At 40.5% G+C, this 58,811-nt stretch overlaps 1 protein-coding gene across 1 annotated transcript; it reads right to left on the reverse strand.

The window, feature by feature from the left end:
• Positions 1 to 25,010: 25,010 nt before the first annotated feature.
• slc27a6 (solute carrier family 27 member 6) lies at positions 25,011 to 55,227 on the reverse strand. Its single transcript, XM_071466565.1, has 10 exons — positions 54,620 to 55,227; positions 49,420 to 49,629; positions 45,989 to 46,147; positions 42,081 to 42,205; positions 39,813 to 40,007; positions 32,302 to 32,392; positions 32,028 to 32,226; positions 31,506 to 31,603; positions 30,733 to 30,863; positions 25,011 to 29,935 (listed from the first exon to the last, which is right to left on the reverse strand). Exons 1-10 carry the CDS (start codon positions 55,104 to 55,106, stop codon positions 29,759 to 29,761), a joined length of 1,872 nt encoding a protein of 623 aa, XP_071322666.1. The 5' UTR covers positions 55,107 to 55,227; the 3' UTR covers positions 25,011 to 29,758.
• Between the last annotated feature and the right edge of the window lie 3,584 nt (positions 55,228 to 58,811).

The raw sequence follows: 58,811 nt of genomic DNA on the forward strand, positions 1-58,811 counted from the left end.
ACCTAACAGAGAAGCCTTGAACACGTTAATGTAAAAAAACGTGACTTGTTTATCTTCACTTTTCTTTGACCAAATTGATAAATGGGCAGACGAATTTGTCAGGATCACCCAAAGGATTAAAAAAAGAAAGGCTACAGCTACTGGATTAAAGTCTGAATCCATTATGTTGAAGGTAAGATACTGGAAACACTGTGAGTTAATGTTAGGCTGACAAACATGAAGTTTTTAATTAACATAAATGTCAATGTTAGCACTCATAAAGTTGTCAGATGACAAATCAATCTACCTGCTTGGGCAAACATTACACATTGACAAACATTAAATTGTGTAATGATCAACCTGCATCAATGACACAGTTATATGACAGAGGAGCAAGTGCATCACTGCTGACTTAACCTTTTATTGTTTTATTTGTTGTGAAATAAATAAGCATTATTCTGTTTCTGATTTTGGTTTCAGATTGAAAGGTAAGTTTAAATGACTGTGTGGGGAAGCAAGTGACGTACTACAAACAGTTTTGGTTTGATTTCAGTCAAAGTTGAGGACAACAGCACCACCACTGCCAGAGCAAAGACATACTGTTTTACACATACAAGGGTATGTGTAAAAATGAGCCTCCCTTCAGGGTCCAGGTAATGAGTTAACTTAGCAATAAGAAGAGGCTCTTGTTTTGTTCAGAGCATTTGTTAGATTGCCTACATTTATATGAATTACTACCTGGAATGCAACAGTGACAGAATCTGAGCTTCCCACCCTGAGCGTGATGTCAGAGGAATATGGAATATGTGTGAATATGGTCTATAGCAGAGCATTTAGCAATTAAAGGGTCAGATAAGCAACTGTTTGATAACAAGTTTGCTATATTAATAGGTGATGATATGTCATTTTTGCTGCACCTAGGTGGCCAAAAGAAATGAGTTATTGCAGGTTTTAGAGAGGTAACCACTTTAAAGGTCCCATATTTTACACTTTGTGTTTTATTGAAAGTGTTGATATCCAAAGGAAGATATATTATATATGAGATAGAGAAGCATTGTCTTAAAGTTCCCATATTTTACTCTTCTCCTGTGTTAATATACATAAGAAGATATATGTGTGGTTTTAAGAACCAAAAACCATCTCTATGTAGTTTTACATCTCCTCTCTCAGGCTTCTCTCTGGAGCTCTAGTAACAACAGGTCAATCAGCCAATCAGAAGAGAGGATCTGAGCCTGTTTGCTGACTGTTTTCTGAATGATCAAATAAAAATTTAGCAGATTTCAAGTAAAGACCCTTTTGATGTTTTCCCCCAGTGGTGGAGGAACATTGTCAGAATACAGCATTACAAGTAACAGTTCTGCATTCAAACATTTACTGTTTTTTTACAGAAGAATCATCAGTAAAATAGAAATGAAAACCTTTGATACAGTTTAGCAGACTTCATGTGGGAGTCACATCAGGTTTTTTTTTCCTGCAGTGGTACTCCCCAGCACCTGGATACACATTCTGATGAGTGAAATCAGAGGAGTTAACCTTAAATTCAAATTTCAAAGCTCACACCAACATTTCAACTTTATGTCAACAGTTTGTTTGTCCCTCTCTTGTTTCAACATGACAACCCCACCCCCCACCCCACAAGCTCCACAATAAACTGGTTTTCCCGGTTAGCTGTGAGACAACTTAACCGAACCTCATCCAACTGCTTTGGGATAAACTGGAAAACCAACTGTGAGCCAGGCCTTATCACCCAACACCAGGGTTGGACCTCCTGAAGCTCTTGTGGCTGAATAGGAGCAAATCCCTGCAGTCAGGTTTCCAGCATATGGAGGAAACCAGAACAATGGAGGCTGTTACCTGTGCTACCACATAAGTACATCTTGACCTTCAAATACTGTAGTTATGGCCATTTACAGTCATGTAGTTTGATCAAGCTTCAGGGCTTATGGCCTTTAAAATATAATGAAATCCTCTATCATCGGCTTAGTTTTGCAAGATGTGTCACTCTTCAAATCTGAGTCTAAATTACTTTTTTTTATCACAATACCTAAAAGCAGAAACAACTCAAAGCCAAATGAAAGCAGGTCAAAGGTTAAAGTAGCCATCAAGACCAGTGTTCCCCTGAGCTGACCTACTGATTACCCTGACCTTATAATAATACCTTGTGAGGCATCATTGCTCCACTTTGTCCCCTCAAATTGAATCACCATAATCAGATTTAGGCTGTTTTAGTGGTAAATTGAATTAGACTTACTGACTTCATACTCATGGAACGGCTTGATACTATTACAAAGGCCATTAATACAAAACACCATGATTTTGCAGCCAGTAGCTGGGTACACCCCTATCATTACGTCATAGCACACTTCAGTTAGTGAGGGTGGAGGATGAAAGCTGATCAACCAAAGGCCCATTAAGGCTGAAACCCACAAAGTTTATAAAAGGAGGAGTTTTTGCTTTTGTCATAATAAAGCATGTTATCAACAGAACTAACTGTTAAAGACGTATTCTGTCACCTGTAATCTTTACATGCAAAACAACGCTTGTTGCTCTTCAAACAATGTGGACCACAGAGTTTACGCAGCTGGTCACGCTCAGTGAACATTTGTGGCTCACAACTGTTGGCTCAACATATGAGTTATGATGTCATATACGTTCACTATTCTCATCACTGACCCAGTACAGAAGGAGTGTGTCAAATCAAGTATTTCCAAATCATAATAAAAAACGCTGACAGCATCAAAACATCTGACAGTATAATTATTTGCCACTAACAGCTGATGAAATGTAGAATAAACCACTGCCTTTTTCTGAGGTAGGAGACTGTATTGATCGTTGAAAAGCTAACAAGATGGGAATGTCACAATCTTGTCTCATTTCCAGGCTGTCAGCATCAAATCAATGAACACTGAATTAAATGAATTGTCATGACAACGCACCCCATCCACAGAGCAGGAGGGCTCACTGATGGTTTGATGAGTATGAAAATGATCTACTGAAAATCATATACTGTGGCCTTCACAGTCAGCAGATCTCAACCCAGTTGAACATCTAGGGGAGATTTTGTAAACAATAATTAGTAATCAGTGCCTGCAGGTAAAGACCCAGCCTCTTCACTCTTTGCGACATTGTTCTATTGACCACTGTGGTAACAGTGCTATGACCAAGATTTCCTGGTCTTGTAACTTTAGTTTCCTCATATTTCCCTGAGCCTGAACTCTGCCTCAGCCGTAGAGCCCCTGCATCCAGCCCTCCCTGCATGTCCTCCTCACCCAGCTCCTTCACTAATCATGACACAATTTAACAAAAAATTAAATGACTAAAACTAATACATATTCATCAAGAGACTAAAACTAAACAAAAACCAGTTGCTAAATTAACACTGCTTCACTGTGCTGATAAAAAAAATTTTAAAAATTAAATAAATTCACTTTTCAAAATACCAAAATAGGAAAACTACAGGAAAATAATATAAAATCTAGGGCCCTTCAACTTAAACTGAGTTCAACCAAGCATACAGAAAACTATATTGAACTCAACATAACTGACTGAACAAAAGGGGGGTTTATACAGTGTAGACAAAGGCTCGCCTACACAGACACAAATGGGGACAGGAATCAAAGTCAAAGTACCTTCATTGTCCCTTACAGGGAAACTGATTTGCAGCCAGGCTATACAATAAACACATATACAAAGACCCACATAGCAACAAACACTTATGGACATCAACAAACAGAATGTCATGACGGCCAGAGTAAGAGTTCATTCATCAAGGTCAAAGTGCAAAAGTCAACTAAACACTTTGTGCAAAATGTGAGCAACAGACAACAATACAATACCATCTGCCATTTAAAAAGTGAATAGCAGCAAGAACAAAGGAAAACGTGTATCTCTTGGTCCTCATAACAGGCACCCTAAACCGACAAACTCTGTTCAAACAGGGTGGTCTTGACACTCCAAAAGGGAAGTAGCCTTTGGGACCACCTGCCTGTTATAAAGGTCTGTAAGCTTGGCTTGACTCCTCCCTGAAATCTTAATAGCTGCTTTGATGAGGGTACTGAGACAGTTTCTGTTGGCCATAGTAAAATTCCCATACCAAGCAACAATGCAGAACACTAAAACTGATCAATAAAACGTCTATAAAAGAGAGTCATCATCTCAGAGGACACATTAAAGGAGCAAATCTTCCTCAAGAAAAAATGTCCCTGTTGGACTTATTTTGTTATGGAAGCAACATGAGTTTCAAATCACAATTTGTTGTCAAGTACAGTACACAAGTATTTCCACCTGTCCACCAGCTCAGTGTCAGCTCCTTTGACTCTACAGGACTAGGTGGAGCCTTTCTAAAGCTGATTATCATGTCTTTAGTTTTAGACACATTTACTTGGAGAAAAGAGTCATCACACCAAGATACAAAATCATCAACCACAGGACCATGATGTTGCCCCCCCGAAGATTGAAGCCCCTTTTCCACTGGTCAAAAAACCTGCTAAGACCTGCCAACATCGGGCTTTTGTCAGCAATGGAAAAGGGTACAATCAGCATTCACACCCACATCAAATGACTTTGCTGTAGCCGCTGGTATTTACCAGCTCCAGCTCTGATCGGCATTGATTGGTAAACACAACAACCCAGTGAACATGATAATTTTTGCCCCTTGTCCTGCTGTAACGTCTTTCAGAGCACAGACACTGTAAATAGATCTGTCATGGATAATGTTAAAGCTGAGGAGAAATCGATAAACAACAGCCTGGTGTGAGATTTTGTCCCCTCTTGGTGTCACTACTAAAGGTTTAGTAGTGTGGTGATAGTAGCATCCACCACACCTCTGCCAGACCAGAACAGAAGATAAAACATAATTAAAGCAAGATAAAACAATTAATGACAGATTGTTAACCAAAATGCTTGCACACAATTTAGCAAACAAACTGTCAAACCAATAAAGTGTGTGCTGTCAATACTTGAAATTTTTGTATGTTAACAATGTTGAAAGGAAAGTACTAACGCTTGATGTTGACATGCGGTGCAGCCACCCCAATGATCATGATGTCATCTGACAAAATCAACGAGAGGCGACATCAGCGTGTCATCTTAACTTTACTGGCACACAGCCCCGGACCCTCGTGAAGCTTAGGTCATCTTTTTGTAAAAGCTGTTTTGGTGGGAGAAAAATGCTGTTTTTGAGTGGATGAAGGGTGTGTTCGGAAGTTTAAGGAAAAGACAGACAACCAGACTTCACAACCTCTTCAAAGGTAGGGAGTCGCTCCAACAGTTACTGTGGTCAAAATACACCAGACTGTCCTCCTTTTTATTTCATATTGTATATTTTAATGTTATATTGACCGACGAACTGGAAATGTCCCTGGTTTTCATTTCAGAAATCTGGTCACCTTAATTTAAAATCAATGTGGACGTACTCTGACAGAGAAATTGTATCTGTGTAGGGGGTATAATATAGAGTGAGCATATACTGTGTATATGCAAAAGGAGAATTAATGTATGTGAGAGGCCCAGAAGGTGTTAAGGCTTGCAGGGCCTCTCATAGAGCCAAATGTTGAACAGATAGACAGACAGACTGACCAAGGAACATCCTGATCCATTTCTTTCATCCACATTTGTTAATGCTCAAAGAGCACACAAGTAGGACACAGGGACACAGAAATAGAGCTCCTGCTGCTGCATGGGCCCTCCATCAGGTCTACAGTTTCCTGGCCTGGTCTGACTGGCTGCTTGTACTGCAGCAGGGTGTCATGCTGACAATCACGCTGTGACAGGCTCTGCTATATCTTCTCACAGCAGCGTGGAAGGTCAGACCCCCCAGATAGTTTTTCCTACTCATTAGCCAGGAGGACCTCTAATCCACTTAACGCTGCTCTCTTCAGCAGGAGATCATTACTAACAACATAACACTGCCTCCGCACTGTAACAGTGCATGTGTGCCTCAAGTAATTACTTGCTAAATTTTGACTCAGACTTTACTCTCACCAAAATCTTATTTAAAAACTTTTATAATATATTTTATTTGGATAGCACAGGGTTTCCAATACTCAGCATCACAGACTCAGAATCAGAAACTTGTTTTCCTCACAAATGATTTACTAAGTGACTATATCATCCCTCTGCCTTCCATTTAAAACACAACAGAGGTTTATTTCACATTGAGCTGGCTGCTCTTGAAAGATACAGCTTGTCTCAGAATCAGAATCAGAACCGGGTTTATTGAGGTTTTCAACATATGAGGAATTTGTTTTGCCAAAACAATAAACATAGTAAGAGGAAAACTACAATTACCGCCTTGCAGTTGAATCCCTCCTCCACTCAGACTAGTTTCAGATTACATCCCTGTTTGTCCAGGGTCATATAAAATATTAAGCATTTGTGTGAAATTTTGTCACAATTGCTGTGTGAAGTCTTGAGTAATCGGTTACAGTAACCCTTGACCTTTTACCACCAAAATGTAATCAATCTTGTGTCCCAGTGAACATTTGTGCCAAATGTGACGGGATTCCCTGATGAGTTCCATATGTATTGTGTTCACAAGGCCAAAATCATATTTTGCGTGGTCACCACGACCTTGACCTTTGGCCTTTGACCACCAAATTCTAACCAGTTCTTATTTGAGTCCAAATGAACATTGCTGCCAAATTTAAAGAAGTTCCCTCAAAGCCTTACTGAGATATCACATTCATAAGAATGGGATGGACAGATGTACAGATGGACAGACAACCTGAAAACATAAAGCCACCAGCTTGGGCTGTCGCTGGCACAGAGGCATAAAAACACATCAGCCTTTAATGACACCTGGAACACATTCTTAACTTCACCCAAAAACTGAAACCAATGTATAAACGCAGTGCACTACAGCTTTACAATTGATATTAGAGAAGAAAGCAGACGGGAGTGGGCCTCAGGTTGGACTCAAACCCGGACCACTGCAGTTGAATATAAGCCTTTAAGAGCTGCACTCTACCAGATGGGCCACTGGTGAACTACACTGTGTGGTTATATTCGTGTATAAAAGGGAACCATAGATGTATTTTCTCACAGCACACAGAGCTTGTCAGTCTGCTGTTCATTGTTACACTTCTCTAATCCACTTTAGGCTCTAACCAGTTTGGTTTGTGTTGACATTACATTATCCACAGCACGGGATACTGGACAAATTGCGTCCCGTACTGATTCAATACAGGACACAGCATTTTATCTTTAAATGCAGGACGATCCCATATTATATGGGACGAGTGGAAACCCTAGTGGGAAACCTGAAGGTAGCCTACAAGTGGACGGGTGGTTCTTGTGTGTACTATGAAATATAATCCTGCCAGTGCCACTGAGGGGAGTAATGGAACTAAGCTATCGGAGCCCAACATGGAAAAGGCCCTCACTTACTTACCTGTAATAATTAGCATTATAATTAACTGATTAATTAATAATTAATTAACTGTTACTGTTATCTGAATAAATAGTTTAACTAACATCAAGTAGTCTGTGTAATAATACATTATATGTAAGTATTATATAATGTTAGATACTGTACATGTTGAGAAAAGAAGCTGAAATATGCTCAGACCTCATACTGTGTTGATGTTCTTAAATGCATATTATATACCAGCATGACCATAGATGTTTTTAAAGGAAAAAGGGGCAAATTAAGTTTCTATACAACTAAACTGCAACACCAAACATGTTTTGTATAGAAAACGTGATCTCTGGCTGGATGAGGTTCAGAGTCGACGTTTTTTTGAATGAATGAGATGTTTATACAATAGCAGACTCAGGAGGAGGTGGTTGACGACACCTGTGTCACACCACAGACCAGGTTCACATCCACAGTCCCATCTGTGGTTTAAGCAGCAAAAGCTACAGTGAGAGAAAGATGGTGGTTTTGGTTCAATGCAAATAAAAAGGTTGTGTCTGAAATCACTGTGAACTTAAACCACACCAGGACTTTTCCCTAACTTTAACCAGGTGCTGTGAGAGCCTGAACAGAACCATAAAACTCTTTACGTTAACAGTAAATGTCATCTATCGTAGTGCCATACCACTGGGGCGCCCTCTTGAAATTTACTCTTTCTGCTCTGTAAATATGGAGAAGTTGAAAGACAGAGAGATTGTTGAGCTTGATAAACACACACACATCTGTTTATGTAAATCCTCTTTATAAGGTCAGTCTCATGAAACAGCACTGCTGAGTCAGCTGTTTAACACTGCTGAGTGAAACCCAGAACAGCTAGTTTGACATTAGGCCATGTTTCAGAGACAAGGAGCTTCTGGGATTTTTCTCAGCACCAGATCCAGATCACTCACTAATCCTGAATGATAAGACGTCCCAGGCTGTCCCAGGAGTGTGATGTGTGATTTCAAATTATTTTTGGCATTAACAGAAATTCAGAATAAGCCTTCTTTCCTTTGTGGAAGCATAGGTGTAAATATTAATTTGAATTCTCTTATTATGTTTATTGAGATCTCATTCAAAAGGCATTTTATATGCATTTTGTTATAATATGCTAATATGGTTTCTTGTCACCTCATTAAATTTCGCCATCCATTCATTTGTGACCTTGCAAAAATGCAACACCTCCACCTGACCAACTGACTTATTTAGGGTATAACGTTAGACCTGTGCAACCTGTGGACTATACTGAGAGCGGTGTACCTACCTCCATCACCATGGTTACTGTAATAATGGTCATGGCTTGTTAGGTTCAGACACTTAAACTACTTGGTTAGGTTAAGGAACATCATGATTTGGGTTCAAATGAGTACATTCTCAACATAAGATGATTTTGTCGTGGTTACAATAATAACAACCTGGTTAACTCGGTCACGGATAATAGAATCAACCTAAACTGATACTTTCACATGGGAATCGGACACCGCTCTCCTGTTTCATACTCCTGTCACACCCCAACCTGCTCCTGATGTGGACTTTGTCGCTCTATCTTTCCTTTGCTCCTGTCATAATTACTATGACCACTAGATATCACCTAGCAACAAAACCTAACTATGGGTCATAATAACTGGCTGCACAGACCACCTATGGTCTCGGCATTAAATATATGTCAAAGATATTCTCCTGACTGCCAGCCTTCCAGCAACCAGTCTGTTCCAGTGTCTGCTAATATGCTGCCTGCTCCTGTCTGATCCTGCCCCTGAAGACCCTGAGCAGTCTCCTTTCCTGGGGACTTGCCCAGCTTTTCCTAGGAGATATCTTGGGGTCAGGGCACCTAGAAGGTGTGTGAGTCCTGTGACATTGATCCTGAACTTGCCCACCTCCTCAGAGACTAAGCTGCCCAGCCCTGGACCACGATCAACACCCACACAGACTGTGAGGCAGCCGTCCCCACTAATATTCTGTCTGTTCCTGCATCAGATTGTTTCTGCATCAGGAGGCCTAGCAAACGTCAAGACTGTTCTTGTTGGCTGTCCAGGCCGTCCTCCTGATTTCAGGTCAGTCCCTGCTACACACTGCCAGACTTCCCAGATCATCAGTTGGCCACCTTTGCCAATGTCCCGCCAGATCTCCAGGTCACCTTCCAGAGTTCCTCTGCCCGTCTGGTAATCTTCTTTTCCATCCTCCGATCTTCGTCGCTGCTGGCCTCCTCAGGCTCCAGAGGAACCCTGCCTCTGCACCTGCCTACTGTATACATTACATTAAAAACTCTGTAGCTGTTTATGGTTCAGGTGGAAATCAATAATGAAAATAGGGGATAAAACAGGAGGTAAAATTACCAGGAACGTATTGGGCCATAATGCAAAACTGTAGGTCGTGTTTATAATGGGATGAGGCTCTGATGAAGTTAAAGTAATTATGATAAAGCATGAGAAACCTGTTGACAAAGAGTAGGTCATAATTTCTAAATGGGTTACACTGCATAACCATGCAGTATATAATAAAATTCTGTATATAACAGGAGGATGTCAGGATGAAAATAAAGATTGATTGAAATGTATATCTTTTTAAAAATGATGAGATGAGAAAGTTATTGACAAAACTGCAAACTCTTCCTCCTCCTTCACTTGGTTACATTGCATTTCCGGTTTAATATTTGTTCCATTTCCTATTTGTTATGGAGCCTGATCAACGGACAAATTCTAATGTGTATCTCCATTTGACTCTGGTAGAGTCTAAGGTCAGAGTTAGACACAGGTAGACAAAGGAGTAACCAGGGAAAAACACTGAAGAAGCTGGTGGTAGCATTAAAACGTACAGACACTGAACGATCACATGAGGACTGGAGTGAAGAGCCGGGGCTGATATACTGCTGCTTCAGGTGTAGTTGATGCCCTGGTAAACAGAGAGACAAGTGATCATGTGAATGAGAGTGCAGGGTACTGGTGTAACAAATTACAAACTGTACAGAAAAATGTATCTTTGTTACTATGTTAGAAAATGTGCATAAAAATATTCAGTGTGAAAGGAAACATACAGCAATGAATCAGCTGTATGAACTACAACATGAGAAACAGCAGTTTGGTCTCTCAGTATGACTCACCTGTGTAACTGCCTGTGTGATTTAGATACAACAGGTGGGCAAAGTGACAGAAACCAATCCTGGGCCAGAACAGAAAAACTGTATCAGTGGGGTTCACTTGCAGATCCCCAGTTTCTCTGACCCAAACATGGCACCACACAATCTCATCAAACCCACTGACTGTACAGCAACTTACCTTTCCAGTGTGTGAACATAATTGCACACATGGTGGGAGGGGTTTTTCACAGAGAGAGAGTTTTGCAGGCCTCAGTGGAACAGGGAACTAGGTGTTCCTCTGGGGCCCAGGTAAGTGGCAGCATTTAGAAAGAGCTGTTACTGGGACTTTTCAGTAACAGCTTGTCTCCTGTTTCTTGTAATCTCATAATTACCACACTTATTCTGGAGCCACATACAATCAGCAAGATGATCATTCTTGTGCTTGGAATTGGGAAAAATTGCCACATGGACTGAAGCCTTCAAATATCTAACAGAAAGCTGTCTGAATCTGTTTTTATGGGACTGTCACTGGTCCCCTGCAGTTCCAGGGTGGAGACGAGCAGTCATGGTGTTGACTGTTTACTTCATTCATGATATGTCTCATATCCATAACCTCATATGGATGTTAACAAGGTTAAAAACTTGATTTTCATCGGAGAGGGTCTTTAAATACATAAGCTTGCCACCAATCAGCATGCACTGAAGTCTTGGCTCCCCTGTGCCCCACCTCTTTTTGGATTAGCCAGGAGTTGAGCAGCCGCTGCCCAGATGGTTACAGCCTACACCAGTCTGTGAGCCGCTGCACCTACTCTCTGTAAACTGACTCCATCGTTACCACTGATGACACCCACCATGACTGTGTCATCAGTGTACTTGGGTTGGGTTGATGCTGCGTAGGATTTTCCTCACATCAGATGAGGTTAGACGCAGCTACATCATTCTGTGCTTCAATTGATGTGTAGAAGTTATTCAGCACATCTGGAAGGGAAACATCAGTGTCACACCTTCACCTGGTGTCTTAGTCTGAATAAATGAGTGGCTCCTGAACACCTCTCACAGTATTAGGCTGGTGTGACTCTATAGTGTTTCAGTGCTGGCTGCTGATGTCCTGTGGGTGGTGTTAGTACATTCCAGTTTTTCATTTCTTCTTCTGCCAAAAGTTTACAGAGTAACTCATGTGGTTTTTCTTAGCAATCTGTGGTGTGGTTTTTGGTTCTGGAAACAATGGAGATGGGTGTGACTGAGCAGGTTTTTACAAAAATCTCAAAAACTAAAAATGCTCATGACATCAAACTGGGTACAGTTGTTCCCTGTGGGATAACCATCAGGAACCAAAAGCCCCATCATATCATTATTGTTTTTAAACTTTTGTCTCATGAACAGTAAGATGTAAAAGAAAATTTATTTTCTTCACAGAGTACTTGGACCATTATGAAAATTTCATATGTGGATCCACCCAAATGTGCCTAATATTTTGAATTCTTTGTAAAACACAATTTTTAAAACCCCAAAATTTGTAGTTTCACCAGCAAACCTCACTCAAACAGGAGAAAATAATGTATTTCTTAGGGACTATTGCTGGTGGTGTATTATCCAACTGATTCAGACGAAACCCCCATCTGATAAGATTTTTACTTTTAGATGTTTTATCACAGAAAGTGTTTGAAACCCATGACACATGATACATTCTGTCATTGTGTTATTTACAGATGGAAATATAGCAAAAATAAATTATTTGGTGCTTGAGACCACCAGGAACTTCCTGAAGGACCCCTTTGAGAATCGCTGTATTAATCCACACATGAAGTTCTGTGAGGAATAAGACAGATCAGGCTTTGGAAACACACAATACTTTCATTATAGGATATAATAATTGTTGTTTTCAGTCTTCTTGGGATTTGCTGACAAACAGAGAAATACAGAATATCACCCTTTGTACATTCCTTTATGTAATGTTACTGTATGTGGATGTACTAGTTCAATTAATCTCTCAAACAGGTATCAGTCTAAGTGTCAAGGATTTCAAATAAAGAAATGTTCAGTATTTTGTCAAGCTGCAGAAAGTGTCTCTCTCTCATCAGAAACCTGTGGGCGATAAAACAAACTCGTCATCTGCATTCGACCTGTACGAGCTTAGAGTCCTTCAAAGGTTCCTTGTGAAGTTTTCACTGTAAACAAATATTCACCAAAACACCTTGGAGCTGGTGTCATTTACACAACAGTAACACCTAACTCCTCACCCGCACTGAGGCCACACCCCCACAACCATTTCTATAAACTGACCTGAGAGGGGAGGAAAATCACAGCACAGTCAACAGTCACACCTGACGTCCCCGGTCTCCTCCCCTTACACACAGGTCCACTGCACTTTACTACGACGGCTGAGATCTCAATACAAATAGGCGAGCAAAGGAAGAAAAGATCTCCACCACTGTGACAACGTGGCTGCATCAACTGCAAATAAATATCACACAAGCAAACACATTCACCGGGTTGACAACACACAATGCAACGCAAGTTCCTGGATGACACTAAAAACTGATGAACAGGCCCAGACTACCCACTGCAGCTGAGGAGCTAAATTTAGATCATGTTACAGAGTCCTGCACTTATATGGTTTTACAAACATGTGCCACACCCACAGAGCTCAGTGCTGGATTTGTCCTCCTGCACGCAATTATCTCCAACCCAAGTCCCGACCCGTCAGGACCCGTTAATGTAGCACCCATGATCAGACCTACCTGTCAGGAAACATGGTCAGGGCACCAGGGTTGTCGTGCCCTCCACGTTACCGCTGGTTTACATTCATTGTGTTGCATTTTCACTAAGTAAGACCACCTTTTATTACAGATGTGCAGTTTCTGGTGCTCCTGGTCAAAACAGAGACAAATCGCAGGTTCCCAAAAAGGTTTCAGGGATCCTGCAAAGGTGGATGTGGTGGAAAAGGATAATTAATGGACAGAAGAAATAATAAGGACAGCAGGACAGCACCTTAGTGTCAAGGTGGTGTAACAGTGCAGTTATTTACATACCATATTTTCAGCTTTGGGTCCCAGCCATAGACTGTTTATAAAGATGGACGTAGCCTCGGTGACACCACCCATAGGTTTCTGAAGAGGAGTTTTGAAGCTCAGAGTGGCCATCTTGAAATCTTGGTAGTGTCTGACTCCGCCCAACTCCTGGCTAATCCAAAAAATGGGCAAAGAGGTGGGGCATGTATGGAGCCGAGACTCTGGTTAAGATTGTTGGCACAGCTGGGCATCTTGCTCAAAGGCTAACCCATGGATAATTCATTTTCTGGCTAATTAGCTAGTTAACAGGCTAAGCTAACAAGCCAGGTAGTGCAGACACTGATATTTGCTAACTAGTGCTAACATCTGAATAAAACAAGCACAGACTTCCTCACGCTCTGTTCGTCAATTAACTGCGTAGGACATTTTACCTGTTTGATATTTGCATGAAAAATCCTCTTAAAGGCTGAGTGTGCCATCAGTCTTTCTGTGCAGGGTCTGTCTATAATCAGTTCATCCTGTGCACCATAGAAGGTTTCTCAGTGTTTACAGGGATTTTAGTGTCTGGTGTTGTGTTTTAGTTGTGCCTCTTCATTAATGTTTGTTATTGATTGATTGATTGATTTTATTGTGGAAATTTGTGTCTCTCAAAGTACAGTAGAAATGTTCACAGTTTGCATGACACAACACACCATTAAAAACACACAACATGCACAACACAGTAGTGCAAATGAGCAGGCAGCAGCTGATCAGTTAAATAAATACCAGAGAGCAAATCTTATAAAATAACAAGACAAGTATCGAGTGTTCCCAGATGCAGCCAGTTTGTGTTCAATGCCTGTGTGGCAGAGGCAATAAAAGACTTCTTGTGTATGCTCCAGCTGGCCCCCGGGGGCCTGCGCACAGCAGTGTCAAGTATATTGCAGAGTTGTTTTTTGTGACTTGCCAATCACCTTCCCTGCAATGTAAACAATGTTATTGCATACCTCTGCATGTTCTTTTCAAGCGCTGGGGGTCTTGACTCCACTGCTGTGATGATGTCTCCGTCAACATGGCTCTAAAGCCTCGGGTCCCATAAGAGTGTATGGTTTACTGGGTTTATTGATACGTGCTGCAGCAGTGAATATTTCACATTCACTATCAAACTTGTGCCAGTTCTCTGCCGCACTCTCATCACAGAGGAGAGGGTCTGGATGTTTGAGGCCATCTGTCATTTCTGTGTGTATGTTTTGGAAGTTGGAACTGCTCCTACCAGCTCTGAGAGACTGTGTGGGAAGTATATTCATGCAGAGATCCCACGTCTGCCTCTGTTAACACACTGAGTGGAGATCAGGAAGACTTCACGCTACTGACATGAACAGCCAGGGGCACACTGTTGGCATCATGGCAACAACTGCACAGAGACAGACTCTCCAAAAAGTGTCAAAATGGTTTAACAGTGTGATTATCTACAACGGTCGACTGTGTTAATGGTTCTGCTGCATGGTTCTCATGTCCACACCCACCTACCTCCACACCAACCTGCCTGTGGTTGCTGCACAGACAGTTTTGTGCAACATATAAATGATGTTTTTTTTTTTTAAGGAAGTTGACAAAACACAACTGCGAATGGTCTGTGTGTCCATTGATTGATGTTATGAGAATAAAGGTGAGTTTTCTCCTCTCACGATATCCTTCAAATTAAACATGGCAACAGATTTCCAGCATCCTCTGATTGTTGGGACCATGGCCTCCACCGCACCAGCTGTTAGTATTTAATCGAAGGCGATGAGGGAATCTGATGCACGTAATGATGTGAAGGCAAACATCTTATATCTGGCAGCAGGGTTTTTTGGGAGATAATAGTCTACAATGTTTTTAGATGTCATGTCACTTAAATGCGAGAAAAATGTTTCCATTTCACGAATGCAAATATTGCTTTGTCTGAAAAACCACGTCATGAGAGCATTTACATTTTTTGCATCTTTTTCTTAAATTCACGTTTCCATCAGTCGCTTTTTAGTTCATTAAGCAGGTTAATGGAAACGCGGCTGCTGCCTGCAGCTGAAAACTGGTTCACTGGTTGGTCTCAACCACTTTCTCTTTAGCTTCCAGAAACACACTGGCAGTTAGATAACCAACATCCAGTACATTAACCCTCTGAAGCTACACTCCCAAATGTCACATTGTTTTTAGAGCATCATTATTCTGCAGTGCTTTGAGCTGGAGACATGTTTTTTTCACTTTAAACTAGAGAATTAGTGCTTTCCAACAAGCTCCTGTCAACTTGTGTTGTCAGCCCCTTTCCAACATCTCAAGTTTTTAGTAATAATTATATATTATATTATAAAAAATTATGATTAGTGTTATGATAAAGAATCCTAGCCTCTGTCTCATCCTGCTCTCTAACAGCTCCGTCCTCTCTCAGTTCACTGTAAGATGAGAAGTGTGCCTCTGGTTTTGACCCCCTGGGTTATTTCTGTTGTGTTCACGTCTAAATCAACAGGTCGACAGATGGACTCCTGCCGAGTCATCCACACCAGTCAGAAGCTTCTCAGTTTACACATATCATGTCATTTCTGCAGCTCGGAGTCTTTTAATCAGAATAACAAAAGATGGTGTTGGGTGACATCGTGAAGTAGCGTGGGACCATGGGAGTTGTCTGCCTTCCCCACCACTACTGTCCAGCACGACCCGTGTGGTGACCATCAAAGAGCTTTCACTTAAAGACATGCTGTGATATAATTTATTTCACTTCATGTATATGATCTGTGAGTAATTCAATACATATTCAGAGGCACTTTTAATCACATTGTTCTTAAATGTGTCAATTTCAATGAATTTTTATTTTCATGTTTTTATTTTCAATTTGTAAAAATGGATGAATAAATACTTTATGTAAAATGGTTTCCTGGTAGTTAATTAGTTTAAGATTGGTTCAATACAACAAAATGAATTAAAATTCAATCACAGGCTAGCAGGCTCAAGGCTAGCAAGCTAACCCACTGGGATACAGACTGGAGGTCAGCTGACTCAGGTAAGAGGCTAGAGGATGGGCTGGGAACCAGAGGTGTTAGAGGTGAGTTCTTCAGCCTCTCAGACTCCTCAGGTGTTTTGGACACTTCTCTGTGTCCCACCTCACAGCAGTCTCTTTGTACCCTGGGTAAGGGGCTCTTTTCCTCTCTCCATACAGACACACAAGGACATATGACACGCCATACATTACATTATTCACAGCACTTTATGGACATAGTTTACAAATGAAATGACGTGCACGAAAATACAGGACAAATTGCCTCCTGTATTGAAACAGTATTTTATTTTCAGATACAGGATGGGTGGAAACTCTAGCAACAATGCTGATATGTCATTGCTCATAATGACAAGGTTATAGGAGGAAGTGGGATATTTTGAAACGCCTCATTATCGGAGGTGGTTGGTGTTCCTGGGCAAGCGGGACTTACCATTCCAAGGTCAACATGGAAGGAGCAGGATCAGAAAACAAGGGGAATTACCCGCAGTTGCTGGATTTAGAAGATTCAGACTGACTTGATCAGCACCGTTGCTGGTCTCATGTTTAATGAAACAACACACACTAGTGACGTGGCCCAGAAATCATACATGTGATTTTCTCAGGAGCATATCTCCTCAAATAGAAGCCGGGGCCTTTATTTACCTCAACGGCAGAAGGTGACAGGCCTTTATTTGTGATTCCCTGTTTGATATGTAGAATTTTGGGAAGAAGCCTCGTTTGATCTGTTCCTATTTGCTTTTTTAAAGTTACTACATTATGCTGTTAATACAAACTCAAGACTTCTGGTGAGTGTTTCAACCCTAAACGTAACAAAAAAAACGACAGAGCAAAGTGGCTGAGGATGAATGAATCAAATACTTTAGATGAGTAATCAAGAACAAGAAAACGTTGAGAACATTGTGATTATATTGTTGAATGTATTAAAGCGGTACACATGCACATTATGCTTACCTGGATTTATCCTTGTTTTTCCCCAGACAGTGTTTGGGGGTCGGCCTTTATGTGTTCGTGTTGACCACGCCCCCTGGCCATTTTTGGAGACCCAGCTTTTAAAGGAGCTATTTGTCAGTTTTGCTGTTACTACATTAGCATTAGCAGCTGTTCACTCACCAGTCTAGAAGAAGCGTTGTGAGTTGGCACCAAACTTTATTCCTTTACTCACGATGAGTTGTCTCTAGGTGGAAAGCAACACCAATGTCAACTGTCTCTATCACAGCTTTCCTTCTACTGAAGTTAGCATGCTAAACAGCTAGCCCCAGCCCATCTCGTCACTTTCCCTTAGCGACTCACTGCAGCCTTTACTCTGAAGATGTAGTGCTGCTCAGAGACAACCATAGCCAAAGCTCTCGTCAGGCCACAGTCACCACCACCGGCAAGACACCACGTACGGTGGAAGAGAAAACGTATAAATAGCCCCTTTAATTGAATCCAGGTTTTTATTTGAGGAAGTAGTCTGCTTATGTGTTAGTTTCATACTGAGGGCAGGGTCAGTTTTATTCTTCTTTTTGCTTCTTCTTGAGGAAATGATCAAAAATGATATTTGGTTCCTGTTTTATTGCTTCTGTGTTCACTCCTTTTTCTTCCTAGTGGTGGAATCAAATGGTTAAAACATACATGGTCCAACAATGTGCACTGTGTGTGAAGTTTGTTTTTGTGATGTCATCACTCCTGTTGTACATTAATGAAATACTTCTACTGCTAGTCAGAGCTGATGGTACATGGTGGTGCAGAGACTGACTGTCGTTCTAGATCTGTGTTTATGGTCATTCTGAGTTACTGTAGTTCATTTTGCATTTGTTATTGTAGTCGTTTTGCATTCTTTTATTGTTGTTTTGTGTGTCTTTGTGGTCGTTTTGTGAATAATTTCAGTTGCAGTGCATCCCTGATAACCTTTTCCTCCCACAAAACACACATGGATTATTTTGAAATGAAAGTTTTCATTTCACCTGTGCAGCTGGGTGAACAACAAAAGATATTATAACTTCTCAGGAGAGCTCTGCGTTGCATGGTGGTGTCATGGAGTTTATATATAATCAATATTTTATTTGTTTTGGTCATATCTGTGGCCTTTCAGTTAACAGGGTAGTGTGACTTTCACTGAGGACGACTCCGCTCTACCTGCTGTCACCATCTGAACACAGCTCGCTCTCTGCAAGGTGACTGCTGAGCTGCAGTGAGAGTGATGAATACTCAAACTGTAGCTACGGAAGATCTGGAATGACTACACAAAAATATGTGCAGTATATATTCATGTGCTTTATGTGGAGAGATATAAGTCTCAGAGACACAGCAACATAGAAATGTATGCCCTAGTTTTATCCTCTGTCATGTTTAGGTGCTGCAGGAAAACCAGGACATCTCATCTCAGATCTGTGGGCACCAACTCAACAACATGTAAACAAATGCAACATTTATTGTAGTTCATTTTTAATCTGCACATCACATAACATCAGCACTATGGTCTACATATGAATGTATGAAAGGTACCATAAAAAAAGCTATTAATAAATGTAAGGGGTTTTTTGTTAAATGTTCTAATGCATTATATATTATTATTGTTATTGAGGATCCCCTTTAAAATGAGACGGAACATCTCAAGAGGTTATTCCTAATAAAGAATTTATTAGCTACTGTTTTCTTGTGGATAAGAATTTGCATTTGTGATCATTGTAATGTTTTTTTTAATATATATATAAATTGTCATATACAGTTTTAAATCTTTTAATATGTCTCTGTTTTGAAAAAGTTTTGAAACTTATTTCATTCCATACCTTAATTCACAAGACATAGAATAAAACATTGATTGAATTATACAATTCTTTATCGGTATCTCTTACAAACCTCTTTGACTGTTATCAGAGTGTTAAAGAATAATGCGGTGAGTCTTATCTCTCCCTCTAATCAGATACATTGCCAAACACAAAACAAGCGGGTTACCATCACAAACATCATGCAGGTGAAAATATTTGTGTGCACACTCAGGTTCTGAGCAGATGCACAATGCAATAAACTACACTACAATATACTTTATATATGTGTGTGATAAGATGTTATGCGTTGTTGTGATTGGATTACGAACAATATTTACAGGTGAAACAGACGTTTGATTGTTGCAAGTGTTGACTTCACATACACTGAGATTAGTATCACAGATCCCTTTCTTTAGCCCTTCAGCTAAGTGTCTTAAGTCTTATCCCGAACCAAAACCAAAACCTAGATGCAAATTATAAAAGTGAATTCACACTTTTTAAATCCACACAACAGCAACAGTCAGTTATCTAAAAAAAACAAAAACAAATAAGACCTGAATTATATGCATGGACAGAAATGATGCTTTTATTGTACTTTGGGTGAACTGACCCTTTAACTTTCAGCATGTAGTACACAGTGTTCTTGAGATAAAAGCGTCATCAGTTTTAGATGAAACAGAACTGAAAGAGACTTTTCAGCACCGTGTTCAAACTGAGCCTCTCTCCCATGCGTCACTCTCAGTGTGACTCTCAAACTGCTGCAGCTCTTCAGCCCGGTTTGCAAGTCATTAACAAACAGAACACTATTGACTAACAAATTAGCACATGGTGTTACTCCCACTGTGAGCGTGGGCTGGGCAGAGTGGAAACATTTCTCTGGATGCCCTGTACACACTGCTGCTTGTTGTCAGCTGACACACACAGCAGCACGACCAGCATTTATCCTTCCAGCTGGAGCATGGACTGTTGAGATCACCGGCTGAACTCTGAAGCACAGTAAACATTATGCATGTCAATATTGATGGTGCTCTGTGGACGTTTAAAATGTCAAGACGGGCTCCTGAAGGCCTTTTTCATTCCACTGGAGGTTAAGTCAGTATTCAGTGTGAGGAGAAGCTGCAGGACGTCCTGAAGCTGCTTCACACTCATCTGTAAACAGCTTCAAACATGCTGCTCTCAGACCAGTCGAACGCTGACAAAGCTAAAGACTGGCTTATTTTAAGCTTTAAATGTACAATATAAAAGCTACCTGTCCAATTCATGATTTCACTGTCTTCCAAAAGAAAGAAGTATTTGATAGTTTCACTAAATAAACACTTTCTGAAATTATTATACAAAGGACAATGGAAAAAAGCCACCTAACATTTACCTTCATTTAGCTCACATACAGTAACTATCAAAGCTAAGAGTAAAACTTCCTCATAAATGCTTAATTCTTCCATACGTTTCTAACACTGGGGGGAAAAAGGACATCACTACACCTCTAGTCAGATAGTTTTAGTGCTATGTATCCAGAGGTGCATTGTCAAGAGTGGCAAACCACGCAAATTCTTCAGGCCCCCAAGGGGAAAAGGGGCCCCCAATGGCCCCTCATATTGGGACATTTTGCAATGACAACTTTAAACCCCCTTAAACCCCACCATAAAGGCACTATACAGTGTTCACCCGTTGCCCCAAAAGCCCCACAAGTAAGATGTTTGCTGTAGCTAGTGTCTACCTAGTCCCTGCATATGAGGCGTTCAGGGAACATCTGTAATCTTGTAGCTTGAGCTTTGATGGACTTCTTTGCCTGGCATTCCTGAAACTCTAGAATTGCCACTGTATTTATCCCCCACAAGGTCCATTGATTACATCATGGTGCTGTAGGAATATCTCATGGAACCTGGATATTTAAGCCACAGATCGGTTCATAAAATGTGATACAGGAAGAATATTGCTATCACATTTTGTGAAGGTAAGAATTCTTAAATTATATTAGTCACGCCATAGGTGTTGCTGTTCCATCCATTTCATTTATGAATGGACCTGGATTGAAATGTGCAAGAGATCAAATGGCCCTGCATTAGAGACTGCTGACTGTGGATACTTTTTGCAGTTCTCTTTGTTACTCAGAGACTAAGCTTTTGTATATTTAAATTACATCTGTCCGTTAATTAACCACACCATTTAAAAATGATCACATATGACATATCATTCACAATAATAATTTGAATGGAAGAATTCAGATGTTGCAACCGACCCCCAATCCTGGGGAAGGATACAACACAAGTTTTGCTTTTAGTCTCAATAAGCATAGTGTTCTGAAAATATGCATTATTTTACAGTAATATTATGTCATTATTTATTCATTCAATGATATTCTAGTATTATTTGGACAAAATAAGCTGCATATCTTTCCTATTCTAAACTAAAAATATTGAAAATGGCATGTTGCAACCGTTCCTTGCTACCCGGGTCTCCCCTAATGTAGCTTTTCTCCATCAGTAGATGCAGTTGCCCAGTTGCCATGATACTGTAGATTAAGAATTTTTTAACATTTTTACAAAAATATGTCTCTGTTAGCCACATTTTTGGATCAAAAGTTTCTTGACTGAAAACTTTTCGTCTGACAAAAGACGACCTTAGGTCTTATAATGACGCGTACTCAACCATTTTCATAGCAGAAATTTTGACTTGACACAGCAGGAAAAGCACAAGTGGAATTAACACTTGTGCAGTACCCATTCAAAATGTGTCTGATGGTCACAAAACAACAGTCTTTGTTTATGACAACATTATATACGATGTTCGTCTGTGTCTCATTTTTAGATGTTGGAAGCTTTCTTGACAACCACTCATCCAAAAACCTTCACAGTCGACACTGCACTGTCCTGGGTCATCAGAAACACACACGCAAAGTTCAAATTTGATTGGTTGTTGAGAAAATTGAAATACAGACAGACATTTATTAGTAGGATTAATGATGGCTGCATTCCATTTAGGTGAACCAGTTCCAGGGCTCTGGTGTTGCTGGCTCACTGAGACACTGGCATGGCTTACTGGGACATGTAATGGAAAGAAGCCATTATTAACGTAGTTTATTTACACCTGTATTATTGAAATCAGGCTTGTTCAGCACCAGATATGAGCAGAATCAATCACCAGTAATTATTAGTATGATACATGACAACCTGACCCCAAGTTTCTCTGACATCAGGCAACAATAAGCTCAGAAGATGAAGGCAGCAGCAAAATTTTAGTGCATGATGGGAAATGCCTGGCTCTCTCCTGATCTAACAGCTGATTGGTTTAGATGTTGGATCAACATTATAACAGAAACTTTAAAATTCTTGTTGTAATTTGAGAGATGTTGATTTTATTTGTTGTATTTTGCACTACGAAGGTTTATTCTGTTAAAATAGAAGTTACAAAGTTGAAAGAAATTTTAGATGTAGTTCTCTAAACTGCCTATAATCCGACATAGTTCTAGTCTACAGTATAAATATTACCCATTTAACTTAATTTAGGTGTGAGGATTCTTAAAGTGTCAGTAGATCTGAGGCATTGACTGAATATCTGACAGATCAGTAATGAAAACCGACCCACTGTCCTGTATTTCTGTTATCCTCTCCTACTTTTTCACCATTCATTTGTGTTTTTAATTTCAGCAATCAAGTTTGTGCACCTGACATAAGAGGGCGAAGCTGTTATGATGGCTGACTTACAGGAGAATTCCAGCCCATCAAAATTTTCATGTAAAAGTGGCTAACTGAGGTTCACCATTCAAGTAGAGTACAAGCTAATAGATTAGTGGTCTGATAACATTTTATCAAACTGGAATCAGACCTAATGGGATGGGAGTGTTTCTGTGACTTCCTGTATTACTGCCCCCTGCTGCTGCCACCTGGTCTCATCCACTTTCCAAGGGAGGCAGAGTTTATGAGCCTGGTGTCATCCAAGCGTCCAAGTTTTAAAAATCCAAATATATAGGAGATCAAAATCATGGTAATACAGATTAGATACAAAAAAGGTAATAAATTTAAATAATTAATCCAAATCTACCAGCCATAAAAGTGTGAAGTCGTGGGAAAAACAAGTTTTCATCCCATGTATCAACAGCAGAAATGTCTGTCATCCCATCATTTCCTCTGTTTGCTGCCTGTTCAAAATGATCTGGCGCCATCTGCTGTTTAAATCCTAAAATTACAAATGAATCTGTAATTTAGTTTAAGTGCATACATGTATCAGCATGTCAGTGGTTACACATATAATTAGAATATATATATACACACAATCTAAACATTTATCACACATTATAAATATAGCTGAAATTGGAATTTCTGTGAAGTAAGTAAGTACTGAATCTGGCAGCTGTTCATGATTCATGATTCTAGAAACCTGTAATGAGCATATAGAATACAAATCATTGTTAAACAATACAAAGGTAAATTCAGTGGTTAAAATTAGCTCCAAGTCAACTAGCTACAAGAATAATGCTGCTCACATGTTCACATTAGATAAAACATTTACCCAAGTACTGTAAATCAGTACAAATCTGAAGTACTTATACTTGAGTATTTCCAATTTATGCTACGTAATAATTCTATCCCGCTGCATTTCAGGCGCAAATATTGTACTTTTTTTTAATTTATTTATTTATTTATCTGGATCCCCATCAGCAAATACCAAGGTATAGCAGCTATTCCTCCTGCAGTGCACTCAATTAAACATCACATCATAATGCAGTAAAGCAATGGTGTAAACTAAATTTATTTATTTGTCCACAACATTTATTTTATAGCCATCGTCACTGGTTATGTTTCTGATGAAGATTTTACATATAGACACTGATAATAAAGTAATGAAATGAGTTGTTTACCAGTGGTTCCCAATCTTTTTAACTTTTACTCTCTTTCTAAACGGAATGATGATAACTGAGTGATGACATCTGGTGTCTGCAGTGGAGGAGGAAGTACTCAGCAATTTTATTTGTTATGTAAGTATGTAAATATTATCAAAATATAAATAGTATTAAAAGTAAAAATTGACTTGAAAGATCCAGTAAAGAAATTCAAATGTCTGCTGCTGTTTTTACTGCTGTTCTGTCTGAATTCTAAGCTCTGTACTAACCTGAAGTTATAGAGGTTTATGGTCATTTTGGAGACTGCAGCTAGTTTGTTGTTAGAATCGTATATGTAACATACAACATTACAAAATTATGTAAATATAATAAATCATAAATCATATTATTATTTTGGCAGATACTGTGATCGTGATTAAAGTGATTCAATTTTTGTTAAAAATTAGACAATACTGGTGAAAATGTAGGTTCTCCAGTTCTTTCTCAGTTTTACTGTGTGGGATTCTGCGGTCAGTGTCTGCAGTCAGCAACAGTGTCTTTATTGATAATCACACAAGGAGTTACTAAAGTCACAAAATTCCAAATCCCATCCACAGGTTACGGTGGCCCTGAGAGCTCAACACACTGCAGCTAAAGAAAACACAAGGAAATGATGAAAACATCCTCATTTCACATCTTCTTCAATATCTTTTGACAACACGTGCTGTATGTTCACACAACACAGGCTAATACAGAAACGTGCTGCAAGTAGCACAGAAAACAATGGCATTTGTGCTACACCGTCGCTTTGAACTTCAAAAGTCACAAAGCATTGAACAACAAGTCCCAGCTGGGTTCATAACTATTTTGTGTCCCTGGAAACATGTCTGTTGTCTGTTGCAGAAGGTGCATTAAAATAATATATAAATATATATTAATATATTTGAAAGGAAATCAACAGAGTTAATGTACTGAGTGAACCAACATTTATTTCATCTAGCATGTGTACACAATGGCACTGGACCTTTAGTCCACCTGTAGATGCCAACACTGTTGGAGACTGAATGACAGCAGATGGTGATGACAGAAGAGAAAAATAAAGACAGAACAGATGTTACTGCAGTGTGCATGAAAAAATAAAACAACCGTAGTAAACCCGAACACCCACTCTACTTAATGTCACACTGGTTACCTGAAGAAATATCAATTACAGTTCTGAACCTGTTAATCAGTGATATTATTTGCCAGAAAATAGCTTATTCTGAAATTCTTAACAATTGTGTAGAAATTTGACACACTCAAAACCAATTAAAAGAAAAGCAGCTGACATTTAGCTCAGTATTATATCTTGGGGAAAAACAGTCTAAACACAAAAACAGGCCGAAGCAAACAGGGGCAACACCACAAACAGATCAAAAGCAAAGAAATTAACAGAGCATTTCTTCAGTCAAACTGCTGAGCTGTTGTTGGACTGAGCAAACACAACAACACAAGCTTCACAGACCCCAAAGAGACTGGGAAACTCTGCAGTGCTGCAACACATTCAAAGCAAAGCCAGTGTACATGATGAGATTGTAGGAAGCCAAGGAAACCACACCTGAGTCACGCGTCAAACGTAAACATTATCTCTACTATGGGAGCAATTTGAAACTTTTGCTTTTGCTACATAGCCAATGTTAGCAGCAGCAGCTGATGCGCTGCTGTAAACATTTTGTGTCATTTCCAGTAATTAGCTCCATCACAGCAGCTAATTACCTGCTGCTCAAGCACTTCCAGCTCCCTCTTTATTTTAGTGTCTTTCTTGCAAATCCCTCAGTTGTTTACACGTTGCTCTGATCTGCTAGCTACCTTAGCTTAGCAGTTAGTGATAGCTTCTCTCTCTCCCTTCCACTCTCTTGCTCTCTCTTGCTCAGCATGTCTTGTGTTTAGTTATTCCTCTGCCTCCTTAGGCGATACATCATGCATGTAATAAATGTAGATGATTTGTTGTAGTGGAGGTGAGGCTCGTTGAATTGAAGGGCAGGTTTCTGGCACAACTTCATCTACTTTCAGGTGTGTGGGGAAAGGAAAAGTCTAAAGAGGTCAAAACTCCTGCCACAACTGAAGTTTACAGAACAACTTTATAGTCGACATGTTTCAGCTTGTGGCCTTCATCAGGGTATTTGTACTTGTCTTGTTGGATCTTAGTGTTGCATTTGACACCATTGACCATCACACCCTATTATAGGGAACATTAAACCCTTGTATTGTGTTCACTTTTTGGCCCCTTTGGTACTGTTTGGTACAATTTGAACCAATGTAGTACTTTGTACTTACACAATGTCACCTACAGCGCTGAAGCTTTACAGTTGTCCTTCAGTTGTAAGTCACTTTGGATAAAAGCATTTGCCAAACGTAAATGTACATGTTCTTCAAAAAAATAAGCCAAGGCCATGGAGATTCAGGCTGAAAAAATGTATCCCTGTATCCCGTTACCCTTTTAGTAAAAATTTGAAACAAGCCAATTTGATGCAGTCAAACGTTAGACACAGAATTCCATGTTCCATGCTTCTATTCACCTCATATATATGCTTCCTTTCAACAATATTATTAGGAAACACTCCATAAACCTGCACTGTTATGCAGACGATACCCAATTTTACCTGTCAATGAAGACTGACTACACAGATCAGTTAGCAAAACTTCAAGCTTGTCTCAAGAACATAAAGACCTTATTGTTACAGATGTTATTGTGCTTGGTCCCAAAGTCTATTACATTGCAAACATCAGGCACATCCTGTGTCCAAAAGATGCAGAAAAACGAGTCCATGCTTTTGTAACTTCTAGCCTAGATTATGCAATTCCTTATTTTCAGGATGCCCCAACAAGTCTCTAAAGGCAGACACCCGATCTATAAGGGCATAAGTTTATGCCCTGGGACTTCCCATGATACACACTACTAACTTGGCTTCTTCTTTCCCCCATAGCTTTGTGTTTTCTCTCCTCCTGTCACTTTGTAGAGTCAACTGCCCCAATGATCCTGCTCAACACCTGCAGCTACAGTTATTATTATTTATCTTAATACAATCATTATTATCTTATTGCATGTCCTATCACTGTCATTTAATTATTATTACTGGTCTTATTATTATTATTATTATTATTATTATTATACATCTTCATGTGGAACCTGCATTATGCTATATTCTGTTTCCTCCTGGAGAGTACGGTCCAGACCTGAAGAAGTAGCTGCTCAGAGGAGGAATTACAACCTCTTGTCTTGCGAGCAAATGTTTGCTATGTATCAATAGCAAAAATGTCAAATATCTACTTTAGGTAAAAGCAAAAGTCAGAAAGATTCAGCTTTTTTGTTTCTTGACTGAGCTTCGTCATGTCAAAGGTGAAGAATGGAGGGAACTGGTCCTGGTTCAAACAGGATGATAGAACCAGAGCAGCAGGCTCTCTGAGGTTTTCCTTTCTGTTTGTAGGTCTCTACTAGAGATGGGGGTTAGAGATATTGGTTTACTCATATGGAGCTGGCTATAGGAATGACATATTATGTGGCACTGTGTTCTGTTGGTGTTGTTTAAATTGTTCTTTAAACAATAATTCTGTGGCTGGTAATAAAAAAAAATGTCAGATTAGGTTTGTATGGACACCAAGACTTGCCACAGTTGCAGTAATTTAATGTATTTAATCCCTGAGATCTTGACGTAAGTACCGTGCTCTTGTGTGATGACAAGTTATTTTATTGTGATAACATGTTAATTATATAAAGAAAATTAAAAAAAAATCTTTTTGTTTTCTGCTTCCATTATGTTGCGATGTCTCTTCTAGTGAATTCAGTTTTGAAATCTGTACATTTTCTGTGCACAGTGTGGCATGATTTTCTACCAAATTACAACGATTCTCACAAAATAAATGAGTGATCAGACTCACAGTTTAATAAAGCTGCAGTGGGCTGCAGTGAAGTCTGTTGACTTACAGATTGTCTGTATTTGTTAGATGTGTCTGTCTACACGGAACAAGTCATAAAACTTCAGCCAAAACTGGGGAGGAAACATGTTTAAGGTGCTAGAAATGACGGCTAAAACTTCAAAATAAAGGACCCATTTCAATAAATCCTTGCAGGCAGTTCTTCTTCATATACTGATCAGAAAAATAAAAAATTAAATTAACCTTCTGAAAATGACTATTTACAACAACTGTAGCTCAGAAAAAAAGTAACATCTACATGTCTCAGTCACTGTTGAGTTGAAGCTCTAATCTGAGGTATAGTCACAGAACTGTGGTGATACACTGAAATAAGTTGTTGATATCTGAAATAAATCATCTAAATACATAAGCAGAGTTTATTGTGGCTGATGGCTCAAATCCCAGCTCTCCCCTGATCCTGCATCGACTGTGAGGATGCAAATAAAGACCTTTAATGCTAAGAGTGAACAGAACTCTGACCTGTTAGAGTCTGTGAAGAAATTTAGCAGCACATGGTAAAGTTCATGTGGGAAAAAAAGGAAAAAATTAAAGTAAATAAATCATTTCACAGCATTAAAAACATATAATTTGATATCACTTAAACTGGGCACTTTTAGGCTTCCATACTCAAACTCTCGCATAGTTAAGACAATATATGGCTACTTTGTTTCATAAATAAATAATATGAATTGACAAACTTACAGTGTGTGCAGTGATGTGGTGATTGGTTGGCGTGATGTGGGATTTTGCTGAGTAATGTATTAAAATGAGTGAAATCAGTGAAGAGAGAAGATCTGTGGATACACTTATTGACAGGTCAGCAAAAAATGAGCTATTCATTCTATTTGTGAGTTGAAAGTGAATTTATCCATTAGTGCTGACGCACTCAAGGCACTTTAACAGGATTTTACGAGAACAATTAACGGACAGTAGTTAATGTAATGCAATATATTGAGGTACTTTAATGATTATCTGCACAGTTTTAGGGCCTTTAAAGGGCTAAAAAAACTCTAAATTAACTAAATATCATGAAAGCCATGTCTCCATGTTTCAGTTAGTGAACATTCAGGATGGCTTTCATAATATTTGGTCTTTTTCAGGACGTTTTACCCCTGACAGCCTCCTTCATATATTATCATTCTCTATTAATTTACTCCAACTCACAAACTGAATTTGCACTTTTACTGAAAAATTAAAACAGAACTTGGAAGATGGTTTTTATGTTATTTGGTCAGTTTTAAGGGGTTTTCAAATCCTTGAATATTATGTATATATTATATTTACAGACAGGTGACCAATTAAAGGAAAAAAACAACATAAAGAGTCTTAGTACTGTGTTTTGCCACCTTTTGCTCCTTGTCACTGATTCTCCAAGGACGGTTGCTAACAAGTGGCTAAATGAGACCACAGTCTCACAGGCTGTCGGGAACATTAAATGTCATCACGCCGAAAATGAAAACCGATCTATTCACCAGTCCACCTTTACAGCCTCGTTGTGTTTATACTCAGGCTCAGCTTTTTCCTTTAATTTGTCACTCTCTGTACATTTTATATGCACTGTATATATTTAACATTAATAATCCACAGGGACATTACTGTTCATGTGTACATGGTTAACACAGAACACAGAACGTATTTTCATTCTTCAGTTGATCATTCAACCTGATTGTTGGCTCAAGGCTCCATTTAATATAAAATACTCCAAAGGGCAGAGCTGAGTCACATCTTCTCTGTGTTTCCCATCATACCCAGACTCGTCAGGTCTATAGTTTGCGTTCTCCAGCGAGGATGCTCTGGTAGATACTGTCTGTGAGAGGGATGTAGTTCTTCTGCTGGTAGTCCAACACGTAGAGAGGGTCAGAGATCGTTGAGGGGTTGAAGCCGCTCTGCACCAGCTGGAATTTCTGCTGCTTGAAGGTGCTCGTGGTTTCCATGATCTCCTGAGGGAGCAAACAGCGGTCGGCAGGTTTCACACTGAATTCAATCTGTTTAACATTAAAAATGAAACTGTATCATGTTTTGACTTTTGGATCTTTAGTTGGGAACTAAAGTGACACAGTGAACACGTCATACTTCAGGTGATTTATCATTGCTGTTTTTTTTCCGCAGTTATGCAGACCATAAGGCCGGGATCACACTGGCTGTGTGGTGTGTGCGTGGTGGCTGTGAAACCTCCTGGTTTTTCATTTTTTCACGCGTGATGCATGCAGTTCCCCGCAAAAACAGACACAGAAAAAATCGTATGATGTCATACTGACATCATCCCAGCAACATTACATAAAATTGACACCTTCCACTATAGTTGTCTATGTCTAGGCTGAATATGAACATGACAAAGATGTGAAAAAATATTAATATATACTTATAGACAGTGGCATTTTAGTGACATTTTCTGACAAAAATAAATCAGAAATTAATTTACAATGAAAGGAAATCCAACATTCAAGTATGTTCAAGTATGTAGAAAGGCAGAGAGGCAGAGCTGCAGTAGCAGCGACGCAGCAGACACACAGCCAGTGTGAACACAGGCGGTGTGTGTGAGCTGCAGCAGGTCAGTGACGCAGCCGCCACACACAAGCAACACAGGTGTAAGAGCGTGCTGGTAAACCAGGTTCTCCACCTGTGCACACATCAACTGCAACAGAGCTGAGACAGTCAATTAGTCAATTAGTCAATCAACATCTGCACACAGGATCCAGATGTAGACACAGTATGTCAGTGAGCCTCTGCTCATTACCTGGAGCCTGATGAACAGTGGGTGAGCGTACGTCGGTAGATCCCTCTTCACATGTTCAAACAGCTTCTTCCCATCAAACGTGAAGCCTGGTCTCACAATCATGGCCGCCATCCCTGCTCTGCCCTCATGTCCTGCAGACAACACAGTTCAACCTGTCACCACGCTCCAGCTCAGTGCTACTCATCATCACCAACAGTGACTGAAACAGCAGCTCGTGCTCACTTCTTCTTCTCAGACAACTTCACATCCAGTATTAACACTTCAGACACCCTCCAGTGACCTGGTCACATGTTCATTCAGTTAATGATTCAAGAGAAGAAAAGGAAATATATGAAAAATGGATTCACAAATAAATCATCATAATCATCGTAATCCCATCATCATCATCGCTCATTGGTGATACAAGGTTCTCTTAAGATACCAATTCAGGTGTCTGTTTTTCAAATAACATTTCAGTTGCTGTGAATCATTCATGTCCATCATTTAACTCATTTATCATCAAACACAAAAGACTATTAACAAGCAAGATGTTACACACTGAAAAGTTTGGAGTGTTTTCTTCTTCCACAGCAGCGTAGTGACCTGTGTCACTGTGAAGAGGCAGGATACCTGCTCTTATTTGGCCACTTTGATAGATTTAAAACTACATCATTTTCAGTAAAATACTCATATTTTATTCCACAACATGTTTGTAACTTTATTCCAAATCTCAATTTGCTCAGTGATGCTGAAAACCTTCTAGATACATGATAGATGAGCATTTTTAAACACACCTGGTATTTCCACTCCATACACGTTGACTTCCTGGATAAAATCCACCAGCCCAAGAGTCTCTGTTACCTCTGTGGTGGCTACATTTTCACCCTTCCACCTGAAACCAGGGGGAAAACGCAGACTTCAGTCAAAGAGACTTTTGTAAGTGTTGCATAACATTCAGGACAAAACAGTTTCAGACCAGATTCTGACCTGCATCATGGGGTATTCAGAGTAGACTGATTAGGGAAAATAATTTAATGATTTTATCATAAGAAATAACAAAATTTGAAATAAGTGAAGGGTGAAGACTTTCTGAATGCTCTGTAAATCCTTTATGTGATCCTGTAGTCCACCTGCTGGCCACTGACTGTGCAGAGTTTGACAGAAGGGGCTGTTTTCACATTCGTTTCTCTGTGTTCATCAGAGTCGACGCCTTTTTATGAATTTTCAACTTTTAACTCTTTGTGGAAAAACCACATCAGACACAAATGACTAATCCAGGCAGAGTAGTTTCATTTCATTTCAGCTTCAGACTGTACCTGAAGGTGTCTCCCACTCTGTCTCTGAAACAGATGAAGCCATCCTGGTCTTCGGCCATGAGGTCGCCCGTGTTAAAGTAGGCATCCCCCTTCGCAAACACGTTCCTCATCAGCTTCTTCTCCGTCAGCTGCTTGCTCCCAGCGTAGCCGAAGAAGGGGCTGAAGGCGCTCACCTTGGACAGTAAAAGCCCCGTCTCACCTGAGAGGAAAAAATCACATCAGTACAAAAGTATTTTAACTTTCAGAGAGAAGGTGACAGCAGTTACACTCTTACCCCTCTGCACTCGCTGACAGAAGCCATTCTCATCTGTCACAGTTTCGTCTTTCTCCATGTCGTACTTCACCAGGTCATACTTGAACAGGAGCTGCACAAAAAGATGAAATGAAATATTATTAAAGAACGAGAGGCACAGATGTCTAAACTAACTAATGGAACAATCATCCACAACTAAAGGTTAAATATCAGATATTTTTCTCGGCAGACATCTTGACTTGTCATAGCAGGAAAAGAATCAGGTGGAACTAATACTTTAATATATTAATGATGTCTGTTCCAGTTAAATACACCAGTCAGCCAACATGGACATCACCAGGGCCTGTAACTGCAGCACTAACTGGAACACAGTCTATATTATTAAAGTTTTTAATTACAGCCGAGCTTTTCATGTAAAAATGTCTGCTATGAAAGATGTCTGGAAATTGTAAAATTTTAAAAAAAGGCCCAAAATGAAACTTCTGCTTACAGCCCATGGTTTTCAGTGAGGGGCATTAGCAGAATTGTGAGAGTTGTAATGGAAATTTCAATGATGCAGTTGAAAGCTCCAGAAAAGGTGATTAAAGGCTGTTACCCTGTTTTCTACATGTTAGTCCTTGTAAAATGTAAAAACTGTTTTTCTGACAGACGTAACCTCAGTAGTATTTTCAGTGATATCATACTCCGAGGATATGACATCCATTAGCTCTAATCATATCTAAAACATAAACAACATACGATATAAGAAATCTAATGAATAAGAGACACAGGGAGTTCTGTATAATATATGAAGGGGGGGGGGGGGGGCGCAATTTGTTATGCATTTAATGTACCCTGAATTAGGCAGTAGTCATGTGCATGGTGTGTATGTAAATATTCATAATGTTTTATTGGAAGTGTTTTTGCTAAATGTATTGGGAGGGGTCATGTGCCCTTGGGCGTAGAATTGAGCTGGAAAAGCATCCAGGCACATCTACCAGGTGAGAAAGCACCTGGTGTGTCAGAGAGAGGGGCTCAGGTTGTGCCACCACTGGAGTCTGCTGCACCAGAAAAGCTGCCTCTGTTCTGGTCAAGTGTTCTCAAAAACTTTGAAGAACAAAGCAACAGTTTTATACGTTGTGTAGAATGTTTGAACATGTGCTACATCTTGTGGAAGACATTTCTGTGATGTGAAAAATCTATTGAACTTCTGTTCAATAGAGTCCGCTCACCGACCACAGACTGTGAATAATGATGGACGTGGCCTCTGTGACGTCACCCACAGGTTTCTGAGGAGCAGTGTTGAAGCTCAGAGTGAACTGCTCCTGAACTCCCGGCTAATCCAAATGTGGGCAAGGAGGTGGGGCATGTGTGGAGCTGAGACTTTGGTGCATGCTAGATTGTGGCAAACATACGCTCAACCACCTGTCACTCAAAGCAGCAACGCCCTCAAATATGCATTCATCTAAGCCTTAATAAAATTTAAATAAATGAGTTATGTAAAAATTCAACCCCCATACAGTCGCCATGAAGGAGGAAATTAGCCATAGAGACCAAAATTATTTTTTATACCAGGCTGTAAACATGTTTATTTGCTGTAACTTTAACATGGGAGTCTATGGAGACTGACTCACTGTTGGAGCCGGACTCTAGTGGTCATTAGAACTGCAGCTATTGGTTTGTTTCACTTTTCAGTCACAGAGGTTGCTGCTTGATTGTTACTAGAGCTCCACAGAGAAGCCTGAGAGAGGAGATGTAAAACTGCACTGAGATGGTTTTTGGTTCTTAAAACCACAAATATATCTTCTTATGTATATTAACACAGGAGAAGAGTAAAATATGGGAACTTTAAGACAATGCTTCTCCACAGACATGGTGCAGTTTTAACTGTGTACTGCCTTAAATCAGGGAGCAAAAGTCTCTGTGCACAGTAAACACCACATAAACAACTACAAGGCATTACTACATCTCAAGATGTGCACTGATACATATCTGTGGTTATTTTTAGGTGTATGGTAAATCCCCCTGCACAGAGGAGGTTACACACTGATGCCTGCGTATACACACAACACCTCTGATTTATTGGTAAACTGTTCTTTTATTGTTTGTACACGTTGTTTTTTTAAATAGTTACTGAAACTTATGCATAAATCACAAACAGCTTCTATAATTAAACACAAATTAAAGTATCTAAGATGAACTTGAACTGACAATCCTGTTTTTATTAAATCAGACCATGTGTCCTGAAATCTTAAAAGTTTTATAACTTCACTTCGATAACTTTCTTTTGTAACTGTTTGTGGGCCAGCAGGACAAGCACTGAGACAGACCTAAGAATAGCTGGGGTCAGAGATTAGAGCTAAATACATGCAGCCTCTCTTTTGTAAGTCCTCTGATTAACAGCAGCCTCACAGACAAGCATTAGTGAGGCTAATACCCACGACGGCCACAGGAAAGCCACCACACTGGTCATCTTTCCTAACGGTCTTACACCTTAATCTCTGCAACTAATTATTCAGGTTGACATTCCTCACCCAACAACTGAGTTTCAGCTGCGTCATGTTGACACCCAGGTCAGTGTTTCTGGTGCCACAAGATATCACAAACATCTTATAATTGTATCACAATTCATGGTAATTATAACAAATGATATCAGATTAATTCTATTGAATAATGCTGTTACATTACTGTGATTCTGAATTATAACATATTGTATTTAATTATATTCAGAGACGCTTATTTTGTTTATTGTTTATAATTTACTATAATTGGATCTCATTTCTATTAATTTCAGTCATTTTTTCTAAGTGCATGCAGGCTGGGTATGTTTATATGCATTACACAATAACAACTTTGATAGAATAAAACAACAATAACACAATACTACAATGTATTTCATTATATTTCAGGGTGTATCAACACCTCTCTGAGCTTCATAGCAACAGTTTGTGTTATACCAGACCACCTTATATTTCACATGTATTCATGATGTGTCCACCCCATGTATAGTGACTACATACAATCAGCTGATTGACCCCCTCTGATGGAGGACACTTGCTATATCCTGGATAAGACACGACCTGACAGAGCTCCTCTAAGCTGTTTACCCCTACCCCCACCACTCACCACCGTTGACCCTGCGGACCATGTGCACTTCAGTGGACAACTTCAAGTCCTTCCTCTGCTACATAAAAAAAGATGTGGGAAGTTGTATCTATGTGCACCTCCTTATAAAACTCACACATGGATACTCACTTCAATGGGAAAGTGGTCTCAGTCTCGTACGCCTGCTTCAACCTGTAGGTCTGTTATCATTATCTAATAATAATAGATAATACTTGTAAATCTCTCTGTTACATCTCGCTCAGACTCCTTGTAGTTATTTCCTGTTTTATTTTGTAATCACTGACATCATATGTCTTCGGTGGTTTTACTTCCTGCCTTTGTATCATTGCGTTCACCTATGTCTTGTTACCCTATCAGTCACTCTGTTTATATTTAGTTTGGCCTCTCCCTCTTTCAGTTGCCATATTGTTAGTCTGGCCTGTCAGTGAGTCGAGTTTGTTTTCCTTGTGTATGACATTTCCTCATTCCTTTTGCCTTCTCACCTCCATTGTTTCCCACACTGACTGACATCCTGACTTCAGGCTGACAAATAAAGACTTTAATTTTGAACTTTTACTCTGTCAGTCTCCAGTCTGGTTCTTGTATTTGGGTCATTTCCCTGGTTTAGATTGATTGTTGCAGTATGTGGCTCACCTGGCACAGAGCGTACCATTTAGGCTTAGTCCTTACAGCAGTGGCCCAGGTTTGAGTCCGACCTTTGGCCCTTTGCTGAACGTCATGCCCTGTCTCTCCCAGTGCCACTATGATAAAGGCAAAAGCCTGAGAAAAAAAACTTTAAAAAGATTGTTGCAGTTCAGTCTGACTGACTCACTCAGCGCGATCAGACCCAACTGAATCACCGTCGAGAATCAGGGACAACAGGTGCAGCAGGTTTGCAGGATCCTTGTTACCCCGTCCACTTCCAAAACACCCAGAAGTGCCACCATGCACTTCCCCAGCACTTGAAACCAAAAGTGGTCCAGATGGAGAGGTACAACGGGGACTGTTCACTGTTGTTTGAGCTTCAGCACTGTGCCTTTTTCAGCACTTCATCACTGGACTTTCACACACTCTGAGTTTCATACGTCAGCATCTTGGGACGTCAGCCATGGTGAAGGAGGTGGGAGAGTTGCTGCTCACCCTACCTCCTCTTAGAACAAGCCGTCCTGACTTACTTCATCCTCTGCCTGTTCCTCTGTGGCCATGGTCCCACATCTCTTTGGAATTTCCATCTCTGAAGGTGACACTGTCCCAGAATCTTACCAACCGGAGTAAGCAACTTTATCAGAGGACGGCTAATTGTCAATGGAGACCTGCAGCCCACGACCAGGCTGGGCAGAAGGTCTGGACAGGGGCTGCCAGTATCTGGTGGACTGGTAGGGGTACAGTGCAGAAGAGACATTGTGGGTGTTGGTCATAAACATTCTGGACCTCTCCCTCACCTGGTACGATCACCTTTGTCTCCCTGATCTGCCTGAGTTGTCTGGTGCTGTCCCTAGAGGTGGGGGTAGTAGGGTACTGGGGGGTACTGTCACACTGTCTAGGTAATTACTTATTTGATAGCATTTTGTGTAAGTTATATAGTTCTGTCTGCAACCACCATCACCTATTATAGAGTTAACTAAGTTAGGTGTGTGGTAGACAGTATGAAGTTATTGCTAAGCTAACCATGTCCTGACTCCAGCTCTGTACTTAACACACACACACATGAGACTGAGAGTAAGTGTATTTCCAAGAAACCATTCCTTTAAGAGTCAGAGATAACACAGCCAAGACTTTAATACCCACAATGCCTTGCACCTGCAAACAGGAAAAGCAGTGGTAGATGTGTATTGTATTCTGAGGGGTTCAGGCAGCTGGAGATGTTTAGTGTCCTGCTAAATAACTTCTCTTGGACTTGTGCCAACAAGACTTTGTTGAAAATGTTCTCAGAAAAATGAGGACTGAATCTGAGAAACACAACCATGGCCTTCCACACCCAGCACTTTATCTCTCTTACATACTTGGTCAAAGATAAACTGGAGCGAGGTCAATGATTCATTCCTTGGAGTATTTCTTGTGTATAATGCAATGTGTGTATGCGGCTCTATACTTTCTGTAAATAGTCTATGAAACCAAAACTCATTTTATACTGTACATTAACACAGCCCAACACAACCATGACAGATACCTACAAATCCAGCTACATCAGAAACAGCAAAGTAAACTGTGAACCTCTACGTACTTTATAATACCAGCTTTAGGATGAGATTTATATTTTGAGTAGCCATGCTAGCCAGCTCTTGCTCAGTCAGTGCTCAACTGAAACATTTCTATAACTAAGATGAAAAATTGTACAGCAGATGAACCCCAGCAACTTTGGTGACCCCCTGGCTTTTCCTGTAATGCCACCAACAGGTCAAAATTTTCACTTATTCAGTGGAATATCTCAGCATTGATTCGATAAATTTGCACAGAATTTTGCGCAGACATTCATGGTCCTGAGAGGATGGATCTTGGTGGTTGGTGACTTTCATCTAGTGCCATCATCAGGTCAATATCTTTGATTTATGACTAAAAAACTGCTAAACCAATGACATTCCCATCATCCTCAGCTGTAGTTGCTGTTCAGTGCTAATTAGCTTACGTTAGCATGATAACATGCTTTACTTAGATGTGTTAACATTTATCTCAAAACACTGCTTTGCCTAACTACACCCTCCCAGAGCCACAAGCCTGGCTGTAGAGCAGCTTTGTCACAGATAACAACTTGATCAAGATGCTTGTGGTTTCTGTTGGGTGCAGTGAAAGTTTCATCCTCAACAGGCTGCAAACAAGACACTGAACTTTTCTTTTCTTGTTTAAAGACCCAGTCTCACTAAGATTTATTGCACATTTTTTGAAAAAGCTGTTCCTTTAAATGTCATTGCAGCAGTTAGTGGATTTGCTGAAGCTGAGGTAAATCTCTATGGAGCAGTCCAACATGATGGATTTTATTATATTAGCCTCACGGTTGTTTGGCTCCGACAACCAGTCAAGTTGCACTTTACATCCATGTCTGGCCAGGCTCATATAATATAAGTAGAGCAGAGGTGCTGCCTCTGAACAGGCAAGACAGGCATCTGCTTGGGGCCCCAGGCTGTTAGAGGGGCCCCTGAGGGCTGAGCAACTTTATTCCACAGCAATGTCTCAAAATGCAGCTCCTTCCCCCTTAAACAACCAAAGGACAATTTGCAATGACATATGACATCTCAGTAGGAAACCTCCTTAAAGGGGCTTTATTTGTTGTGTTATAATGTGGGTTATTTACAATATGACAACAGTGAAGTTATTCATTTATTTATTTAGGTTTTTCATGTTCTTTATATTTATATGTTGAAAATTCTTCTACAAGAAATGTGTCAGATTTAATACATTTTTCATTGGTGTCAGATTATTTATTAATGGTGATGAATGTTGTCTGGTACCTTGGCAATTTTTCACCTAGGACCCCACTGGAGTCCACAATCGCTGATGTAGACTTTGTAGGAATTTAATAACTACAATTACTACTTCACGGTTATACGCCTCTGCCACTAAGAGTAGTTTCAGATTACATCCCTGTTTATCCAGAGTCATATAAAATATTAACCATTTTGTGTGTGGCTAAAAAGTGTTTTGTGTGGTTACACTGACCTATGACCTTTGACCGCCAAAGTCTAATCAGTTCGTCCTTGAGACCAAGTGGACATTTGTACCAAATTTGGAGAAATTCCTTTGAGGAGTTCTCAAGATATTTTGTTCACAAGGCCAAAAACGTGTTTTATGTGGTCACCATGACCTTGACCTTTGACCTTTGATCTTCTCACCAAAATCTAATTAGTTCATCCTTGAGTTTAAGTGAACATTGGTGCCAAATTTAAAGAAGTTCCTTCAAGGTGTTACTGAGATATCATGTCCTCCAGAATGGGACGAACAGATGGACAACCTGAAAACAACATACCTCCGGCTCAGCCATCGCCAATTTGGAGGCATAAAAAAGTATCATGTGTATTTTTTGTCAAAATGTTTTCACTATGTTGACATTCCAGTGAGAATCAAACTGTCTTCACTTTGAGACTATTTTTACAGAAGAGTCCAGACGACTGAGCGTCGTCACCTGCTGCAACAACAATCACCTGAAGCTCAGTAGCAGCAAAACCAATGAGGTCGTGGTGGACGAGCAGAGGAGCGGGAGGCCACTGTCCTGGATGTCACCCAGGGACACGAAGTGAAGCGCAATAATAAATAATAATGAAATCAATAAAAGGCTGGACTGGACTCACAGGACTGAAGCCCTCTCCAGGGAGGGACAGAGCACACTGTTGTTCCTGAGGACACTCAAATCCTTAAGTGTGTGCAACAGGTCCTGTGAGGTCACAGTGACCTTTGACCATCAAATTCTAATCAGATCACTCTTTAGTCCCAGGGGGGTGTTACCAGGCACTTACCCTGTAGAAGAAGTTGGAGCGGCCCACAGTCCCGATCTTGCCGATGTGGTTCATGAAACACAGGTTCCCCTCGGTGGAGCCGTACACCTCGCACATCTTAATGTTTCCAAAGCGACTCTGGAACTCCCGCCACACGTCCTGCCGCAACCCGTTCCCCACTCCCATCTGCACCTTGTGAACTTTATCTACGTCTGTCTGAAGGAGGGAGAAGGACATGAAGACGTCAACGAACCAGATCTGACAGGTGACAACTACGCATTTATCAATAACGTGTGATTTATTCATGTTTGACACACTGGAGTAGACAGGAAAAGGCTGTTATGCAACAAGCTTTCAAACTGTGTGTGTGTGTGTGTTTGTTTTTGTGTGTCAGTCACAAACAAAGAAATACCATGAATGCAAACTGATCAAATTAGTGTGAAGCTAATTGGTGTTACCAGAAGGGTCCCAACAATCCGTCCCAACAAGAGCAGTCTATTACCACACACACACACACACACACACACACACACACACACACACACCACAATGCATCCCATTAGTTTCCACTGGACTATGGACAGACCAAAGACTGGATTACATAAAGAGCAGGAAATAAGAAAAAAAGAAAAGAATGCTTCACAAACCAGCTGCTCCTCTGGATATTTCAGTCTTATGCAAAAACCAATTTAAAACATCAACAACCTCAACAGAGGAGAACTTCTGTTGTGTTGATGCAATGTTTTTGTGTGTTTTTGGCTTTGTATTTGTGTACTTTTTTCTGTATTTGCTGCATGTTTGTTGTTGATGTATCTCTTTTGGCTTCATGCAGCATGTTTTTTCATTTGTTTCCAATGTTGTGTTTGTTGTATATTTTCTTATGTGTTCCTGAATTTGCAGCACGTTTCTCCTGATGGAAGTGTTTTGGGTCATCGCAGCGCATTTGTCCTCGTCAGCCACCGTAGAAGAAAACATGGGATATCCCTTGTGACAGCCAAACTGTATGTTTCTGCATGTTTGTTTATTATGGTGGCCCAGAGAGGTCAACACACTGCAACTTGAGAAAAACACATGCAAACAGATGAAACATAAGGAAATTCAGAAAAATCATCAATTTGACAACACATGTGCCACAAATACACAAACACACTGCAAGTATCACAGACAACAACTGAAGACTTTCCAGGAGACACAAAAAAGTGACGTCCCTGGGAAACAACAACCATGTCCCAGCCAGGTCCATCACTATTTTGTGTCCCCTGGAAACACTTCTGTTGTCATCTGTGCTACTTGCAGTGTGTTTCTGTGTTTGGTTGTGTTGTGTGTATTTGCATGTGTTCTCTGAAGCTGCAGTGTGTTGAGCTCTCTGGGCCACCGTACTTTACATAGAAACCAAATGAAAAGTGTGTTGTGCTGACAGGAGCATCAGTACAGCTTAACACAACAACCACTGACAAACAGAAGCTGTCTTTTCTCAGCTCTAATAAGCTAATCAGACTAATGACCTGTCAATCATACTTCAATCACAGTGCCTTTACAGTTACATGTAATCATTTCATAAAACCAGTGAGCATCTCCAGTCCTGTGCTGGTGCAGTGCTGACAGTAACACAGTGTATTTCCAAACCTTCAGAAAACGTGCACATGCCTGCTTGCATGTTGATCAATGTGCATAATGGCAGCACACAAGCAGTAATTAGTGCCCATCCTTGTGTGCACACATTGAGCTTGTGAAAGGGCGCGCATACTCTGTACGTGTCTATGCCTGGGGAGAGCGGGGAGGACGGACAAGGCCGGCCGTCCACCCACACAGCCACATAACTGAGGGAGAGAGTGGACAAAGAGAACTTTGAGTCCAGCCTCAAGACAAGGGACAAGCTCTGTCCTCACTCTGCCAGTGTGTGTGTCCACAATGGGAGGACACACACACTGAAACAAAGACCCTGCTTATTTTTCTGCCACAGTTGTGCACAATGTTACTTGAATGATTCATAAGTATAGTGGCTTTTTTCCTTCACTCAAACTCTGCTTGTTCTGTTATTCATTGACTGACAGCATTAGCAGACTGAGCAGATGAAAAGCTGTAGCAACGCTGTGTTTAATGTGGATTCCCGGTGAGGATGGTATCACAACAGTGTGCATATCATTTGATTGCAATTTTTTTTACTAAAATCTATGAGAAATAAAGAAATAGTCAGCTGAAACAGAAGATTACATTTACATTTTCAACCACTCTTACAGACACTTATCCAAAGTGAGGAACATCAGTGAAGCTTCATGTTCATGTTACCTTGGGCTGGTTGCAGAGGTATCTGCAGAGTTCACCAATATACTGGAAAATAGTCACGTCATGTTTTCTACAGTCGTTCCAGAACTGAGAGGCTGAGAACTTCTTCTTCAACACACAAGTTGCACCTGTAACACAACAGACAACACTGTCACAACATGTGCTGTTCTCATAGGTATATCTTTTAATATCTATACTTTTATCTGTGGTTATTGACAGATGGACATTTAATTTCCACTTACAATGTACTGTATTTATCATTGCGTTACTGTGCAGGACCAGTGCTGCTGAAATTGTGTTAAGGTGTGAGAATACACCGAATATACCAAGGCACACTGAATGTCTCCCTCACATGAGGGAAACATGTCTGAAGGTGAAAGTGTTTATACCTGTTACAAAAGGCAGGAGAAAAGCCTGATGTCACACAGTGCTTTTATCTGAGAGCAGGTTACTCAGAGAGACTAAGTCACTTGGGTAATCAGTGACCTGGTAACTGTAAACCTGCATCTGCAGCAGGTCAGCAGCCAGACTTCTCCCCTCCCCTCCATCTAACTTTTCATGGTGTGAAGACACAACTCCTCCCTTTCTTTAATCTGTGTATGACTTTTTGACTGGATTCATGTAGCCCCATGAAGAAAGTAGAGAGCAAATTATGTGCATGAAAAATAAATACCACAGGAAAAAAAAGTATTCGAGACTGATTTGACTTCTTCTGTAATCGTATGGTCTCTATTTGACTGGAGAGACCTGGTTGTGGTGGACTCACAACTGGTCTGTGGGTGTGAGTGGAACTGGGACACGGGACATGTGTACAGGAATTACCCAGGTACAGGAATTACCCAGGTCTACTGTCATTAGCAAATGATCTGCTGATTATTTTATCCTAAAAAAACAGCTATTAAAATTTCCCAGAGCCCAAGGTTATCCAAGTGTTGCATTTACTGTCATAAGAAAAGCATCAGATATCTAACAAGCTAGAACCAGAATGTTCAGTAATTTTTCTTAAAAATAAGTAAACAGATAGTTTAACAAATAGTTGACAACTAACTTTTTTTTTTTTTTAAATCAGCTAATACGCAAATTGAATAATTGTTGCAGCTCTAGAATTAACACAGGTTAAGGACTGGAACATGTCGACACTTTATATTTGCTTTTTGACGTAAGAGACATCTGCCACGTCCCAGAGCAGAACAGATGCAACAATAATTGCTCATATTGACCTACGTAAATTGTGACCTACTAATCTTTTGCAAATAACAGGGACGAGATGTCTGCCAATGTTATGTGTGGTAAAGGTTCAAAGAATGTTATTTTGTTCACTGTTAGTTGTACAAAGCTCATCTCAGTCCTGTGACTCTACACCACCCACTTTAAAAAATAACACTTTTGACTGTGAACTTTGTTCTTTCGACAAAGTTATGATGTGGTCCAACCAGTGACAGTTTTAATGGACTTAATTTAACAAACATAAAAATAACCTTGCATTTAGAGGCTGTTTTCCATCGAGGTCGAGGTAAAGCAGTTAGAAAAGGAGATTTTATTGACTCTTAAACAGCAGCCTTGGTCTCAAAATGACATAACATCTGGCCCCATGTGGAGAGTCTAAAGGCTAAATGTGACAAATGTGTACAAAGTTTATTAGATTTCAAAATCTAAAACTCAGGTCACTGACCTCACCAAGGCTTGTCCGTACACCCTGTCGGGATGTTGGTCTCTGTCAGTGAAGGACGTTGAACTGCCAACTTTGGAAGCAGTTGGAGAAAATTCAGTACCCAAGGTTTTACAACAGGATAGCTGATTAATGATCTCCATAATAGTCTCCAGTGTCCACTTCCTGGTCTAGAGACTCTAATTAAGCTGCTAGTTGAAGTGAAACAGCGGGTCCTCAAAGGGGTCACATAGTTAAGCAGTGGACTCATCTCTGTATCTAACATGGAACTCAAATCATATGATGCGTAAAAGCATGTGGTTGGGCAACATTCATGTAGTGAGGTCATCATATCATTGTCAATCATAAAACAATAGAAGTTTATATCAGATCCTCTGTTTGGAGAGTCTTGAATTTTATTCTAAGACCTTCAGTGGTTCTCACCCTTTTCTAGGTCAAGGTTCCCATATGACTTGATAACATTCAGTGATCCTGTGATTCTTTGTTGAAGTTCACATTTTCCTTGGAGCAAAAGATGAAAAGACCCCTCTTGTTCAAGAAATTTTCTATAGTATCACTTAATTACAATCATACAAAGCCTACATTTATTGATTATGGAAGATTTTTATGGCATAATATTTGATTTCAGCCAAATGGTTTTCTACAAATGTGGCACAGCTTCATGGGAAGCAGGCCCTGCCAGTTGCATTTCTCTAACCCATCCATATCACATTAAAGAAGGTATTTTAAGTTTTGCTATTGCTACATAGCCAACGATAGTATTAACAGCTGTTTATTTACCAGTTTTACCAAGAGCTTCAGCCATCTTTGCTTTTAGATGACAAGGGGTTATAATGCGCCCCCTAAGCAGTGCTACTTCTTCAGAGGTTGTTTCAGTGGTTATTTTTCTTCGCTGAATTTATTATTTACAAAAACACTGAAACTCAGGTGCAATGATCTGCCTTTCTGTCCAGTAAGGCACCTGTTTAGAGTAAATCATTAAAATGTGTTAAATGTGTTACTCTCTGTCATATTGGCAAGTCATATTGTTGGCAAGTCACTCTGACACCGAGCATTAGTGACTTGAATTTGATTCGGGCGGCCATGAGTAGCCAGTGGAGGTCGATGAGTAACATAGTGACGTGCCCTTTTCTGCTGATTAAAGACCACTATGTGCTGCTGCTGCCACATTCTGGACCATCTGCAATGGTTTCACTGTGCGTGAAGGGAGGCCAACCAGAAGGGCACTGCAGTAGTCAAGGTGAGAAATAACTATGGCCTTGACCAAGAGTTGGGTGGCCTTGATTGGGATGAGAGATAAAGAGGTGATTTTAATACTGATATTGTAATGCAGATACTGATTGGTTTGGATGACAGAGAGTTCAATCTTAAGAGGGCGTCGTCTAGTGGAAACGACAGGTATAGTTGGGTGTCGTCTGCGTAGCAGTGATATGAGAAGCCATGCAAGTGCATAATTGGTCCCAAGGAGGCGATGTATATATAAAAAGAAGGGGTCCCATTACCAATCTTTGGGCCACTCCTGTGGGACCAGGATGAGATAAAAACGTTTGTCCTTGCATGGTACGCTGAAGGGGCCCCGGTAACAGATAAAAAACTGTTCATCAGCGCTAAATGTGTGGAGAAGCTCAGGGCTGAGGCAGGACAGTGTAGTGTATGTATGTGATAATTAATAAAAAGACTGTAACTATTCAGAAAGAAAATTTTACTGTTTAAGTTTTATGTTTACATACATAATAGTCTAAACTTTCAAAATGAATGTGGCATTGATGATACATCTACATCAGAGGTTTTTAAGGTTGAAGGTAAGGGAGAAACTTGAAGCAAAGATACTGTGTAAGAAGAATCATAAGCCCCCTCAGAGTCATAACCCTGTCAAATATGATTTGATGATATAGATTTTGTGTGACTTAGACTACATTGCAAATAAGCATCCATAAACCAGCTACCTGAGAATCAACATATTTTAAGCTGTAATAGTTTCTACATAGTCTGTGCATCCATACGTAAATTGAAAATGAGATGCTAATTGCTACTTTGACTTTTAATGGTGCCAATTTGCCACAATATGAACAACTATAGGCTAAAAGTACAGGGCTCAAGCTGTCTGGATTGTGTGAGCCTTGATCTATATAGTGGTTTGTTAGATGTTTAGATTTCATCTGACGTGATACAAGAAATGCATACAACATACAGTGAATACAAGGAATTAAGATCAGGGTCATGAGGAAATTCAAAGGCCTACCCAGCTCTATGGTTCCTCCTATACCAATCAAAGAAGCTGCGCTGTGGTAGAGCGGCAGAGGAATGTACACCACGTCATCTTCAGTCGCTCCAAACGCCCAAAAACCTGCCGCTGCCTTCAGACTCTGGAGATGAGTGATCACTGCAGCCTTCGGGAGCCCTGTGAAAATTAACGCAAGATACATCATTAAGTAACATACATTTGGCACCTTCTGTCCATTTTAATGGCACTGCTACCCTGTTAACTCCACACAGGGAGTACACAGCCACATGCTGCCTCCATGACAACACAACATAATGTCATGCAACACTGCATTTCAATTGTAATTGCATTAATACTGCAAAAGCTCAGTGGCTGTTCCTGAGAGGAAACCCTTACAGGTTTCTGACTCTGGCAATGAAAGACAAGCGAACACTGAAATGTTGTCAAGCACCTTTAGTCAATAACACTAAACCAACAGATGCTCAGTCTTTGTGTTGCCCACCCCCACCCCCCTGTCACTTGCAGGGGGGTGGGCATTTGGTTCTGTTCCTCTAATGTTGTGGCTCATGGTGTTGCTGCAGGATGAAGCTGTGACCAACCAGTCTGTCGTCCTCTGTTACTGGTCTGTTTCTCACTATTCTGACAGCAGAGTACAGTCCTACTTCCTGTAGTACAGTGTTGTCCTAATGATGCATCACAGGGTGTAGTAACAGTTTGTACAGACAGAGGGTTTGTCAGACATCAGTCTGTGGGAAGTGTTTGCATTAACTTTTAAGGCTTCATTGTTGTCCACTGCTGCAGGAATGATGGACGTTCACCAGTTTATTATCACATCTACAGGAGAATTCAGTTTCTGCTGACCTGAACTTTTTGTTTAGTTTTTTACCTCAGGTGGTTTAACAGAAACTCTTGTTTGATTTACAGTTTTTCACTGGATCTGACCTGAAATTTCAATAACAACTGCACACATGGACATGATCTAAAAGCTCGAAATCTTTTTGACTCGATTTGAGCCCATACAATATATACACAATAAAATATGCCCAAGAGTGACTGTGAAGCAAAATGATGAGACCATCAGAGAGATGTGACTGCTGCTCTACAGGACGATACCGATTGTGCAGTTGACTGTTTCACTGAGCTGTTAACTGACTATCCATCATCATGTGCCACCAACAAAATGCATAATTAAAGCTAGAACCATCTCCCTGGATCAACCAAGAACTGTATAAAGCAAAAGCTGAAAAGGATGAGGCATAAGCTGTAGCAGTCAGACCCAAACCAGCTTCTGATGTTACGCTTTACAGAAAATTCTGACATTTTTTGGTAAAGTTAAATTCACCAGAAAAAGTATATTATTTTGAGGGATGTGAAATAATTCAAAACTAATCTGGAATACAGTAGAGGGTTTATTCAGTGAGTGAAAAAGTTTAACTGAACCAGGAATATAACACTAATACCTTCAAAGGGAACAAACATTTGAGGCCTAATCTGAGTGATCATGTTTCAGATGATTGACAGGTCACATAGAGGGAAAAATTGCCGCTTCATGTTATTATTTACTACGAGATATCATTGGATGAAATAGACGAAATTCTGATCTCACTTTCTGAAGAGAAATGTCCAGGACATGATCTAGTTGACAACAAATGATTCACTGCAGAGCCTGTTAAGCACTGACATCATCTCCCTGCAACAGGGGAAATTCAATTCACAATGGAAACATGCAAAAAAAAAAAAAAAAAAAAAAGTCCTGTTCAAAAAAGATACAAAAATTCATTTCTGCTCTCATCACTAAATATAATTCTGATAATTCTGAGTGGTGAACAATTAAAAAAAAACATTTTTTAACCTAATTTTATTCATTTTTTCTTCAGTCACTGTGTCTGCTGTTGTTTGTGGTACTACTATTGTTTTTTGAGCTGTATCAAATGTTTTACTGGCTGTTTAGATATAGTGTGAGTACCTGTCACTGTTATTATTATCAACATGTTGTTTTCATGTTAGTTTTACTGTTGGTTGTTTTTGTTGTTATTTTCTTGTTCCCTTTTGTTCCCTTTTGATGTGATGTTTACTTGACCCCAGGAAGATTAGCTGCTACCTTGGTTGTGGCTTATGGGGATCCAAATAAATCAATGCAAATAAATAAATATTTGGAAATACAGTGAAACAATATGAGAAAAAATGAATTTAAACGATTAAGGCTGCAACACAACAAAACGTGAAACACATGAAGGGGTCTGAATACTTTCTGAATGTACTGTATTTCCCAACATATGAATGGAGAGTGTGACACAACCCTGTGTTGAAGTACAGTTATCTGAATGACGTGTTGTAGGTGTGCTGGTTCACACAAACCACAGTCACTTGTAGTCTGCATTTTAATATGAAGTTTTTCTTCAAAATATCTCAGCAACAATGACCTTGACACTATATAATACTTAATAATTTGGCTGATTAACACAGAATGTCAAATTTCATTTTCATTTGTTTGTTTAAGCCTCGAACATCGCTGAGGTTTCCATCATTTGAAATGATGTCGAGATAACACAGAAATACACAGAGTTCAAATTCAAAGAGGACAATTCTCAGCGAAAGCATTTGCACACTGAGGGGAGGTGGTTTGAGATCAGCGTGTTGAACTGTCTTGGGGGGGGGGTTGAGCGTGCCGATGTGTTTGCTGCACAAAAACTAAAGGCAGATTTTCCAAGTTCAGATTAAACCTGCAGGACCTGAGGCATAGGACAGTTAGTGGAGTGAGTCTGGTCTGATCCTGTGGTCCAGACAAGCACACATGTTACACAGGGTGGCAAATGTCCAATAAGAGCTTTATGGATGAAGAGGTACAAGTGTTAATCACATCCTCTGCGCCACAGAGGACCAGTCAACTTTGCTACACGGTGGTGCGTCTGTGGGTTTGAGAGTGGAAACTGCAGTAGGTCTGTAGGTTATGTCACCATCACCTAGAACTGATGGACTGTCGCAAATATACTTTTCTCACAGTGCAAAGGGAAGCTGGATCTGTCTCTGGATAAAAATCTGCTGCAGTTTGGTGATGAGATTTTTTATATGATGTTTAAATGTAAATAATTCATGAAGCCAAACACCTCAATATTTATACTCTGTGACTCTTCCAGTCTGTGGGAGATGTTTCCAGAAAATGGAAAGAATCACTGATGAAAATTAAGAATTTTAGTCTCGCAAGAACAGTAGGCTTTAAACTTATCAACTTAATGAAGGTTTACAAAGTCTATCCCAGCATGCACTGGGCAAAAGGCAGGGAAATCCTGGACCTGACCTACACCTAACCTGCATGTTTTTGTAAAGTGCTGATATTTGACATTTTATATGCTAATTAAGGTTAAAAGTAACAAATAGATTAATCTATACTTAAAATAATCATCATTTCCCTGAAACTGACCTGTTAAAAAAAAATCCTGCAGACTCACCAGTTGTTCCAGAGGTGAAGATGTACAGGGTGGGGGATTTGAGGGAGGTGGTTGCACGAAGCGCTGCCGGCACAGGCCGGTCAGAGGCAGCGTCGACCTTATCCAGCAGAGTGTTCACCTGTGTGTGCTCGCTCTGGCTCTTCATGGCCCACACCTGGATGTTGTCCTCCAGCAGGCTGGTCAGGATGCCATCCAGACAGTCCACTAATTCTGAGAGATGGAGACAAACAAAAGGATCCTTTGAATTATATTTTCAATTTAACTCTTTCTGTCCTGAAGATTTAATTGTGAGTGTGCTGTAAACAAATGTGATGGAGAGACACTGTAGCAACTGGGACAGTAAACACACCACAGCCTTAAAAAGAAATAAGACAGGAGTGTAACACTCTGCTTTGTTGGTCCTTATTGTGAATCGTGGCAGCGCTGCAGGGCCGTCTCTCTGGGATTAACAAAGCAACATGTGCATCGATGAATCCTACTTCATCCATCACCACCTGGAAAAAAAATAGAAGCTCCCAGAGGAACGATCCTATTACAGCCCTGCAGGAATTAGAAAGCAGCAGGATAATGAGGATGAACGGAGGCAGGGAGATAATGAGCAGAATGATTATTTAAAGTATTCAGACACTTTGCCGTGACACTTAAAATTTAGCTCAGGTTCCTCCCGTTTCTCTTGATCATCTCTGAGAGGTTTCTACACCTTGACTGGAGTCCACCTTCGTTAAACTCAGATGATTGGATACGATGTGGAAAGACACAGACCTGTCTATATAAAAGGTCTCACACCTGTAAATTTATATCAGAGCAAACACCAAGAGGATAAGGAGGAAAGAGCTGCCTGCAGAGCTCAGACACAGGATTATGGGGAAGGCTACAAAAACATTTATGCTACACTGACAATTCCCAAGAGAAGAGTGGCCTCCATCATTCTTAAATCGAAGAAGTTTGGAACAACCAGGGCTGCCGAACCAGACTCAACAATCAGGAGGGAAAGGCCTTCACAGATCTGAGTGGTCAGACCAAAGCTTCTCCTCAGTGGAAGTTTGGAAAAAAGCATGTGAAGGACTTTCAAACTGTGAGAAACAAGATTCTCTGGTCTGATGAAACCAGGATTGAACTGAGGAAAACAGGCACCTGCTCAGCATCCAGTGGTGAAGCATGGTTTTGGCAGCATCGTACTGTTAGGGAGTTTTTTGAGGGAGATGCGACAAAGCGCAGAGATATCCTTTATGAAAACCTGGTCCGGGACCTGAGGACCTTCAGTCTGGGCTGAAGGTTCACGTTCCAACAGGACTCTGAGACTAAAAACACAGCCAAGACAACACAGGAGTGTCTTAGGGACAATTCTGTAAATGTCCTCGAGGGGCCCAGCCAGAGCCCTGACTAGAACCCAGTCAGACATCCAGGGAGACCTGAAAATGTCTTTCCACAGACGGTCCCTGTCCAACCTGACAGATCTTCCAGATGTGAAAAGCTTCTTGGGTCAGACCTGAGAACACTGGAGTCTGTAATCACTGCCAAAGGTGCTTCAACTAAATCCTGAGGAAAGTGTCTGAATACTTATGTCAATGTGATATTTCAGTTTTTACTTTTTACGAAATTATTAAAAGCATAAAGACACAGTAAATGTGCATAACATGTTGTGGAAGTAAAACAAGATGAAAAAAACAGAGGGAAGTTTGACACACTTGGTCAGACAGGTGGTGAAATGTAAGCAACTTTTCTTTTGAACAGAATCAAAGAAATATATTCAACCAGTTAGCATAAGTCAATATGCTATGCTAATTACAAAAAAAATGATATTCATCTTCAAATTTTCACAGCAGCATAATACTGCTGAGTGACTGAGAACAGGTCTGTATTGTTTCACAACACTGACCTTCAGACAACATACAGAACTGTGTGCATCTTCTAGGCACATTAGATGTTTAGATTTGTGTCTATCACATGACACCATCAGGAGGCGTCTGATTGGTCCCTGATTCAATTTGGAGCACGACAATGAGCCCAAACACACAGGCAGAGTCCTAAAGAACTATCTTCAGACACAAGAAGAACAATGAGTCCTGCAACAGATGGTTTGACCCCCACAGAGTCCTGATCTCACCATTATGAGTCAGACGAACTGTGACGGGTTCTCAAAGCTGCTGGAACGACTTAACCCGAATAATAATGATAATAATAATAATAATGACCCTTGGTGTCATTTCTAACTACTAAGAAGGCACACGTCTATATCTCATGTTATATTTATATGTTTAACAACACATGACCTTAACCTCTGGAATCAGATTTTGCTGAATGATCCTGAACCATGAGCTACTGAATCTGTTTTCTCTCAGATTCCTCAATTCTACAAATACACAATCAAGTGTGTCGTCTTCTTTCGGGCTAAATTACAGAACGGTCACTTTGCTAAACCAGCCAAAATCTAGTCGCCTTAGTTTCTGTTATCAAACGTTTGCCTGGAAAACATTTAGCGAGAATCCAGTGAGCCCAGCAGCTGGACAGCACCAGTCACAGTGATAAAGGATACTTCAATCTGCAGGACCCGCTGCACTCTTCAGGAAATTTATGCCTGTAACTGTCATAAATAGACTGGCTTGAGTAGCAAGTATAATATTCTGTGTACACTACTCTTATCAGTGCCTGTTCCAGCTCTTCCATGAATCCTTCTCCTGTTGCGCTGGGGTTGTAGTGAGGACAGTGTCCCTGACAAACATCATGCTTGTTTGGTTGAGCAATGACCTGTCATCCTGTCACATGGCTGCAGCATGGTGAATCCTATTAACTGTAGAAGCAGCATTCTTACAGTGAAACATGGGTGGAGGCTGAACATGGTTCAACAGAATTTCATGTTGCTGTTAAGCAGTTTTAAGAATCGACTTCCGCGCTGAGGAATTACTCAGGTGGTCTGAGCTCCACACATTTCACTGCTGAGCTTGAAAAAAAACAACATTGGTCGTGTGGCCATTTGGAGACAGGGCTTCACTCTTAGGTGTCACAGCAAAAACAAGGAGTCTTTAACCTTTTGCTATTTAATGGAGCTATCAAATGTTTAACATGTTAAAAAAAATTACATTATTTACCTTTAAAACGCTTTATAAAATCTCACAAGTTGGAAATGAACGAGGTGAGCACCACTACTTCAAAACTGTATATAAAGCAGCATTTTTAGCAATATTTGACAGAGCGCTGGCATTAGTATGGAAACTATAAGGTGATTAATTAATGAATCAACCAAAAGAAATTTAATCAAATACAATTTTGATAACTTATCAATTAATTGTATGTGTTCATCAAGGAAAAATATCAAATATGTACTAGTTCTCCAAACATGAGTGATTGCAGTTATTGAATTATTTCTATTTACATCATCATTTTATCATTTTACATTGAACGTCTTTGGGTTTTTGGCTGTTGGTTTGAGAAACAAGCAAGAAGTCATCTGACCAGATTCTGGAAAATTGTGATTGGCAAGATTTTCTATTTTTTGACATTTTATTGGGTAAATAATTACTAATTAGTCATGAAAATTATGAAAAGTAACATTGAGGTGCAGCTGTATCTAACACACTGTAGTTCTCTAAAACTGTTGCCTCCTTTCACCTCCAGCTGATGCGTAGCAACATTATTGTCCCATCCCATTACAGCTGTGTTTGTGGCTATGGAGGAGGATGGAGAAGAGGATGGAGGGAAGTTCCGTGGTATGGCCATGCTGTTTCTGCAGAAAGTATTCGATACAGTAGATTCACAGCATTTTATTGATGAAATTCGGAGCCATGAGTTTTAGTGGGCTGACTTTGAATTGGGTCCATTCATACCTATGAAATCGTACTCAAAAGGCTGACGTAAATGGGACCCTTTCAGAGTCAAAAATCATGGGAAGTGGGGTGCCACAGAGTAGTTGACTGGGCCCTTCATTTTTTCTATCATACAAAAACATCTTTTTTTACATGCTGATGATTCTGTTTTAAAGGGGCTATTTGTTTTCTCTGCCGCTGAACGTGGTTCCAAAGTGGTTACTGCTGCAGCAGAAGTCAGTTCATATGAACGTTGACATTTTTGGTAAAAAAAGTTTTGTACCTGCAGTGGCAAGAAAGAGTCAGTGAACCCTTTGGAATGACCTGGTTTTCAGCATTAACTGGCCATATAAGTCACCAGTGCAGTGAACACAATGTGTAAGTGATTTAAATAACTGGTTGGACATCCTTTGGCACCACTAACCTCAAACCAGCTCTTCCAGTAGCTGCTGATCAGACATGCACAATGTTCAGGAGGAACACCTTCAAACTGGTTTCATTGTTGGTTTTAGTGTATTGTTTAAGTAGATTGTGCTCTGTGATCTGACTATATATTCAGGCAAATGTATATTTAAATGCAGCTAATAAAGGGTTCACTTACTGTTTGTTTCCACTGCACTGGAGTTAAATTATTTCAACCCACCAGCTGCAACATTAGGCTACAGCATTAAACAACTTTCATTTGAGCAGATATTTACTCCTGGATGACAGGTGATCTACACTGATGCTCCAAAGGATATTACAGAAAATACTGTTCAATATTTTGTATCACTGTACAAAATATTATAGGAAGCCAGCAAGTTCTGTTTTCTTATAGCAGAACTGCTTGCATTTAAAGGTCCCATGTTTTACACTTTTCCAGTGTCTTATTTTTATTTTGATATACATAGTAGATATATTTGTGGTTTTAAGTACAAAAAAACATTTCACTGTGCTGTGCATTTCACTTTTGTCCTGCTTTATACTCAAAAACACATGGACAACCATTGTAAGTTGTACAATGTAGGAAAAATAGTCACAAATGGAATTTAAGAAAATAAAATAAAGTACTAAATGACAAAACATGGTTAGGACATCCAGTAGTGAAAGTCAGTTACTTATATCTGCAGCTCAGTGTATGAATAAAGTTAATGAGAGAAACCGGGATAATGTGAGAATCATACAAATGAATGAAAAACAGTATTAAGGTCAGCAGATCAATGTGCATGTCAAGTTTTTCACTGACAGACTTGACTGGGTGTTAGTGAGTGAGGTTAAATAGCGTTAATACATTTAGGACAGTGTTGGTCTGTGGAAGTATTCTAGTTGATGGACATCAGAGCCAGGGCGTCAGACTGGCCGTGATGGAGCCACAGTTGTTTGTGGGAGAATGTGAGAACAACAGGTGATATATTTACCTGAACCAACAATCAGAGTTTTAGCTCCGCAGCAGTTAAAGCAGTGCAGCAGAGACTTGGACTTGATGTTTGTGTTGAGGAAAGCAATCGAGCAGCCGACCTTTGCCAACCCGAACCAAACGCACAGGAAGTCGGGCTCGTTGCCCATGAGCAAGGCAACACAATCTCCTTTCCTCACGTTGAGTTTCTCCAGGAAAACATTGGCGAGTCTGTTGCTGCGTTGCTCGATATCCCGGTAGGTGTGGATGCGTCCATCGTAAATAACGAACGGCTTGTTGGGGATACGCTGCGCCTGCTGGATGAACCTCTCCAGGACCGTGCACACGCTGGATGTCAGCTTAAACAGCTCCAGCTTCACGCCGTACCTGATCACCCTCAAGAGAAAGAAGAAGTCTCTCCAAAAGTATGGGAAGCAGAGTTTCTGCAGAACATGAGCGGAGAAAACGCCCGCGACCAGAGCCGAGAGCCATCCCAGAGCCAGAGCCATGTCTGCGGCTGTGACACACTCAGAGGACACGGTGGAGACGACCGGAGGCACTCAGAGGAGACGAGCGTACTGCTCACGCCGCACACGGCCGCATGTTTCAGGTGATAACCGCTGACAGTCTGTGTGACATAAGATAACCACCAGAGACGTTGCGCAACACGACATTAGGCCGGAAAACGAGGTCTGCCGCCTTCAAAATAAAAGAGGACAATTTGACATTGAAGGATATAAATAGGCCTATAGAATAACGAAAGTATCATCAGTGCTGGAAACATATGGATTAGAAGTAAATAAAAAATTCAGATGTGAAAAATATTCGTAATTTGTAACTGGTCCCATTCCCGCCTGTGGCTGTCTTTAATTAGGCCATGACTTCCAACCTGTCTTACATCACCACCGTGATAGTTACACATAACAACAGACACAGTCATAAAAACATCATGATCAGTGGACATATTATGAGACAGTGTGTCCCCAAACACATGAGGTTAGTATCAGCAGATACTCCACCTTTGTCGAAGCTTTATGTTAGAACTGTCACTTTAAAATCTGGTTCTGGGGTCTGCTTGATTATTTGGTCCCCTGGGTAGGTTCACTAATCAATAATGATAAAGCCAGAGCAAAGAATAAAATAAAATAAGCAAACAGGTGACACGAAGACTGAATATACTGATAAACAGCAAGAAGAATTATTGAAAGTCTTTCCAGCTCTACATGCTCCTCACTGTAGTGAGGAAAGTGCCACAGCGCCATGACTGCAGGGAACACCTGAGCTTTAGGAACAGATTCGCTCCCCAAAGACTTATTCATTTATTTATTGATTCTATACAAAAATAAGAAAAATAGTCATTGATCTTCCATTAAAGCCTTTGAAAACAACATGATATTGTTGATCAAAAACGCAAGTAGCAAGTAAGTTTGGGTTCTCTGTCATTCAAGAAGCAGGTGTACTGCACATGACATCATTACATGGCACCCACACATTCTCTGAGCAGAGAGAGAGAGAGAGAGGGAGAGGGAGGGAGAGGGAGGGAGAGGGAGGGAGAGAGAGAGGGAGGGAGAGGGAGAGAGAGAGAGAGAGAGAGAGATAGGGAGAGAGAGAAAGAGGTAGAGGGAGAGAGAGAGATAGGGAGAGAGGGAGAGAGAGAGAGAGAGAGAGGGAGGGAGAGAGAGGGAGAGAGAGATAGGGAGAGAAAGAGAGAGATAGGGAGAGAGAGAAAGAGGTAGAGGGAGAGAGAGAGATAGGGAGAGAGAGAGAGAGAGGGAGAGAGAGGGAGAGAGAGAGAGAGATAGGGAGAGAGAGAGAGGGAGGGAGAGAGAGGGAGAGAGAGAGAGATAGGGAGAGAGAGAGAGAGAGAGAGATAGGGAGAGAGGGAGAGAGAGAGAGAGATAGGGAGAGAGAGAGAGAGGTAGAGGGAGAGAGAGAGATAGGGAGAGAGGGAGAGAGAGATAGGGAGAGAGGGAAGAGGTAGAGGGAGAGAGAGAGATAGGGAGAGAGGGAGAGAGAGAGAGAGATAAAGAGAGATAAAGAGAGATAAAGAGAGAGAGAGCAGCGGTTACGGGCTGTGTGGCTGCGGGCATCTGGTGCTATCTAACGAGCTCAGGCTGCGGGTTCCATCAGAGGCTGGAGGAGGCGGAGGAGGACGCCGCAGTGACGCTGACTCACCTGCGCTGTTGCATGTTCTTGTAACGCTGGTCGCGTTAGCTGCAAACTTAGTTCTTACTGAAAAAAGAGGGAAACCTCAGGGAGAGCAGCACAGGAACATCCCCTCTTCTAGAAAAAACAAAAGTCTATTTTCAGCCTTTAGAAGTTATGTAACATGCACATTTTATTTTGAAGGGCAAACTCAGTACATTCCCTGTGTGACTGGTTTCCTGAGGCAACTTGACAGAGTGTGGAAGTGAGGTGAAGTTGTGGGATGAGTGGGAGGGGAGGGCGCACTGATGCCCTGTCCGCCTCCGGTTAGAGGGACAGTGGCTGAGTCCCTGGCCGCTCCACCCTCCCGCTGTGGAGGGCTCTTAATGAGAGGGAGGTTCCACCGGCGAGCTGTGGGACGCGGCTTCCCCAAAATATTTCATGAAGAATATTGTAAAGAAATGAATATTTATCAGACAGATAAGCTTAAACGCAGCTCTGACAGACATGTGGGTAAAGGATAAAGAAATGAAATAAAGAAAAGCTCACTCCCTCGCGTCTGTTTTGTTGAACCTTTTCTGGTTTGTCATCTCAGTCTGATCAGATCATTGGTCTTTTCCATCGGCCCTGCAGTGACACGGCACAGGTTTGAGGGGAGACTACAACCCACTCCCACTCACTTTAAGCCCCTTCCACAGGTAAACGCGCAGTGACATTAGATTCTCCGTTCGCGCATGCGCGTGAGGGGGAGCCCCATGAGTGCCACGCCCCCAAGTTTCCTCAGACCACACAGCCTCGGTGCAGCGTCCGGGGGGAGGAAACCCCGCACGCTTCCGCCGATTGAGAGAAGGTTGTTTCCCCACCTGAGACCTGGAATCACACAGTGAGACGCGCCGCTGCAGTCTTTCCACGGGACACCCACGTTAATGTAGAAACAACTTTCTGCTTGTGACACGATCCAAAACTTATGGAAATCCCGGCGTGACTGGCGAGGCTCCACATCTATTCTGTCATGTCTATCCAGTTTGGAGTCATGAGGAACAACTAGTATACTAGTCCCAGAGAACAATATCACCATCATAACAACACGATATAAATGTTGTTTCACTAAATCCCGAATTGTGTAATAAACTAAAATGAATTTTCTCTACTTATCTACAAATGTATAAAGGCCAAAGGCGCCCATGCCAGGAAACTTTATACTGATGTCTGCATAGAATTTATTCCGAGCCCTTCACGTCCTTATTCTTATTTAATTATCATCTTGACGGCTCAACTTTCTCTACTTTCATGTTACCTCATTTCAACATTTGCAGCCTGTTTTGTGTCTGCGGTTAGGAAAGGAGTATTCATCGTCAACGTTATGTGTTTTTAAAAGAAACACTTCTGTAAGTGCAGCGGATCTTCTCTGCACTCTGGTTGTCTTTTCTCAAGTCCTTATGAATTCTCCTTCAGCTCCTTCCTTGACCTGATGACGTTTACCATCAAGGTGAAGGAAAAGTGGTTAGGAAAGGAGACTATTTTTACTTTTAGACCACAGCCCATGTGTTCTGATTTAGTGCTACATAAATAACATTTTTATTAAAATTACATTTTAAGTTAGAACCCTGTAGTGGATCCTGTGCCATGTGTATGTTGGATGTTGTGATTGTCAGAGAATGTCTGATTATAAAAATTACTGCAACTACTACCGACATTAAATCTGGTGAAAAGCACATATTTCCCCATTAAGAGTCAAAAATAAAAAGGTTACGACTTTACACCGATCTGCTACAATAATAATTACAACAACTGATTCATTGCAAATATGGGATGTATAATTTTGGGCTCAGCTCTATGCATGGACACAGGGGGGGCAATGCCCCACCAAATCATCTCGCTTAACCCAATATTAAAAATAATACTAACCCCATCAAAGCAGCCTAGAACCAGGCATGATACATTTCTTATTTTTGTATTTTTCTAGCATCGTTCTTTCATTTAGTTGATTTTGTAAGTGATGTATGAAAGAAAAAGTAAAACACAAGTACAAGAAAACATTTAATCATTCAACTATGAAGATTACAGCC

This window comes from Trachinotus anak, unplaced genomic scaffold, assembly GCF_046630095.1.
Source record: "Trachinotus anak isolate AG129_WGS33_773 ecotype Australia unplaced genomic scaffold, CSIRO_AGI_Tana_v1 ptg000028l, whole genome shotgun sequence".
NCBI classification, from domain to species: Eukaryota; Metazoa; Chordata; class Actinopteri; order Carangiformes; family Carangidae; genus Trachinotus; species Trachinotus anak.

Coding starts and splice junctions, on each gene's coding strand:
- slc27a6 (XM_071466565.1), bottom strand. CDS start 55,106: ATGGCTCTGGCTCTGGGATGGCTCTCGGCTCTGGTCGCGGGCGTTTTC. Junction 46,148..49,419: donor CTTCACCTCTGGAACAACTG/GTGAGTCTGCAG, acceptor TAATTTTCACAG/GGCTCCCGAAGGCTGCAGTG. Junction 29,936..30,732: donor CACTGTTCATCAGGCTCCAG/GTAATGAGCAGA, acceptor TTGCTCCCTCAG/GAGATCATGGAAACCACGAG.